The 64,505-nt window shown below is 44.7% G+C and overlaps 1 protein-coding gene across 3 annotated transcripts; it reads right to left on the bottom strand.

Annotated features, from left to right (window-relative positions):
• Positions 1-17,749: 17,749 nt before the first annotated feature.
• Positions 17,750-63,434, bottom strand: ALPK3 (alpha kinase 3). 3 transcript variants are annotated; one of them, XM_043987461.1, is made up of 14 exons: positions 63,223-63,434; positions 54,946-54,984; positions 49,929-50,050; positions 43,162-43,279; positions 36,794-38,060; positions 28,736-30,644; positions 27,231-27,378; positions 26,821-26,948; positions 26,088-26,123; positions 25,274-25,554; positions 24,804-24,892; positions 23,337-23,560; positions 20,234-20,282; positions 17,750-19,638 (listed from the first exon to the last, which is right to left on the bottom strand). In XM_043987461.1, exons 1-14 carry the CDS (start codon positions 63,363-63,365, stop codon positions 19,287-19,289), a joined length of 4,905 nt encoding a protein of 1,634 aa, XP_043843396.1. In that variant the 5' UTR covers positions 63,366-63,434; the 3' UTR covers positions 17,750-19,286. The 3 variants fall into 3 exon arrangements, with proteins under 3 accessions (XP_043843396.1, XP_043843397.1, XP_043843398.1); XM_043987462.1 differs by lacking the exon at positions 54,946-54,984; XM_043987463.1 differs by lacking the exons at positions 17,750-19,638; positions 20,234-20,282; positions 23,337-23,560; positions 24,804-24,892 and having other exon boundaries at positions 25,427-25,554; positions 26,010-26,123.
• Between the last annotated feature and the right edge of the window lie 1,071 nt (positions 63,435-64,505).

The raw sequence follows: 64,505 nt of genomic DNA, 5'->3' as shown, positions 1-64,505 counted from the left end.
ATTTATAAGAATGCAAGTCATTCCCCAATTTAAAAATGGTCAAAGGATATGAACAGGCAGTTTTCAGATGAAGAAATCAAAGTTATCTATTGCCATATTTTTTTAAATGCTCTAAATCACTATGGATTAGAGAAATGCAAATTAAAACAACTCTGAGGTACCACCTCACACCTATCAGATTGGCTAATGTGACAAAAAAAGGAAAATAATAAATGTTGGAGAAGATGTGGACATGAATGTATTGTTGGTGGAATTGTGAACTGGTCCAGCCATTCTGGAAAGCAATTTGGAACTATGCCCAAAGGGCTATGGGACTGTGCATAACCTTTGACCCAGTATTACCATCACTAGGTCTGTATCCCAAAGAGATTATAAAAAAGGGAAAAGGACCCACATGTACAAAAATATTTTTAGCAGCTCTCTTTGTGGTGGCAAAGAATTGGAAATCAAGGAAATACCCATCAATGGGGGAATGGCTGGGCAAGTTGTGGTATATGAATGTAATGGAATACTATTGTGCTATAAGAAATGATGAGCAGGCAGATTTCAAAAAATCCTGGAAAGACTTGAGTGAACTGATGCTGAGTGAATTGAGCAGAACCAGGAGAACATTGTACATAGTAACAGCAACATTGTGTGACTCATGATGGACAATGCTCTCCACAGCCAGAAAAAAGAACTGTGGAATCTGAATGCAAATTGAACCATACTGTTTCTACTTTTGGGTTGGATTTTTGAGGTTTTTCCCTTTTGTTCTGATTCTTCTTTCACAACATAACTCATGCAGAAAAATATGTTTTATATTATTGTACATATATAACCTACATCAGATTGCTTTCTGTCTTGGGGAGTGGGGAGGGAAGAGAGGGAAGGAGAAAAATTTGGAACTCAAAATCTTATGAAAACAAATACTGAAAACTATCTTTACACATAACTGAAAAATAATAAAATACTTTTAAGATTAAAAAAAGAAATTAAAATGCTGCTATCAATATTTTGGTTTTTATGGTACCTTTCTTTTTATCATTGATGTCCTTGGGGTACATATGTAGCAATGGAATCTCTGAGTTGAAGGATATGGATATTTTAGCCACTTTATTTGCATAATTCCAAATCATTTTTCAAAATAGTCCTGCTAATTCACAGCTCTATCAACAATGCATTCATGTGCTCATCTTTCTACAACCCCTCCAACACTGGCTTTTTGGGGTCATTTTTGACAATTTACTGGGTGTGAAGTAAAATATTAAAGTTGTTTTAAAATTCTCTCTCTCTCTCCTGTATCTCTATCTTTTCCAAGCCGAAAGTGCATCCCAGCCCCGCATGGGCACAACCCCTCTGCTAATTGCTATGGACCATTTTAACTGTTTTGATTTTTATTTGGAACAACGTTCTCCTTTGTAGGCAGCCTGGTAGCCCCACACTCCCAGAGGGTCACCACACTAATGGCAGACAGTGTGGAAACCAGATACGTTTTAGCCCTAAGACAGTTCAGAATTCCCAAACCCAAGAATCCACCAGCCTCACTCAGCCTCTCCTGTAGCAGGAATAACAGGCATGAGCCACCTCACCTGAGGCCTCTTATTATTAATTTAGAACACAAACTTAGACCCAGAAAAGGAGGAAGGAATAACTGTCCTCAATATGCACTTTATAGGCCAATCTGCTCCTGATATTAGGAGGAAACTCCAGAAATTGGAATTGGGCCTCTGTCTCTAGTTTGACTACCTTTAACCAACTTCTACCAACACTATGAAACTCTTCTTCTGGGTCCTATTTCAGATACTGTTTCTTTCCTTTAAGAAGATGCATTCTTGGGGGCGGCTAGGTGGATAAAGCACCAGCCCTGGATTCAGGAGGACCAGAGTTCAAATCCGGCCTCAGACACTTGACACTTACTAGCTGTGTGACCCTGGGCAAGTCACTCAACCCTCATTGCCCCACCAAAAAAAAAAAAAAAAAGATGCATTCTTGCATTCTTAGAGTTTCTTCCTTATCTCTCTGCAGAGTATAATGGTCAACAACTATTAGTTTCCTGGAGGCTAAATATTCATCTTGATTTGGGGTCCTTGCTAAGTGTGAGAAGGGGGAGATAGGTTTGGGGCTTTCAGTAGGAAGAGGTCTAAAGTGGGAGACTGAGTGCTAATCCTAATTCTGCCAGTAACTTCATGTATGATCTTAAGTGAGTCCCTTCCTTTGGTGTGCTCCTCTACAAAATGAGGAAGTTGAACAGGAGAATTTTTAAGTTCTCTAGTATCAACATTCTATGATTCTGCAGAAGAGATGACTAGTCCTCTCCCCTACCCCTTACCTGGGTGGAGGGACACCTGGGAAACTGACAGGAGGCAAGAACTTTACAAGGGGACAATGGGATGGGGACAAAATAAACCATGGACATGGAGCAGGTTTGCATTATCCCCCAACTCCCTTCCTTTAGTAAGTCTGCAACAAGGAGGCCACACCCTTTGGCTATGAGCTAGCTTCAGGGAAGGAGGGAGCAGTAGCCAAATCCCGAGGTGAAAAGTAGGAAATGTGGCCAGAAGAAAGCAGGGAGCTATAACACAGAAGAAAAGCAAGGGCAACAGAGGTCTCTTAGGACTTCTAGCATCCTAAGACCCCATGAGTAGCTAACACTCTTCTGCCTTACAACAGTGGAAGTGGGAGATTTGAGCACCTGAACAGTGTTCCTTCAAACTCCTGGGTTTGGGCTGGCCTGTAGACCAAGGGAGGTGGCGGTTTGCTCTAGGAAGAAGCTACCCTACACTAGCTGCTTAATGTAGTTTTATTCTTTTTCAAAAATTTTGATTCCCAAACAGTATGCTTTTTGAGCATAACCTTAATGGAAACCCAACAGGAAAGAGAGAAAACAGGAGTCTCCTGAAGGAGGAATGGGGACACAGCCAAAGAAATCTGCCTGAATAAGCTTACATTCACTAAACTGTTGGCTTACCTAGACAAGTACTGCCACTTTCAAAGGGGCAGAGCTAGCTGGAAAGAGGTAGAGAGTCAGCTTTCTGAGAGCCTAGAGAGCTTCCAGGATTCCCCAGAGAATTCTCTGGAGGTACATGGGGTGCCTAACTACTGACAATGAGAGCTTGACTGATAACACTTGGCCCTTATTGCTGAACAGAATCAAACAACTTAGCAGCCTTCCTGATGGAAAAAATCCATGTGGGGCCTGCCAGGCCAGGAGGCTACATCATTACTGCCCTGAGCACAGCTCAGCTACAGGACCCTGCACATCAGGGAACAGAAAGAGGAAAATAAAGTTAAATTGTCTTTAGACCTCTGCTTTAGGATGGTTTCCAAGGAGAAGAAGGCTGATGGTCTAATGAAAAGGCTATTTAATTCCCACTTCAACCAGGCACTTTTGTGGAGTTAGAGAAAGGCAAATAAAGCCCCAAATCTTCCTAATATTCATATTTTTTTTTCCTGGCCAACCTCCAACCTTTGTAGATGGCAGCACTTGTCTAGGGTTTAGTGAATATGGATTTATCTATGGGGCACCTAGATGGTACAGAGGATAGAATGCTAGGCCTGGAGTCAGGAATATCTAAATTCAAATGCAGCCTCTGACACTTAATAGCTGTGTGTGTGCTTTGGCAATTTACTTCATGACTGTTTGCCCCAGTTTCCTCATCTGTAAAATGGGGGTAATAATAGTACCTACCTCCTAGGTTTGTTGTGAGAACCAAATGAGATTATATCCATAAAGTGCTTAGCACAGTGCCTGCCACATAGTACATACCATATAAATGCTAGCTATTGTTATAATCAGATTTCTTATGGCCCTCAATGGGAATCCAGCAGGAATGGGAGAAGGCAGGCTGCTCCTGGATTCCCACTGAGGTTATTCATAAAAAGCATACTATAGGGACAGCTAGGTGGCACAGTGGATAAAGCACTGGCCCTGGATTTAGAAGGGCCTGAGCTCAAATCCGGCCTCAGACACTTGACACTTACTAGCTGTGTGACCTTGGGCAAGTTACTTAACCCTCATTGCCCCGAAAAGAAACAAAAACAAACAAAAAAAGCATACTATATACAATTCTTTAACCATAATTTTTAGACAAGCTACCAGCCCCTTCCCTTATCCCCCAAACCACTAGGTCTACAGGCAAGCCCAAATCCAGGAGTACAAAGGAATACAGATCAGGTACTCAGATTCCCTGCTATTTGTACAACACTTTGTAGATGTGGGGATTAAAAACATAAAAACAAAATAATTCTTTTAAAATGTAATTCTTAAAATAATAAACCACACCTCCAGCTTTTGTGTCCCTTTAAAATCTAAACTCCACATTCATCCTTTCTCCCACCTCTTAATTATAATGGCTAAGATTTGGATAATGCTTTAAGGTTTACAAAGCATTTTTACATATGTTAACTCTTTTGACCCTCACAACTCCGGGAAATAGTTGTATTATCATCTCCAATTTACATATGAGGAAACTGAAGAAAAGTGAAGTGACTTTGCCTGGTCCCACAGCTAGTCTTAGACACTTGTCTAAGGCCAAATTGGAGCTCAGGACTTCCTGATTCCAAACCTAGCCCTCTGATGCTTGTGCCACCCAGCTGCTTCCTGTCATGGCATCTTCCTGATCTGTCCCACAGGTCCTGGGGACAGGGTGTGAAACAGCTGTACTTCCTCCTCTATCATTAATGTATGACCCATAGTACAACATTATTGAGCAAAAATGTTTTTTTTTTTTTAAAAGATGAAGTGCATTGCTAAGGCATATTTGTAATATCTTTATTACTCATGGAATAGATGACATTGTGCTAAGCTTTCTTTATTAAAAACATATTTGGCTTCTTTCAAATAAACCATCCCTGTTCACTTTGCCCTGAAATTAAATGAGCTGGAATGGAACAGAAGGCATTATGTGGGGAACAAAAAGAAATGTCAAAGATTCCCCTCCGCCACCCCCCAAACCCAGCTGTTCCTCACATCACTTCCACTGCTTAAACTCTAGTGAGTGCGCTGACCCTCCCACATCTTGCCTCTAGATTTTCTCCATTTCTCTGCCATTAAACAGTCTGCCATCCATGATCCCAAATGTTGCCATTTCAAATGTAATTTCTACAGCATCTCCATCTGCATCGCCATGTATAATAGTTTACGTAACTCCATGCCCTGATGAAATTGAATTGTTTTTCTTACCTGCCTGGTTTGGGCAGGAACTTCAATCTGTTCTATTGCCTGGCACAGAGAGGCATGAGTCTGAATTCAGATCAGCTTTCCTCTCAGCAAAAATAGTAGCATTCACATGAACAATTCCTTGAGAGCTCAGCCTTCCATGACCTTCTTCCTTAAGAAGGCACCCTCAGTTAACATCCCCTCCAACAGTGACCCTCACCTATTTGAAGGACCCAAGAATCACCCCCAAGCAGCAGCAGGTAGAGTAGTCTTTATGTCTTCATTGAGGCACTACCCTTTCAGGTAGTAGATTACACGGGAGCCTGTACTTACATCTTGTGGAATCTGTTTATGGTGAATTGCTAATTAAGTGAGCTGCCATGGCCTGACTCAAAAGACTAGTTTTCCATAATCTACTCCTTGACCTTTGGTTCCCATGATCTGGGTGACTAATCACTGCAAATAGCTGTAGCACTCCAGGAATTGGTTAACACAATTAATAATTTCAATATACAGGTCACATATGGACTATTATGAATTTTTATTACGGTTCAAAATACAAGTCCAGTCCATTCAGTTGTTGACTGGAATGGAAATAATCACTGAGAGAATTGACCATGAGATTTTTCTGGTGGAAAATCTATATTTAAAATTTCCTTTTGTTTGTGACCATTTCCAGGGAATTGGTCAATATTTGGCGTGTCCCCTTAAGGAATGAATAAATGAAAAAAAATTGTTAATCACTTGCTATGTGCCAAGTACTGGGGGCACAATGTTTCCCACTTCATGGGCTGGTTCCCAAGGTTCTGTCCTCTGAGAACCCTTAACCCAAACTTAAGATCCCAGTGTACTCTCTGCCTCCTTCTTATCCCACATAGCTTGGAGCAAGGGTAGAATTCTACAGAAGACAAGCAACTGAGCTATCCTTTTCCCTGTTTCCCACCTGAATTCTTTCTTAATCAAACCCAGGGGAAGTCCATGACTCCATCTACTATCACTACCCACTTGGTCCACCTAAACCAAAGGGGTTGGAGATGGTGGCATGCTAGTAAATGTTTAACAATGGGCTTTCTGAAAAAAATGACACATTTTTCAGTATAATCTTAATTATTAACATTCTCTCTATCACTTTCTTAAGTCTAGACAATCACCAAAACAATAACTCAAGACCTGATGTTTGACACTGATTCCATGGTATAAATGCTTACACTGAAAATTTAACAATCACTCCTGAACTGGCATGAGTTAGCTCCAACATACCTCTGGTTGTAGGTAAAGCTAACCCTAAGATTCAGTGGGACTTTATAAGTGTTTCCCAAAAGTATTACTCCTGGGTTGGATGTCATTAAATCAAACATCCCAATCTGACCAGGAATGAAGAATGGTTGGGTTAGACTATAGGGTACAATATCAGCTGAGGGTCCCTCTCCCAACCTCTCCTTCCTGGAAACCTATTGAGAAATTATTAGAAAGGGAAACCTCTATCAAGACTGGCTGGAAACCAGGCTTTTCCCAGGAACTGATTTGGGTTCTCATGGTGATTGTCTCTCTGGTTGCTTCTAGTCATATTGGGGGCAGGAGACTCCCAGGAAAATTAAAATTTTATTCCTAGATCCAATAATCAAGGGATAACTTGAGTCCTCCCCAATCCTTTTTTATCACTGTCTCTTATAAAGCCTCCTATTCTCTAACATGGTATGACTTAGAAGTGGATAAACCTGAGGGTTATTGGCCCCTGCCTTATGTTCATACTTTCCCCTACAGCTTTTAAGTATTGAGACACTAACATATGGTAGGGCACTCATTTTGTAGATTCAGGGAAGGAGTTGGGAGTGGGGAGCAACGTTTGGAAATTTTCAGAATGTAGCCATGCCAATTCACACAAGACCAAAGCCCCCATCCAGGGTCCAGTCCAATGATTCAATTTAATCTCTAGGGAAAAGTCTCCTTTTGGAGAGCCATTGTGTTTAGAACAACCCATCTATCCAATCCCAGTTTCCCTATTCTGATCAAGCAGCCAGTCAGAAGAAAACAACACCTATGTTGCCCAAGATTATGTAAATTTGCTCTGTTCTTCATTAATGACTAAAAAGATGCTCTGTTAGCCCTCAGTGAGTGTCCTTAGCTACTGAGGAGCCTTGGATCCCCATTTGTTGGCAATGGCTAGCTTTGCTAATAAACTAATCATGCTCAGAATTTTGTTGCCTCTGTTTATTTTTATCATAGATTTTAATCATGACAATTGGCAAGCCAGCCAGGAGTCAAGTGAGGAAACCCAGCCCCTGAGATAGCCTCTTCAAGGAACTCCCCAAAGTGCATGCTGGTCAACTTTTCATCAACAAACTTCTCCATGGAAAACTGCCCCAAGGATGAGAATCCCCCTCAGCCTCAATCTCAATTCTTTTAAAACCAAGGAAAGCCCCTGGAATCCCTTCTTTTGGGGAATGAGGCCCATCTGTATGGGATTTAGGCCCTTCTCCAAGGAAATCTGTCCCATCTAAGGGGAACCCTATCCCTTTTATAGAATGGGGTCTAGTAGTAGCTTACCAAAAGGAACTCCCCTAGAGAAAATTCCCATATGTTGAAACGAGGAGGAAACTCCCAGTTTAACTAGGTATGACAAAAAAAAAATTATGTGAAATTAGGTATAAAACTGAAAAAGTTTCACCTGATGCTGGCTTAAATTTGGCACTTATGATTATTGAACAACCTCACCCAAAACAACTGAACTATTGATTTTTCTTGACATCCTGTCTGATGGGTCATGTCTGCAGCCTCTTAAAGGGTCCTCCTCTCTTTCCTTGTTCTGTTTTCTCCATCTGTTCTTCTAACTTCTTCTTCTACTATGGTAGAGTTTTTTTAAAAATGAGGGACCAGAGACTGGTGTATTTCCTTTCCATGAAAGATTTATACATGATGTCATGTAGCCTGGAAATTTGGTACCTTTAAGGCTCCATCAACCTTTTAGTCCCTCTGATCTCTCCATGTGGAGGAGAGACACCCCTAAATTTGATGAAGACCTTGTGGCTGTTTAAAAGTGCTAAGCAATACTCAGGATTAGATCTGATTAATCAGAAAAATGCTAGAACTATTAATTATATCTTTGTTGGCCAATCCATACCAGAAATGTATGATTATTTCCACAAGAATTGCCCCAGATGGCAAGAAAAGAACATTAGTGAGCTCAGAAGTAATGTTCAAGGTGTTTTTGGAGAAAGGGAAAGGGAGAAAACTTAAGCCAATACTCCAATACTTAACATACTCCTGGCTTTTACTCAGCAGACTCCAGCTCCTTTTTGCACAACAGAAAATCAAGAGTTACAAGTATGTTTTTACTTTAACAAAGAGGGTCATCTAGTCAGGAAATACTTTAAGAAAAAGTGAGCTTCATCAAGTGAAAAATTGAAGGGTCCCTAGAGTGACTCAAGGAAAATTCACAATTCACAGTTATGCATACTTGGTTTTTTTGTTTTGTTTTTAATTAAACCTAGAAGGAAAAACTTTGCCACAAAGTAAATCCATATATCTGTCTTATTTTATTGTCTGTGTCTTGTGCTAACTACTTATGTGGCCTTATCAGCCAACAGAAGAAGATGATTTTTTTTTGTGGGGCAATGGGGGTTAAGTGACTTGCCCAGGGTCACACAGCTAGTAAGTGTCAAGTGTCTGAGGCTGGATTTGAACTCAGGTACTCCTGACTCCAGGGCCAGTGCTTTATCCACTGCGCCACCTAGCCGCCCCCAGAAGATGATATTTTTTTGAGAAACTTTTTAAAGCCTTTTAAAAAAGTAAAGTCTCCTTCTCTGTCTAATTCTTAGAAGGGCAGACACATTAATACCAGAAGGTAGTCTTTGTTCCCAATTTGTAGAAATTTATAACATTATGAATTAGAAACTAAATTTGTGACAGAAATCTAAATTCTCTACTGTAAATTTCCTAAATTTTATAAATCCTGAAATATTTTAGTGAATATGTGTTTAAAAAAAAACAACACTGTAGGGGCAGCTAGGTGGTGAAGTGGATAGAGCACTGGCCTTGGAGTCAAGAGGACCTGAGTTCAAATCCGGCCTCAGACACTTAACATTTACTAGCTGTGTGACCCTGGGCAAGTCACTTAACCCCAATTGCCTCACCCCCCCAAAAAAAAAAACAACATAAAAGTTTTAGTGCAAAGGATGATTTCACTGATAAGAAACTGAAGTTCCCAAATGAATGAGTTTTAAGTTTTGTTTTTAGAAGAAATTGAAAAGAGTAATGGAAATATCGGTGAAGTTTCAAAGTAAAAGGAGAGAAAGGAGCATTTAAATCAGGGAGAAACTTTAAAAGCAAGCAAAATTTAATCTGGAATAATATTTGTATCTGCCTAAGCAATTAAGAATTGGGAGTGATATAACTTTATTGGTAAACTAGAAATAAAATCACCTAAGGAAATGGGAATATGTTGTATATTGATGATTACATTACTTATATTTGGGTTAAGGGATTAATTTATACTTTTTTAGTTAGGCCTATATTAATTTGTGGTAGAAATAGAGGCAGAAATCTATTGTATTAATACTGCCCCCTTGTTCTGATGAATGTGCTATGAGAATTGTGCTTAAAAAAAATCAGTTTCCCTATGCTTCTCTGTTCTTTTTCACCTAATGTTCATAACTGCTTATAGAAAGTCCCTGTCAACTAAATATTGACTAAACACTTGTGATTGCTGGCATATGGTAGGCCTGATTACTAAACTTTGGTAATTGATGAACATTTTCAGTAGCCAACCATAAAATTACCCCACTTTTAGGGGCAGCTAGGTGGCGCAGTGGATAAAGCACCAGTCCTGTATTCAAGAGGATCTGAGTTCAAATCCAACCTCAGACACTTGACACTTACTAGCTGTGTGACCCTGGGAAAGTCACTTAACCCCAATTGCCTCACCCCCCAAAAAAATTACCCCACTTTTGGGAACTGACCAATCATGAACTTGTAATGCCTTTTAGTGACCTTTTAAGATAAATAAAACTCCATAGACAGTGAGCAAAGGGGTCCTCAACTGCAGAGTGTCTTGGATCCACTCTTCTCTCTAATAAATTGATATGTGAACAGGGGGAAGAAAAAAAGAAATGGAAATAAACTATGCATTTTAAAGCCTTTAAGAACCCAGAGAGGTGACAATTTTACAATTAATTTAGTTTTGTGTAATAAAAACTTGTACTAAGTTGAAAAGGAAAAAGTCAGTAAAAAGAAGATAGATTCTATAGATATTCTGAGATATAATTGGGAATAAAGACTGGAGGAATTCTAGAATTCAGTGAAAGTAAAAGAAAATTAAGGAGTCAAAATTGAAAAATGAAAAGTTAATTTCAAGAGAAACAATTTAAAAAAGATTTTTGAAACTTTTAGAGAAATGCCTGCCTGAAATATTAAACAATACTATAAAACCATGCCAAATGGGACCTCTTAGAAGTAAAAGTTTGCAGCACAAAATTATCTGGGTGAACTGAAATCTTTTTGGGGTAAAAAATTACAAAGAATAGATGTCAGAGCCAAGATGGTGGAGAGAAGCCAGGAAGTTGCTTGAGCTTTCCCAAGTTTCCCTCACAAATAACACTAAATTAAGCCTCTAAATGGATTCTGGAGCTACAGAACCTACAAAAAGACAAAAAAACACAATCTTCCAATTTGAGATAATTTAGAAGACATCAGAAAAGATCTGTTTCACTTGAATGAAAGGGGAATGCAACACAGCTCAGTACATCATGGAGGGGGTCTGGGCAAGTCAGCAGGGGGCTCTTGGCCACAGCACAGATCAGCAGCTGAGGCTCCTTGGTCCTAGCTTAGCAGGTTGGTGGCAGAGCAAGCCAGTTGTGAGACCCACCAGCCCCAGCTGAGAGGATTTGCCCTCTGCCAGCTAGAGAACCACCCAGAGGACAGGCACGACTAAGCCTAGCCATCCCAGTGCAGGGAGCAAGCCCAGGGTGGTGAGGAATGCACAAGTCACAGAGGCCTCAGAGTAGAAAGCCAGTGACCAGGCTCCTATCCCCCCAAAAAAGAAGCTTGCAACAGTGGCCCCTGTGCCCCAGGAGCAGACCTCAACTTTAAAAGTAAAAAAATAGGATAAAATATGAGTAAGAAACAGAAAAGGACCCTTACCATTGAGAGGTTCTGTGGTGACAGGGAAGAACAAAACACAAACTCAGATTAGGACAATACTGTCAAAATGCCTACATGTGAAGCCTCAAGTTGGAAGATGAATTGGTCTCAAGACCAAAAATCCTTCTTAGAAGAGCTCAAAAAGGATTTAAAAAATCAAATAAGAGAGGTAGAAGAAAAAAATGGAAAAAGAAATGAGAGAAATGAGAGTTGTGCAAGAAAATTATGAAAAACAAAAGAATCAACAACTTGGAAAAGGAAGCACAAAAATTGACTGAAGAAAACAATTTCTTAAAAAATACAATTGGCCAAATGGGGGGAAAAATCCACTGAAGAAATCAACTCCTTCAAAAGTAAAATTGGCCAAATGGAAAAGGAGGTACAAAAGCTTACTGAAGAAAATAATGCCTTAAAAATCAGAAATGGGCAGATGGAAGCTAATGACTCCACGAGACACCAGGAATTAGTCAAACAGAATCAAAAGAATGAAAAAATAGAAGAAAATGTGAAATACCTCATCAGAAAGACAACTGATCTGAAAAATAGATACAGGAGAGATAATTTAAGAATTATTGAACTACCTGAAAACCATGATTAAAAAAAAAAGTCTAGACACCATATTACAGGAAATTATCAAGGAGAATTGCCCTGAAATTGTAGAATCATAGGATAAAATAGTCATTGAAAGAATTGAAAGAGACCCCAAAAGGAAAACTCCAAGGAATATTGTAGCCAAAGTCCAGAATTATTAGGTGAAGGAGAATTATCAGGTGTAAGCAACCAGAAAGAAACAATTTAGGGGCAGCTAGGTGGCTCAGCAGCAAGAGATAATAAGAGAAATCTCATTTAAAATAACTGTAGACAATATAAAATATTTGGGGGTCTACCTGCCAAGACAAACTCAGAAACTCTATGAATGCAATTTTACATAACACTTTTCACACAAATACAATCAGATCTAAATAATTGGAAAAATATCCATTGCTCATGGATAGGTTGAGTTAATATAATAAAAATTACAATTCTACCTAAATTAATTTACTTATTCAGTGCCATACCAACCAGACTACCTAAAAAATATTTTATAGAGCTAGAAAAAAATAAGAACAAATTTATCTGGAAGAACAAGGTCAAGAATATCAAGGGAACTAATGAAAAAAAATGCACAGGAAACATGGGCTAGCTGTACCAAAACTGAAGCTATACTATAAAGCAGCAGTCATCAAAACTAAGAAATACTTAGCACTTTGTCAGTACTTAGTACTGACTAAGAAATAGAGTGGTGTATCAATGGAATAGGTCAGGCACAGGAGACACAGTTGTAAATGACTATAGTAATCTACTGTTTGATAAACCCAAAGAATCCAGTTTCTGGGATAAGAACTCACTATTTTACAAAAACTACTGGGAAAACTGGAAGAGAGTAAGGCAGAAACTAGGCACAGACCGACATCTTACACAGTATACCAAAATAAGGTCAAAATGGGTACATGATTTAGACATAAAGTATGATGCCATAGGTAAATTAGGAGAGGAAGAAATAGTTTACTTCCCAGATATATGGAGAGGAGAAGAATTTATGACCAAACAAGAGATAGAGAATATTATGAAATGCAAAATGGATGATCTTGATTACATTAAATTTAAACAGTTTTATACAAACAGAAGCAGTGCAGCCAAAATTAGAGGGGAAGCAGAAAGCTGGGAAACATTTTTTACAGTTGGTGTTTCTGTTTAGGCCTGATTTATAAAATATATAGGGAACTAAATCAAATTTATAAGAATGCAAGTCATTCCCCAATTGAGAAATGGTCAAAAGATATGAACAGGAAGTTTTCAGATGAAGAAATCAAAGCTATCTATTTCCACATGAAAAAATGCTCTAAATCACTATTGATTAGAGAAATGCAAATTAAAATGACTCTGAGGTACCACCACACACCTATCAGATTGGCTAATATGATAACAAAAGGAAAATAATGAATATTGGAGAAGATGTGGAAAAATTGGAACACCAATGCATTGTTGGTGGAACTGTGAACTGATCCAACTATTCTGGAGAGCAATTTGAAACTATGCCCAAAGGACTATGGGGCTATGCATACCCTTTGACCTTCAACTAGGTCTGAATCCCAAAGAGACCATAAAAAAGGAAAAAGGACCCACATGTACAAAAATATTTCTAGCAGCTCTCTTTGTGGTGGCAAAGAATTGGAAGTCAAGGGAATGCCCATCAATAGGGGAATGGCTGAACAAGTTGTGGTATATGAACATAATGGAATACTATTGTGCTATAAGAAATGATGAACAGGCAGGTTTCAGAAAAACCTGTAAAGACTTAAGTGGACTGATGCTGAGTGAAGTGAGCACCAGAAGAACATTATACACACTAACAGCAACATTGTGTGATGGTCAACTGTGATAGACTTAGCATTACAGTGATCCAAGACAATTCCAAAGAACTCATGATGGAAAATGCTCTCCACATCCAGAAAAAAGAACTGTGGAATATGAATGAAAATTGAACCATACTGTTTCTACCTTTTTGTTGTTTTTTTTTCTTTTTTGAGGTTTTCCCCTTTTGTTCTGATTCTTCTTTCACAACATGACTAATGCAGAAATATGTTTAATGTGATTGTACATATATAGTCTATATCAGATTTCTTTCTGTCTTGGGGAGGGGGAGGGAAGGGAGGGAGAAAAATTTGTAACTCAAAATCTTATAAAAACAAATGTTGAAAACTATCTTTACATGTAATTGGAAAATAACAAAATATATATATATATATATATTTTTTTTTTTAATTTCTTGCGGGGCAATGGGGGTTAAGTGACTTGCCCAGGGTCACACAGCTAGCAAGTCTTAAGTGTCTGAGGCCGGATTTGAACTCAGGTCCTCCTGAATCCAGGGCTGGTGCTTTATCCACTGTGCCACCGAGCTACCCCACAAATACTTTTTTTTTTTTTTGTGGGCCAATGGGGGTTAAGTGACTTGCCCAGGGTCACACAGCTGGTAAGTGTCAAGTGTCTGAGGCAGGATTTGAACTCAGGTACTCCTGAATCCAGGGCCGGTGCTTTATCTACGGTGCCACCTAGCTGCCCCCCACACACACACATAAATACTTTTAAGATAAGACATGGATTTTATCTCCCCTCTTAAAGTGTCAGAACAGGCCAGATTAAGAAAACAAAATGAAATTATTTGGTTCATTGGGTGATTTTGAGCTGACTAAAAAAGTTAGTCCCCAAATTTGAAATGGTAACAGTAAGCAGTCCTTGGGAAAATTCTAAATATTACTATTTGAAGGGACAGCTGGGTGGTGCAGTGGATAAAGCACCAGCCCTGGATTTAGGAGGACCTGAGTTCAAATCCAGCCTCAGACACTTGACACTTACTAGTTGTGTTACCCTGGGCAAGTCACTTAACCCTCATTGCCCCACACAAATAAATAAATAAATAGATAAATAAATAAATAAATATTACTATTTGAGATTGGAAACCCTAGACCTGACTGGAGTGATTTCATTTACAGTGAGATCTGTTTTCATATTAGGGAAATTATAACAAATCAGAATTTAAATTGCACTTGCTAATCTGTGTTGTTGAGAGGACCATAGAATTATTAAGTGCTTAGCACAGTGCCTGGCTTGTGCAGAGCGTAAAAAATACAATATCCACATCTTATAGGAATTATATGGGACAAAATATGTTTTTGGTAATGTTCTGCCCCTCAAAGAGTGCTTTTCTGAACTGGCATGGACTCCATTAACATCTAACTTTATGAGACTGGTGTCCTCATAAAGGAAACAATGTCAAACTTACTACTTACCTGTCCTGTGATGTAAATTAGCAAATTGTTATGCTGATTCATTTAAGAAATTCCAAATAACAACTGAGAAATCAAATATCAAACATTTTAAAGGACTACACAAGGTAGGGCTCTAAAACTCTTCAAATTAAGCTTTAAAAAACAGAAAGAAGGGGCAGCTAGATGGTGCAGTGGATGGAGCACTGGCCCAGGAGTCAGGAGGATCTGAGTTCAAATCCAGCCTCAGACACCTGACACTTACTAGCTGTGTGACCCTGGGCAAGTCACTTAACCCCAATTGCCTCACCAAAAAACAAACAAAACAAACAAAAAACAAAAAAAAACCCCATAAAAACCAGAAAGAAAAAAAGAAAAAGCCTGGCTAGTGGTAAGCACTAGATTGGTCTTGAATGCAATCAATATAGGATGCCAGAAGTGACCATTGAATTGCTATGTAAGATCATCTGGAAATGCATTTGATTGAATTAATGTCACTCACAGGTAATACGTTTTCATATTTTAAATACATGACATTGTGTGTGTAAAATTTTTCTTTTGTTGTGAAACCTGCTGTTAGAAAAATAGTTTCACTTTTTAATCCGGATGCTGTTAGATTATGTATTTGGCTGGTAAACGAATATGGTGAAAATGTCTAAAAACTGTTAAATATTTGATAGGGTATATCTTGTGCTAAATTGGAAAATAATAATAATAACTTACGGTTGGGAGACGAGAGTAGTCAAATCCTCTTAAGTAATCCTTATCTATAAGGTTCCTTGGGACTTTTCACCAGGGCAGGGCAGGGCAGGGCAGGATCTTATCAACTCTACTGCCATCATGTTGTGAAATTTTATATTGCACCACAGGAAATGGGATCTTTCTCAACCAAAGTGAGATCATTTACAAGTATACTTAAAATAAAGGGTGAGTTTTATCTAAGATCATTCTGGAATTGGGGTGAAGATCTGTCTCCAGGGATCATTCATTCACCTTTGCACCTGGTTTGGCATTTACAAGTTTTCCACTGTCAATATGAGATAAGTTGAATTGAGTTAACAACCATCTGTGAAGTTCCTACTATGTGCTGGAGATACAAGGAAAGGGGGGAAGAGTTCCTGCTCTCAAGGAGCCCCCAGTCTAATGGCAGAGATAATATGCAAATTACTATGTAAGATATATATATGTATGTATGTATATGTATATATGCATATATATTATACATATATATATATATATACACATATATAGGATACATTGGAGATAATCTCATAAGGAAGGTACTAAGTTAAGGATTCTTGGGAGGATATAAGCTGAGATTTGAGGGAAACCTGGACCACAGTGTGGGGGAAGAATCAGGCTAGCTATGTTCTAAGCTTCTTGTTGCTGTTTGTCCTTTGTTCTCAAAGAGGTGATGTCATGACTTGCACTAAAACTGGATTTAAGTGAGGGAGGGTTGTGCAAAGTCATCAGCCTCACTCACTCTCTTCTCCAGAGCCATCTGGGTCTAGTAGCAAGATATACATTACGACTGGAGATGGACCTGGATATTTAAGGTTAAGGGTTAAGTGACTTGCCCTGGGTCACACAGAGAGCAAGTGTGTGAGCTGAGATTTGAACTCAGGTCCTCTTGACTAAAGAGTGGGAAGTCTACAGTAGAACTTTCTCAAAGGCTGCTACCTCTGCTCCTCCCCCGCCCCCCATCACAGGCTTCTTCTTGACTGTGTCTCTAACAAGAGGTGAGCAGAGCTGCCAAAGGGCTGAGATTTCAAAATGAATGAAGCCTAGGTGACTTTGGAATGCATAGTGTACCTATACCCTCAGGGACTTGAAGAAGATGTGAAGAAGAGATGTGAGAGTAACACTCCCAACCCACCCCTTTATGGAGGTGAGAGGGTCATAGGTGTTACACATCATACATTTTCAAACTTTTTCAGTATAGCAATTGTGTTGATTATTTCCTCTTCCTTTTTTCTCCTTTTAAAAACACTATTTGTGGGGCAGCTAGGTGGCGCAGTGGATAGAGCACCGGCCCTGGATTCAGGAGGACCTGAGTTCAAATCCGGCCTCAGACACTTAACACTTACTAGCTGTGTGACCCTGGGCAAGTCACTTAACCCCAATTGCCCCCCCAAAAAAAAAAATTAAAAACACTATTTGTTATATGGGATGGCTCTGTAGGAGGGGGAAGGACAATAGGGAAAACGATGATGATGATGATGATATAAAACACAAAAGACATCAGTCAATAAAAACTTATTTTAAAAAAAATAGGACTTGAGGGGCAGCTAGGTGGACCAGTGGATAAAGCACCAGCCCTGGATTCGGGAGGACCTGAGTTCAAATCCAGCCTCAGACACTTGACACTTACTAGCTGTGTGACCCTGTGCAAGTCACTTAGCCCTCATTGCCCTGGGGAAAAAAAAAGACTTGAGATCCAGGCTTGATTTATTTTCTGATCTGTCCAATGCCCAAGTCAGGGACCCATGTGCCCAGAAATCCAAAGGATGACAACCCCATTAAAATCCAGGCTCCTCACTGCCATAAGGAACTCAGTATCTTCAGCACTTATAGCTGGCACTTAATGTTTGTTAACTGACTGATCAGAAGGGGAAGTACCATAATACCAGCATCCATGACTAAAGAAAGAGAAACCAGATGGACAAGCACTCATTGCCTTTATTGCATTCAAAGTGGAGCATGCAAGCCCCTATCACCATAACAGGTGTACCCATCCCAGCACAGACCAGAACAAGAGCTACTCAGGAAGGAGGTGTACTCAGGCTGAGCTCCTTGGCCCAGGGCTTTCTTCTGGAGCCCATGAAGAAAAATCCAGAATCAAAGAAATGGATCAGGGGGCTACTGTCTGTCCCCCAGGATCCCAGTCTGAGAGCCTAGACATAGAGATCTAGAACCCCAGAATTGGGCTGGCTCATTCCTCCCTTCCTGCCTCCCTGCCTCCCCACCTCACCCGACACACACATTCTAACCTGAGCAGAAAATTACTTTAAACCCAACCCCTAGGCACTGGCTATGCAGAAATATCTACAAATCATCGTGGCTCCAAATTCTCTACCTTAGAGTGGGCCTCCAGATCTCCTTAGCCAAGTACTAGCCCCCATGCCATAGCTACTAATGCCCACCCTCAATCCCATGGGGCAGAGCCCATCGCCCTAGGAGCCCAGGGCAAACTTGAGAAAGAGAACAAGATTTGAGATGCAAGCAGAGGCAACAATTTCCCTGGTGCCAAGATGGAGTCTCTCAGCAAAGAACAGCCAGTGCAGACCTAGAAAGAGACTCAGCCAGGGGAAGAGCCCGTGAGAAGCCCTTGGGGAAAAGGGAGTCAGCAATCAAGAGGGAAATGGGCAAAGCAGGAGAGTGAATGCCCTTCATTGTTATACTCACAAGACAAACAGACAGGGCGCTGGGAAGCTGAGCACTGGGGCAGGTTAGTTGGAGGAGCCAGGCCACAGGGGGAAAAGTATCTAGGAGTCGGGCAGCCCCTGGAGTTGGTGGTTGCCAGCAAGTTAGGAACACCAACAATCCCCACAAACAGGGTCAAGTAGCTTCGGTTAATATCAAGGGTTCAGTGCCAAGCAAGAATGAAGGAGGCGGGCCTCTGCCCAGAGCAGTCAGAGAAACCACACACACTTCAGGACCTGGCTATGATGAAGGCAGTCTGAGCATCTGACCCAGGGATACAGAGGGCCCTCAAGCCAATAGCAACTGTAAACGTGGCAGAGGGCACCGCACCCAGGTGAGGCCCCAGATACCCAGCACTGGCTACTCTCAGAGCGGGTAAGCCCCAGGCATTTTGCCATGCTGAGGCATTGACCTGTCTCCCTCTCTGTCCACCTAACCTGGGGAAATGCTGTGGGCTCCATACACAGGCATGCCCTGAGGCCTCGAATGAATGAAACAGAAACTGGCATGAACCATGCCAGCCGATCCCTGAATCCTTCCGTGAGGTCCCAGGCACCCCGGTGAGACCCTCCCGGGCACAGCTTTCTACACTGTGGGTCCTCTGGCTCTAAGGCTCAAGAAGAACGAAGACTTTCCATATATGGGAGGGCCATCCTGCAACAGGGCTATACCCACCCCTTCTTTCCACTTCTGTGTTAATGGATTTACTGTTTGGTTTGAACTGTTTCCTGGTTGGTGTTTAATCTGGGTGGAGGCCCCCCAGCCTCCAGTCGTGATTATCACATGCCCTGAGCCTTGGAGCCCCTTTCCTGGGCAGCAGGTTGGCTATTCAACTGTGTATCAGCAGTCTCTGGGGACCTAGGGATGGCCTTCAAGCTTGAGGTGCTTTTCCGGGGTCCCTGGGGGCTAGGATGACCTTTCTTCTGAAGCTGGGGGCTCAACTGAGTGGACGACGGGGCTTTCCTGCCCGAGGAGGGGCTCTTGGAGCCCTTGGCCTTGGCCGTGGGGTAAAGAGTCTCAAGGCTCTTGAGAGACTTCAGCCCCAGCATCTCACAGTGGGCATTGCATTGATGTGAAACGGCAAACTGCTCAAGGAGGCCCGGAAAGCAGCTTTCCTTAAGACCTTGGTACCTGTAGCCAAACAGAGCAAACACTGGGGCCCTAGAGTATTTCCCCACAGCTCTCTGTGATCCCCAGCCCCACCCTCTGGAACGACCAGCCGCCTGGAGGACCTAACAGAGAGTCCTCACCTGTCTAACCTGGAACTGATCACCAGGGCATCTGTGAGAAGTAGGCTGCGGGATGCCTGTGACTACTACCTTGGTACCCAACTTCCTTCAGGATGCCTAGCGGAATCTGTTAGAAGCTGACAGATTCCCTGACTGAGGTCACCTCTTACTGGGCGGCATGATCCAGAGGCTACCTCTCCCTAGTCCCCAGGGAGCACTTTCATAAATCTCAGACAGGGAAACACTCATTATTCATACTGGGAAGGAAGACTGGGAAAAGAGGAAAGGAAGTGGGATAGAGGGGATCTGGGGCAAAGAGAATTTGGTGATTCCCCAAGATGTTACAACGAGCCACATTCTCTCAGGGATAAAGAGCCAGGTGGGCATTGACATCTCCAACACAAGGTGAGGGTGAGGGAGGTGGGCCTAAAGGGACAGACTGGAATGGGACCCTGGAATCTAACACAACAGCTGTTCAGGTCCTAAGAACCACTTACCCTTTAAATTTGGTGGCAATCTGCACATCTGTCATCTTCCAATCAACACCTAGATGAGGGCAGAGCATTTGAGAGCCATAAGTGGGAGCAGAAGATGACTCAAGTCCTCCCACTGCATTCAGGGCAAAGCCATTTCTTTCCCTTGCATTCCTTATCCGTCAATCTGAGAATTGAGTTGGAAGTTTCTAGGCAAGGTTACAGAGTCACAGAATGTCAGAGACAGAAGGGACGCCAGCGTGATCTCTGACCCTTTACTACATACCTACTAAATGGTCATCCAGCAAGATTTCCAATGGCCTCACCAAGGCTAGAGACTGACCATTCTACTGCAAGTGCCAGAGAGAAGCTTGGGAAACCAGCCTCCTGTGGGCAATGGGTGGTTGTCGGCTTCTCCAAGAAGGTCAGTAATTATCAGAATGATAAACAATAAAAAGAAATGTGGCATAATGGATAGAGGGCCACCTGAAAGTCTGGGATATCTGAATTCAAGTCTTGACTCTAAACAAACTGGCTGTGCGGCGCATGGGCAAGCAGTTCATTTCTCAGCAACCGCAGAAATCTAAGCCTATATAAATTATAGACCAGTTACCAGGCACTGTACTGGATATGCTTGCGAATACTGGCAAATGACAATGTAGATATAAAAAATATACAGAGCAGGGGCATCTAGGTGATGCAGTGGATAAAGCACTGACCCTGGATTCAGGAGGACCTGAGTTCAAATCTGACCATAGACACTTGACACTTACTAGCTGTGTGACCCTGGGCAAGTCACTTAACCCTCATTGGGCTGCAAAAAGAAAGAAAGAAAGAAAGAAAGAAAGAAAGAAAGAAAGAAAGAAAGAAAGAAAGAAAGAAAGAAAGAAAGAAAGAAAGAAAGAAAGAAAGAAAGAAAGAAAGAAAGAAAGGAAGAAGAAAGAAGAAAGAAGAAAGGAAGAAAGGAAGAAAGAAGAAAGAAGAAAGGAAAGAAAGGAAGAAAGGAAGAAGGAAGGAAGGAAGGAAGGAAGAAAGAAAGAAAGAAGAAAGAAAGAAAGAAAGAAAGAAAGAAAGAAAGAAAGAAAGAAAGAAAGAAAGAAAGAAAGAAAGAAAGAAAGAGAAAGAAAGGAAGAAAGGAAGGAAGGAAGAAGGAAGGAAGAAAGAAAGGAAGAAAAGAAAAGAAAAAATCTGGGAAAAAATATACAGAGCAAATTGGAGGTATCTCAGAGGAAAGGTGCTAGCTTGGGGGGGGGTGTATAATGCTTGTTGGTTTTCCTATAACATTTTAGCAGTTTCAACGCCCTTTCATATGCATTATATACAGCACAGAGAGAAGTAGCATGGCATATATATTTCATATATATCTCCATACATATGTGTTTTTTCTAGACACAGATACACATATGCATACCCTCAAATATATTATAAATATATATGCACCAATGGAAGTAATTTTCAATGGGAGTTCCCTAAACTGAAGAAATCACAGGTCCTGATCAAAATAATAATAATAAAAATTATAATGATGGTTAATTTGTATGTAATGTACATCAAAATAGTTTTTATTATTCTATGGTCTGGACCTGTGATTTCATGAATATAAGATTGTTATTTATGCATATGCCCATATGTAATATATATTTATATATGTATATAGATAGATAGATAGATAGATAGATAGATAGATAGATAGATAGATAGATAGATACTATGAATGTGTATAAACCCCCTCAATGCTAGAACTTTCCCTCAGAAATTATCTCCATGGGGGCAGCTAGATGGCTCAGTGAATAGAGCACCAGTCCTATATTCAGGAGGACCTGAGTTCAAATTTGGCCTCAGACATGTGACACTTACTAGCTGTGTGACCTTGGGTAAGTCACTTAACCCACGCTGCCTCACAAAAAAAAAAAGAAAGAAAGAAAGAAATTACCTCCAACTTAATCTGATTATATCTTGTATTTACATAGTTCTTTACCAGTTTTTGTAAAAGTGCCCAGCACAGTGCCTACACGTAACAAGAATACAGTAGGTGCTTAATAAATGTTTTTCCTCCTCTTCCTCCTCCTCCTCCATTAGAGGTTAAGTTTCTTGAGGGCCAGAACTGTTTTTGCCTTTCTTTGTGCTCTCGGGGCTTAGCATAGAGCCTGGCACGTAGTAAGTAGGTGCCGTTTATTATTTATTAAAATCAGTGTTTGTTGGTTTGATTTTAATTAATTTAATAAGTACTTATTTTGTTTCAAAGCACTTTTACATGCACTATATAACAGCCCAGATTGAGGCAGCATGGCACAGTAAGTAAAGAGCTACTTGTGGAATCAAGTTCTAAATTCAAGTCACACCACCAACAGGGACCACTTGTTTAAGCCCAGACAAGTCTCTAAGATCATACACTGAAGACAAGGTGCTGGCTGCCCTGCACACCCATGCCCAGTTACATGGGGAAATGCCACAGCGGTCCTAGGAGCCTCTCAGAAAGTCAGAAGTTCTTCTCCCCATAGTTAACACAATCTAACTCCTGACGAAATATATACCTTTTTCTTGAACTTCAAAAATCTCTATAATGGTTACCAAGGACCAAGGAGTTGAGGAACTCATCTTTATAATGGGCAACTAACTAGTGACTTTCTATAGGACAAACCTCCCCCTGTCACCCCTCCTGCTCAAGAAGCTTCAATGGCTCCCACTTGCCTCTGGGATAAGATAGGATCTCTTCAGCTCAGTATGAAAAGCCCTTTTCGGAGTCTGGCTCCAAGATTACTTCATGTTCAAAGGAGCATGTTTTTGTCTTTCCTTTTATCCCTAGCACTTAGCACAGAGCTGACACATAAATACTTCATAAATACTGATCGACTGACTGACATTATTCCCCTTTATACAGACTGATTATCTTCTAGCCAAACTGGCCTGTTCACTGTTCCTCTAACTCCTGTCTCCATGCTTTTGTACCCAGAAAGCACCCCTTCCTCCCCTTTACCTCTCAGAATCCCTTCAGAGTTCATCTCAAGAACCACCTCCTACCAGAAGCCTTCCTCCCTCCCTCCCAGAATCCCCCATGAGGATTGACATGATCCCACTTGGGCCTCTTCAGTCCCTTGCCACTGCCCCATCCCCCAAGCTCTCATACCTGCAAGGTCTGTGACCAGAAAGCTGCCGTTTGTCCACTGATACAACCAGTGCTGGAAGGTCCGACACTTCTGGGCAGCCTCAGAAGTGGCAGGGGCCGCCTGGAGGCCGCCACTCTCCCAGTCGCGGGCACAGTATGGCTCCAAGGGCCTGCCCAGGTACTCCTCCAGAGTGGCATAGGGGATGTTGTTTGCAGGCCGGTAGATCAAGTACAGTGGGATGATCCTAAACATAGCCGCACCTTGCCCGTGAGCACAGTCCACCGACCCAGGAAAGCCCCCAATCCCACGTAGCCCCGCCTACTCCCAAGATTCCAAAAGCTAGAGATAGGGAACTTTCTGGGAGAGGGAACTCACTGTCTGCCATAGGTTCCCAAATCCCTCCCAGTCAGAATGCCCCCAAGCATAAGCCATGTCCCTGAGCCAAACCCTCCAGCAAATCTATGAAGAAGGTAGCTATAGATAGTGTCAAGAAGACCTGAGTTCAAATCCAGCCTTGGACAATTACTAGCTATGTGACCCTGGGCAAGTCACTTGATTTCCATTTGTCTCAGTTTATTCATCTGTGAAATAGGGATAATAAAATTATCTCCTCCCCAGGGTTGTTGTGATGATAAAATGAGATAATGTTTATAAAGCGTTCGATAAATTCTGTTGTTATTATTGTTATTGCTGGAGGGTTCCCAGCAATTTAAAGATAGAGATGGGGGTAATGATGGGCACACCCAGTCACCTCCAGTCACCCAAACCACCTGGATGAGGAATTTCTTTGGTACTTATCTCATTAGAGTCTGGATTGGGAGACCTGGGGCCTTCCTGGGGTCACATACAGTTACTACAGTGAGGGACTGAGACAGGAAAGTGATAGGCTAGGTGGAAGAGATCCTGGACTGGGTCAGAATGTAACTCAGTGCCGGGCAGAACCTCACTACCTTGAGCTCGAGTCAGACTATCTAAAACCCAAGCACCAGGGGACCAAGCACTAAGTCTGGCGTCCAGGAAGAAATCCCCAGTATGACAACAGCCAAAGCAGAAGAAACCATTGGGCATTTGTGAGATGGCACTTGAGGCTGGAGCACAAGGCCCCCCCCCCGCTTCTCACCCTTAACCTTTTAGCCTTTCAAAGCCCCTTCCCCTTGCCATGCCTAAATTTTTCAGCCTGTCAATTGAAGAGGGATATCCGGAGCCAAGGAGTAATGGGAGCAGGGGGAAGGGGGAAGGGACTAAGGGAAAAATCAAGGCCAGAATCACATGTGAGAATGTAAGTGTACATACTTGGGCTCTACAATGAGTGTGTGCAAGACAATGCCTTGTACAGAACTAACCGTGTGCTTGGCTCTTTTCCTATGGGCACTCTGCCCCCATGAGATCATACAGACACCTGCCTAATGCTAAGAAGGAAATGAATGTCCCTAGACCTCAGGAGCATCCTAGAAAACCAGGGGCAGAGAGAGAAGGGGAGAACTTACTCAGGAACCTCCCCAAAGCCAGGGACGGCTCGGGCCTCGGCGGCAAAGATCTTGCAGTACTCTCGGCTCATGTTTTGGATTTTACATCCCTAGAGGGAGAAAAGTAACCAAAGCCCTGGAGATGAACTTGCCCAGCTCCAGAGCCCTAAGAAAGATGTCAGGCAGAGGGAGGTAGATCTCAATGACGTGGATCACCATCTTTGGCAGACTCCCACATCGGGCAGGGGACTAGACAGCACGAATTTCCAAGCTCCCCCACCACCTCTGAGATGTTAGGCATCAATGACTTTTCCCAACTTCTAAAAACCTTTGGATGCCTCCCCAAAAAGCTGAGACTGCTCCCCTATTTCTTCTCAGGAGCATAGCCTTCCTATGCAGCTCCCAGATTCAAGGGAAAGATAGGCTGGGGAATGGGGAGAGGAGGAGTTAAGGACCTAGGACTGAGAAATGACAACAAAGGGGCTGAGTACCTGGATGGTGACATCATAATTCCTCCCCAGAAGAGAGTTCTCACTGCTGGACCCAAACACAAGCAGGTTGGGGACCTTGATCACGCAAGTTCGGCCCGACTCGAAGATGGGCTCCAATCCATAGATAACTTTGGCTTGGGAGGCCTTGCGAAGGCCACGGCCACGCCCGCTTCCTCGGAGTTCTCCACTCACCAGTCGCCCAAAGAGCTTGTCCCCCCAGCAGCCAGAGTCGGCAAGGCCCTTGGCAAATACCATGGGTGTCATCTCAATCTCTTCTCCAACTGGATGAGGATGGGAGAAATGTGGGACGGGGTCCCCTAGGCACAACCCTCAGAGAGTCACATCCCAGGGATGGGAGGAGGCTTGGCTGAGTAGAGCCAGGTGAAGTGATCTTGAAACTATGCCTGTCCATCCTCTTGTAGGCTCAAGGTCCCAACCTGCTGCATGCCTTCCTCACGCCCCAGTGAGGGGAGTGGCAGCACTTAGCTACTTTTTAAGAAATGGCTTGCAGGGCCGGGCCCATCCCATTGAATTAATTCCTCTTGGATCCCCAGCAAAGGACAGATCACAGACTCACAAGAGAGACCCAGGGGGCATGACAGAATGAACCCCTTCTAGGCTAGTTCTCCTCAACCTCTCCCTCCCATACCCCTCAGGGGAAAACTATCTAGGCTACACGGAAAGGGGTTGGTGCTCATGGGGGAAGAGATTCCAAATTAGAACAGAAATTCCAAACCCGTGCAGGTGGCATCCCCGTAGACAGCTGGGATGGGTACGAAGCCCCATCAGCTATTTCCCAAGGGGCACACTCTACCTTCTACTTCTTCTCTGGAGATGAATCCCGACAACACTGAATGAGAAAAGGGAAGATGGTGAGGAAACTGTGCTCTGGAGTCCCCTGTCTGGATTGGGAAAAATGTTCTCCACTTCCCAAGAACCTCCAAGATCAAATATAAATTCCTCTGCTTGGCATTTAAAGCTCTTCATAATCTGGGTATCTTTTTCCTCTTCACTCTATGATGAGGAGACACTGGCCTCCTTGGGAATCCTTGAATACAATTATTCCATCACCTTCTCCATACCTTTGCTTGAGGCTGGAAAGGTCTACTCAACCCGACCCCCCCCACACACACATCCCTGTCTCTCCCCCTCCCCCAATCTTTTAGTCTCCTTGGCTTCCTCTGGGTCTCACATCACCTTCATATACTCTGTATATGTCCTGTATGTACCTAGATACTTACCTGTTATCTCCTCTATTAGAATATACTCTCCTTGAGAACACAGACTGTTGTGTTTGTTTGAGGTTGTTGGGTTGGGTTTTGTTTTGTTTTATTGCTTGGTATCTACAATGCTCAGCACAATAGCAGGTGCACAATAAGCACATAGTAAATATGCTTTGCTAAGTGATTTGTTGGCTGAGTCAACTTCTGTTTCCCATCAGCAGTGCCTCTGTTAGGAGAATGTGACTAAGAGCTTTAGCAGACAGAGACATGGTGCATCACGGGTCCCAGGGTGGTGGACAGGGGCTAGACAAGTTCCTCACTCACCCTCAGGGCTGAGACAGAAATTAGTAGAATCGGTGCCATGCTCATTCCGGATGGTACACTGGTACACACCACAGTCCCGAGGTGAAGCCTGTACAATGGCTAAGGCCGCCGGCCCCTCATCTCCCGCACTACAAACAAAAAACAGAATCCAGAAGCCTGGGAGTGTGACCGGGACTGAGGAGCCTGGGGCTCACAAGGGCCCACCAGCACTCTTACTGACCAAAAGGAGGAGGAAAAGCAGACAACACAAGGTGTTTATCACAAAACCAGAGTCGGCTTCCCAGTGAGGTCCAGGGATAGTAGAGACTCCAGCATATTATTCCCGAGTCCTCAGCTCTCAGGCCGGCTAGATGGGGCAAACACAGACTCTGAAAGCAGCGAGCTCTGGCCAAGGCAGCCAGGCCCCTTACCTCCGCTCTACCTCAGCCACAGGGAGCTGGTCTTTGGCCCAGGTCAATACCGAGTCACCAAGGATGTTGAAGAACTGACACCACAGCTTCAGGCTTCCTGAAGCATCGGGAAACTGTTCCACTCGGATCTTCCGGATCACCTGGGGGGCTGATAGGGAAATGGAACCATATGAATCTGGTGAAAGCCCTTCCCCTTCTCGGGAGAATCAGATCTTCCCCAAGACCTTCCCAGGGCAGCTCCGGATTTGGAATCAGGACGCCTGAGTTCAAAGATTTAACTCTGCTATGCGGGGACATGTGGAGAGTGGGAAATCAGAATGTCTGGCTTCACCCTAGCATAACCCTGCCAAGGATTCTCTCTGGCGCCCCCTGTAAGTGATTCACTCTGTGGGCTGCCATCTTGATGAAGCGGTGGAAGCTGGTACTTGGGGGAAGAGTCCAAAAGGTGAAGAATTACAGGGCCAGGCCACCTCTGTGCTACTGATCTAGGCTCTCCCTGAAATGTCCATTTGTTCTCGCTCTCTACCTGTTCGTTCCGCGCTCTAAAGCCTGATGCACGGGATCACAGGATTAGAACTGGAAGAAAATGGATAGGCCATTTTATCCAATCTCTCATTTTACACATGGGGAAACCAAGATCCATGGAGGTTAACTGTCTTGCCCAAGGTGATGCAGGTAGTATGCATCAGTCATGGGATTTAAACCCAAGACTCCAGAGTCACCATTCTTTTCACTGGTTCTCCTCCTGATCCTCCAGTCTGTGATGGCCTTCATCTGCCCACGCCCCAACCTCACATAGCACTTTATATCCTCATTAGGCATTTTCTACATATTATTTTACACTATTACTACCTGTGTGTGCCACTGTTCCCCTATTAGACTATAAACTATTTTAAAAATCAGGGTATTTACCTTATCTAAACTTTGTATCTACCCTCCCCAAGCACAGCATGTTGCCTGGAGGAGTCCCTTAACAAGTGTCTGTAAAATTGAATTGCTATTTAATTGAATCCCAAGTGAGGCCTGAGGGGACAGACTGAGCCCTGGCATAGAGAAAAAGCAGAATGGTTCCTAGGCAACAGACTGGCATTAAGAGCGCTACAGCCTTCCTGATTTCAAGAGCCCTGATCCACCCTGACCACAAACCTGTCTGCAACAGGTTTTAACTACTGTTTCCAAATGTCTTTTCTTGGGGCAAACAGTCCGCAGACCAGGGTGTAAAGAGGGGCCAAAGCAAGGGGGCAGGCAACTAAGAAAACGGGGCTTCCCTCTAGAAGAGGCAAGAATAGGTGCATAAATTTACATTCCAGGCCCCTAAGCAAAGACTGGGCTCCCTTTAACCAACTGCCCCTAAAACAAGCCTCTTGGAAGTGCTCTTTTCACTGCATGAGGTAGCAAGGAGGCAGTAGCCATGTCTGCACATGGAAAGCAAGGCCCCATATCCTAAGACAGCTTTCCTTCTCTCCCATGAACCTTCTACCCTCTCTTCCCCAACAAGCTCTCACCCTTGAAAAGGTCTTTGCTTTTTCTGGGCTTGGCCATCTCATCCTGCTTGCCATCTTCGGAGGCCAACTCCGAGTCTGGCCCACTGCCCTTGGGCCCAGAGCCCGGGTCTGCAGAGTCGTCATCTGAACGAGGCACCTCGAGCATCTTTCTGTTCTGGGAAGGGGAATGTCTCTCCTTCGGAGGAATCAGTGGGGATCCAGGGGCCAGGCTCTTCCTGGACCCACGGGGTGACACTGTAGGGCTTTCCCTGTCTTCAGGAGCAGGTGCTTCCCCGTCTCCAGACACTTTGGCCTTTGGGAGAAATCTCTTCCTCCGAGCTCCTAAGGCCAGCTCCTCTGGGGTTGCACCTGGGAGACCCCCCCCATTATCTCCTGAGAGCTCAGCATCCCTGCAGGGCTCCTCTCTCTTATTCTTGCCCATCCTGAGGGACCCTTGATCCCCACTGACCCAAAGGGACTCCCCCACTCTGCTCTCCTCAGTGGCCCCCTTGTCACTGTTCTCTGGAGCTGGCACCTGGGTCTCCTCCCCCACTACAATAGTAGGGACAGTCAGTGGACTGGGGTTTCTTCTCAGTGGCTTCCCGGCTGCCAGGGCCTTGTGACCAGACTGCACCTCCTGGTCAAGGAGGCCAGTGAGCCGACGGGAGGTACAGGGGCTCAGTTGCAAGCTCTGCGCACTCTGAATGAGGTGGTTGTTCTCCACTCGCTCGAGAATCTTCCGAGATGTGCGGGGGCTCAAGCCAGCGATCTCCACTGTTGGCGCCAGAGTGTCTGGGGGCCCCGGTCCCCCCGCAGGGGGCTGCTGGCCCTCTGGTCTCCCCCTGGCTTCAGTTTCACTTCGGTCTGTCTCTGCACTGGACAGCTTCAAAAGAAGGAGTAAATAATTCTTCAAGGAATCAATGAGGGCACTGTCAGGCGCCACAGGGCTGGGGGCCCTCAGCTCAGCTCCTGGAACCTCAGGTTCAGACTCCCCCTGTGCACCGACAACACCGCCTCTACTCACCACAGCCTCGGTCTCTGCACAATGACCAGGGTTGGGTGTCCCCACTCTGGGCGAGGCTTCACAGGGAGGCTGCGCCTCTGGATCAGAGCACCCCACAGCCTGGGCTGCTTCTGGATGGGGCATCACAGCCACCCCGGCATGCCCTCCTTCAACTTGCTCTTCCTGCCTGTTCTTCTTTGGGAGGGAGACTGCCTTTAGTCTAGGAATGCTGGGGGCTTTGGTGCTTCTGGGAGAAGTTGGATGGGAGCCTGAGCTGAGGCCCGAGGTCACCTCTGCCATGGGGCTAGACTCTTCCATAGAGATCTCAGGCTCCTCAGTGGGCCTGGGCACCTTGTCCATTTCACTAGGGACTGGTTCCCCTGGTCCTCTGCTTTCCTCTCTGTCCACGGGCCTCCCACCAGCTTCTGGACCAAGAGGGGCTGTAAGGCTCTGCATGCTCCCTTGCGCATTCCTGAGGGCTGGACCCTGTGTCTCCTCAGGTCTCAGCAGTGAAGGATGGGAAGATTCCATGGGCGGCCTCCTGAAGCTACTACGTCTCTGAGGAACCTCTGCAGTGTAGGAGTCAGGGGCTGTAGGCTGCTGATTGTGGCCACTCTCCCACTCTGGCTGTGTTACTGTGCCCACCTGTGTCCTCCCATCTGTCTCTGTGCTTTCCATAGGCATTCTCCCAACAACCTGTTGCTTCACATTCCCTTGTGTCCTCACATCTTCCTGTGTGCTCTCCATCTGGGCACTAACATCCATCGGCGTCCTTCTTCCCGTCTGCGTCCTCGCCTCCTCCCACATCTCCACATCCATGGGCTCACTGCTCCCCTGTTTTCCTTCAACATTGTGGTTGAGACCCTCTGCAGCAGATCTACGGTCAGCAGATGGGGCAGGTGCTCGGGCCACCTGCGTCTCCGGGGCCTGAGAACACAGAAAGAGGAAGACATAATATATTTGGGTTGTTGAAGTTTGCAAAGCTATTTACATGCATTATGTCACTCGATCCCCAATTGATACTAGGAGATAAACAGCAATAGGGACCAGAGTGGTGATTTCACTGGCATAGAGAACATTGGTATGAGGGAATTCCCTCTACCAATGTAGGTCTGCCCCTTCTCTCTTAGAGAATTGCCTAGAGTACTGGGAAGTTGGGACTTGCCCAGGGTCCCAGAGCTGGGACATATCAGAATTGGGATTTGAACTCAGGTCTTTCTAGATCCAAGGTGATTTCTTTATCCACCAGATCACACAGCTTCTCAGTAAAGCAGATACCATAGCTACTATTATCCCCATTTTACAGTGGGACATGACTAGCCAATGTCAGTCTGGATTAGAACCCAGGTCTCCCATGACCCCAGATTCAGTGTTCTTTCCACTAAACCACACAGGCCCCTGCTATCTTCTGTGCCTATTGTGCCTGTTCTGAGATTTCTCTGCAGCAAGACTGAGCTGCAACAACCTTGCTCGGGCCTTGCTCTATCCTTACCAGGGCAGTAGTACGGGAGCCTTCCCATCTGTTTCATGCGCTATCATACTGAGTTTCCCACTAGGAATTGGGGCTAGATAGGAAGGATTTGGTCAGGGGCAAAGCCTGGTACCTCATTCAATTCTAAGGCATCAGATTTCTGTCTGCATACTTGGGCTGAGTCTACAGCCCTGGATTGATGGTCTTTGTTGGGCTGAGAAAAGAGCCAGGAGGAGAGGAGGAAAGTTTCAAGGACAGTTTTAGAGCATCCTATTCTCCCAGGCTGACTGTATCTAAATAAAACTGCTTCCTGCAAAGGTTTCCCTAAGCCTGCTTCTCCATCTTCCATATATCCATCAGCTCCTCCTAATGATGTGAAGTCCTGGATCCTGTCCCCTCTGGGGCCCCTCGTCCTCAGCAGGTCACACTAACACTACCCTTCTCTTGAGAAGGCAAGACAAAAGCCAGGCAGTGTTCCGAATGGGTCAATTCCTTCCAAGTAATGTAGCAGTGGGGTACAGATCTTAGATGCTTCACCTTGTATGTTACCTTGTGTTACCAGAAACTCAGGAGCCCATCTCTTTATCAAAGCCCTTCCCAACTTGCTGACTGCTTCTGATCCACAAACCCCAGCTCTCCTTCCTTAAGAAGACCTTTGCCCATCCCCCACCTCTCCACTCCCCCACCCAGACTTATCAGGAGCCACACTTCTCCCTGACTCTGGGTCTCCTGATATGGCTGCCCTCTTCTTCCTAACCTCTTTGTTCCCTGGAAAACTAAAATCTAAATGATAACAGCAATAGGGGGCTACAGGAAGCTCCTGATTGGGTCTGGCAATTTCTTCAAGGACGCTCACCCTGATCTCTCTCCCTTTATTGAATTCCTCCCTGCTGACATCCTATCAGTATCACCCAGCTGGGCCCTAAATTTTCCTATTCCTGTCACATGAGTGTCCATCTGTCTCCCTAACAAGCCTGTGAGGTCCTCAAAGATAGGGCCCTGTCTTCCTCCTTTGTCTTCCTGAAGGGCTGGGTACCTAGTCAGTGTCCAAAAAATACCTGTTGATCGATATACAAATGATTATCTCTAGTCCCTAAAGTCAGAAGTCTGGGCCTTTATTGTAACAGGACCACTCTTTGCCTTTATGGAGAACACAATGGAAGATCTTATGTGTCTCATAGATTTAAAGAGAAAAGACACCTCAGAGGTCATCAGTTCTGACTTCCTTATTTTACAGATCAGGAAACTGAAACCCAAACAAGTCAGATCATTTGCCTAAGGTCACACAAAGAGTAAATGGCAGGCTCTTGAACTCATGACACAATTGATCAAAAAAAACATCCAAATAACACCATAGGAAAATGCCTGGAGCAGCAAAACTCACAGAAGAATGTGCTGAAATCATCTTCTAACCAAGAACAGCTTGAAAGGTCAGCAGGAGGGAGCTGTTGTGCTAATAAAGGAGTCAAGCCCAACCCCACAGTCACCCTGACAGAGATCCAGTCCCAGGAAGGCCTCACCAGAGAAGCAGACCCCCAGAGCCTCTGAATCAGCTGAAGCGCCAGTGTCATCTGGAACTAAGCTCACAGTCTGGTGAGAGGACTGAGCCCTGGGCAGGGGGGAGACTATAGGGGTCTATGCTGGTGCTGAGGCAGAACTTGGATTCTACACCCCTGCTGAGAACCAGAAGGTAGGCCTGAGTAGCAGTGGCCCAGGTCGGGGAGAAGCACAGGCTCATTGGAGCTAACAACCACAACACACAAAGCTGGTTGATTAGCAAGTTGGTCTGGGGTCATGTATGGACCAGGGAACAGGCCAGGCAAGTGAAGAACCTGATCCTCCTTAAATCATACCACCTGGGACTTCTCAAGCTTGGGATACTGCAGCCTGGAAACAGTGCCCCACTTTAAGGACCTAAAAGTCAAGTAAAAGAAAGGCAAGATGAGCAGACAGGGAAAGGTGAGGACCATAGAAAGTTTCTTCAGTAACAAGGAAGACCAAGGTGCACCCTCAGAGGAAAATGTCAACACCAGGGCCCCTATATCTAAAGCTTCCAAGAAAAATATAAATTGGTCTCAGGCCATAGAGGTGCTCAAAAAGGACTTTGAAGATAAAGTTAGAGAGGTAGAAGAAAAAATGGAAAGAGAAATGAAGGTGATGCAGGAAAGACATGAGAAAAAAGTCAACAGCTTGAAAAGCCAAATGGAAAAGCTCTCTGATGAAAATAATTGCCTAAGAATGAGGATTGAACAAATGAAAGCCAGTGACTTTATGAGAAACCAAGACACAATAAAGCAAATCCAAATGAATAAAAAAATAGAGGGCAATGTGAAATATCTTCTGGGAAAACCTGCTGACCTGGAAAATAGGTCCAGGAGAGATAATTTGAAAATTATTGGTCTACCTGAAAACCATGATCAAGGAAAGAGCTTGGACATCATCTTCCAAGATATTCTCAGGGAAAATTGCCCTGAAATTCTAGAAGAAGAAGGTAAAATAAAAATGGGAAGAATCCACCAATCACCTCCAGAAAGAGATCCCAAAAGGAAAACTCCTAGGAATATTATAGCCAAATTCCAGAGCTCTCAGGTCAAGGAGAAAATATTGCAAGCTGCCAAAAAGAAAGAATTCAAGTACTGTGGAGCCCCAGTCAGGATAGCACAAGATCTAGCAGCTTCTACATTAAAGGACTGGAGGGCATGGAAAATGATATTCCAGAGGGCAAAGGAATTGGGATTACAACCAAGAATCACCTACCCAGCAAAACTCAGAATAATCTTTCAAAGGAAAAAATGTGACTTTAATGAAAAAGAGGACTTTCAGGTATTCTTAATGAAAAGACCTGAACTGAATGGCAAATTTGACTTTCAAATACAAGACCCTAGAGAGCTATAAAAAAATTGGAGTTGAGGGACATACCTGGGGTCGTACAGTGGGTGACTATCTTGTGTCTGAGGCTGGGTTTTGGCTGGTATCCCCCTGGGTCCAGGGGTGATGCTTTTTCCACTGTGTCACCTAGCTGCCCCATAATGACATCTTTAGAGTTCAATTGAGGGGTGAGGAGAATGCACTGGGGGAGGGGGAAGGACAGAGGTAAAAACCTACATGAAAGAAACAGGAAAAAGGCTTATGGAGTGGGGGAAGAGATGGGAGAAGAGCAGGGCAGTAAATGAATTTTACACTCCTCAGAAAAGCCTCAAAGACCTTAAACTCATCAGAGTTGCCTCAAGGAGGGACTAACACACACACCCAATTGGGTGGAGTAATCTATTTAATCTGGGCAGTAAATGATCCTAACACTCATCAGAATTGGCTCAAAGACCTCAATCTCATTAGAATTGGCTCAAAGAAGGAATAATGTACACACTCAATTGGGTAGAGTAATCTCTCTAACCCTGCAAGAAAATAGGAGGGAAAGGGGATAAAGAGAGAGGGGCAAAAGAAGGAAGGGCAGAGTGGGGGAGGGGACAGACAGAAGCAAATCCCTTTTGAAGAGTGATAGGATGAAAGAAAATGGATAATAGAATAAATATCATGGGGAAGGGAATAGGATGGAAGGGAAACAGTTAACAATAGTAATCATGAAAAAGAGAAAAGGGGGAAAATTGTACAAAAAATATTTATAGCAACTCTTTGTGAAGGCTAAGAATTGAGAATCAAGGGAATGTCCATCAATTGAGGAATGATGGAAAAAGCTGTGCTATATGATTGTAGTGGAATGGTCTTGTGCTACAGGAAATGACAAACAGGATGATCCCAGAAAAACCTGGAAAGACTAATGAACATCAATATATAGTGAAATGAGCAGAGCTGGGAGGACATTGTGCATAGTGACAGCAGTATTGTTCAATGAGCAATTGTGAATGACTTAACTACTCTCAGCAATTCAATGATCCAAGACAATCCCAAGGAACTAATGAGGAAGCTTACTATCCACCCCCATAGAAAGAACTGATTAAAAAAAAAAACACTTGTGGATTGTACATATATAACCTGGTTGTGATCTTGTGGAGGGAGGAGGAAAGGGAGGGAGGGAGAAAAATTTGGAACTCTAAATCTTATGAAAATGAATGTTGAAAACTACCCTTATATGTAACTGGAAAAAATAAAATAAATGTTTGTTGAAAAAAAAAAAGAGTAAATGGCAGAATCAAAATTGGAACTCAGTTTGCGCATCTAACCCCAAACCCAGTAACTATAAAGAAGTCTTTATCCTTATCCCTGATATTAATGTGGTGCTTTAAAAATTTTCAAAGCCCTTTACTCTCACTCTCTCACTTGAGCCCCATGACAACCCTGGAAGGGAGGTGCTACTGACACTATTTCCCCCAATTTCCAGATGAGGAAACTGAGGCTCACAGGCTAAGTGACTTGAGCCTCTTGTCCTGTAGCACTGCCCCTTTCAGTAGAGCTTTTCAGATGCTTTTGTGTTCTCTCAAGGGGGAAGGTAAGATGAAGGAAATCCCAGAGAGACCCAATATACCCCAACTCCTCCACTGAACCATCCCTTGCTAGAGTACTAGCTAACCTGGGAGTTGGAGTAACCACAGATTTAATCCAAGGGTTAGTATTAAGAGAGAGGAAAGGTTATGGGCAGCCTGGGGAGAGCTGGCATATATATATATATATATATATATATATATATATATATATATATATATAGAGAGAGAGAGAGAGAGAGAGAGAGAGAGAGAGAGAGAGAGAGAGAGAGACAGAGAGAGAGAGAGAGAGAGAGAGAGAGATTTAAAGTCTGCAAAGCATTTTAACTCTATTATGTCATTTGATCCTTACAACACTTTGAGGTGGCTCTTATTATCTCCATTTTAGAGATGATGAAACTGAGTCCAAGAGATTAAGCCATAGCTAATAGGTGTCTGAATTGGGATCCAAACTCAGATCTCCTTGACTCTATCTGCTGTGCCACCTAGCTGATGCTAATTTTCAAGTCCTTTGAGGGTTATAAGGAGATTCTTGGAGCATGGAGGGATCCTGCCTAGTGAAACAGATCTGCCTAGTCTATCCCCTGTAGTTCATCTCCACTGGTTCCACAACCCTGCTGCCTCCTCGGCTGTCAGAGGGATGTGCCTTCACATTGGATAGGATCACAGGGATAGCCACAAGGCTCCCTCGGAGCCCAGCAGCTCCTGGAAACACCGATTACATGACCAAAATAGACAGGCAGAGCAGAGAAGATGGTCAGGAACAGATGTAGCCACAGGTTCTGTCGATCCCTCTGTCCCTGGGGTGAACTAAGCTTTCAATTCCCCATGGAAAGCCCCTCTAGCACCTGAAGGCTTTAAAAACTTCCCCTGGTCACAGTGGACCTCCTCCTCAGATGCTAGGACACCAGAGGAAGAGATTTTTCCGTATACTCTGAGCAAATGGGCTCAGGCAGCTAAAGACAGGTTTGCCAGCCCTGTAGATCTGAAATTAGGTGATGGGCCTGGGTGTGGGGTTGCAGCAGATGTCCCCTGGCCCTGCCTAGTACTGCGTCTCCTCCCCACTCCCCTTCCATAAATAACCCCAAGCACTCTGGCTGCCAGACTGCTTTGGAAACATTTTCCATGAAGTCAGACTCTCAAAAAAGCTGTCATGTCACCCTTACCTCACAAGGGGTCCTGTGGGCTTTCGGTTTCTGGGAAGGGCTCTCCTGGGTCTTGTGCTTCCGCCGGGCAGGGGGAGTTGGGACAGTGGCTGCTGGCTCAGGGGAAATTCCCAAGACCTGGGCCCCTTGCTGGGGAGAAAGACCCGAAATGCCTGAGGGGTTACCCCCAGAGGCACAAGGCTGGGAATCATTGCTGGGGTCACATTTTGGTTTAGGAGGGGCAAATCTTTTCCTATTAAATACCCTGGGGGGCTGTTGGGCAGAGGGGGGTGCTGGCTGTCCAGGAGGCAACTTCTCTCCTCCTTTCTCCATCCCTGGTAAAGCCCCCAAAGGGATACCACCTTGGGGACTTCCAGTGCGGGGCTGCGGCCTCTCCTCAGTGGCAGTAGGTTGGGTGTTTTCCAGGTACATGTCCTTTAAGGAGAAATAAACATTGCTATCCTGGGTAGGGGCTTTTGGGCCCTGGTCAGTCTTGACCCCGATCTTGCCTGAGCTTCTAGCCTCCTGTGCCGCAGGAGAGGTGGATTCCAGGGTCCTCTCTGCCCCATCCAGCTTGGTGGTCTTTGGAGAGCTCTCTCTTTGAGCGAGCCGCGTTTTCTCCACTTCCTTGTGGCCACGTGTTCTGCTGGAGTCTGATTTGGCAGCAGTAGGAATGTGGTTTTCAGATGTCCTTTCCCCTTCAGGTTTTTGCTCACCTATCCTCAATCCTTTGTGACCAGGCCCTTCTTCTTTCTTCTTCTTCTTGGCTACAGACTCCTTTGTGGGGGGTCTCTGAGAGATGAGCTCCACCGCCTCACAGATGTAAGACAGAAAGCCATCTCCACTCTCTTCGCCACTCTCCAAGGTGGCGTCCCCATTTGTGGTGACCTCGCTCCCCGAAAAGCTATTAGCCAGTCCATTGGCTGGGCTCCAGGGTGGCTCATTGGTCTCTCCTTTGAACTCGGGCTCCGGGGCTCCATCCTCAAGGTCTTTGCAAGAAGCCGAGGGGCCTTGCTCCCTTGCCCCACTTAGCCGCCGCTTCCGCTGAAATCGGTCCGGGCTGAGTTTGCGCATCGTGTCCGCCTCTGACACCATCTCCTTCCCATACTTCCTGCTCTGCTCAATCTCCCGCATCTTTGCCTCTGCCTTCCTCTTCAGCTTGGCAAACCACCGCTGGTGAATTTTGTACTCGGTCATGGTCCCCACTTCCAAGACTCCTGAACAGGATACAATGCCCTTGGCATTTCGAGCAGACGCCTGGTAGATAGCGGCATCTTCTTCTTGGCACCTGAGGGCACAAAGTCAGGTGAGGAAGGGGTACCCTCATCCTGGCACCAGGTTCTACCACCCATGCACACTGGAAGAAGCCTTTAATCATCCTGGCCTAGAGTTCCCACATCAGTGTTCCCTGCACTAGACACTCATCTCCAAATTCTGGGCCTTCTCACGGGTATCCCCCGTGCCTGGAACTCTCTCTCTCTTTCTTTATCTCTGCCTCCTAGTTTCCCTGGCTTCCTAAGTCTTATCTAAAGTCCCCTTTATGCAAGAAACTTTTCTCAATCCCCATTTAATGCCACTACTTGCCCTCTGTGGATTATCTCCAACTGATCTTTTTATTTTTATTTTTTTGAAGCAATTAGGGTTAACTAACTTGCCCAGGATCATACAGCTAATAAATATCTGAGACTAGATTTGAACTCAGGTCCTCCTGACTTGAGGGCCAGTGCTCTATACACTGTGCCATCTAGGTGCCCCTTAATTTATCTTTTACATATTGTGTTTGTACATAGTTATTTGCATAGTTGTCTCTTCCATTGGACTGTTCTCTTTTTGAGAACAGGAACTGTCTTTTGTCTTTCTATATATCCCCCATTTAATATAGTGCTTGGCACATAGTAGGTGCTTGTTGACTGATTCACAAAGTTCCTTAAAGTTTGAGAAGCACTTTACACTCACTTGATCCTTACAACAATCCTGTGGAGATGGGTACTATTATTATGCCCAATTTCCAGATGAGGAAACTGAGACACAGAGATGTCACGTGACTGACCCAGGGTCTCACACTGCTAATACCTTTCTTTGACTGGATGGTATTGGAAGTCATCTTCCTAACTCCAAACCCAGCACTCTAGCCACTGTCATAATCCCTAAGGTTCTTTCCAGCTTTAACATTTTAATTCTCCCACCATATAGATGAAGAAACTCAGGCCCATGGAAGGCAAGTGACTGAACATGTAAGCTCAATAGGGCAGGGTTCAGGAGAGACCCCAACAAGAGCAAACGGCTCACAGAGGTGTCCCACAGAAGCTCTGGGGGAAGATGACATGTAGATCAGTATTTCCAAAGGGTCAAAACCCCTTCTGGTCATGCTAGCTGCAACCATCCATCCTAGGATGCAGGATTAGCATCTTCCTCATTCTAGGGGGCTTAGCTCTACTCTCTTCCCTACAGTAAATTCCTTCAGACTTGAGCTAGGCCACACCTTTCTTCCATTTCCCAGCTCCCCCATCCCTACGAGGATGGATGGGAAGGAGTCCCTGAAGTATGGATTACCTAATGCTCAGAAGTGGCTTATACAAACAATGAGGCTCCTCTTCTGTGTAGCTATAAAACTCTGAAACACCGCATAGATCATGACAAAAACCAGATGGTATGGTGTGGTAGGCAAAGTCCTAGACTGGGCATCAGGAGATGTTGTTTCTTGTCCTGGCTCATTTATTTACTAGCTCTATAACCTTGGTCAAATCATTTAACAATTCTGAGCCTCACCTCCCTCTTCTGTAAAATGAAGAGGTAGCAGCAATAGCACCACTGAACCTGTACCCCAAAGAGATCAAAGCAAAGCAGACAGGACATGTATGTACAAAAACAGTTAGGGCAGCCCTCTTGGTACTGACAAAGAACTAGAAACTGAAATGCTTGTATAGTAGAGGGGTAGCTGAACAAATGATGATGTAAGGCTGTAACTGAAAATTACTGTCCCATAAGAAATAATGAAGGGGATGGGTTCAGAGAAACCTCCGAAGACTTTATGTATGAATGAACTGATGGAGAGTGAAGGAAGCAGAACTAGGAGAAGGGTTTTATACAATAGCAACAGTAACCTAAAGAAGAATAACTTTTAAAGACTTAGGAACTCTGATCAATACAATGACCAACCACAATTCTAGAGGACACATAATGAGGTTAAATTTTCAGCGTGAGCATTTACACCTTGGAAATCAGTAAACACTACAAATCAAGGCTTGATTTATTGTTTTATTGATTGTCTAGAATTAGGAAAGACACAGATTAAATGTTAATAATGCAGATTAAACTTAAAAGTGAGTTTTCCCCCTAGATAGCTGGTTGTTAAATATTTACCAGCACACCATTGCACGCTTCCCACATCCTGATATAGCAATGATGGACTCAAGATGCAGAATGAGACATATATTTTTCGACATGGCCAATGTGGGAACTTGTTAAAAGGGTTTTGTTTTCTTTTTCTTTTTTTAATGGGAGGAAGTGGATGGGAGAGAAAGTAGATTTTTGGACTGGACCTCTAAGAACATCCCTTGACGTGCTAATATTCCATAATTTGATGAAGTCAACTCTCTTTCCTGGGAGCCCAGAGCTCTTAACATGGTACCCTGGCTCCTCTACTTCAAAGCACATAAGAGAAAGGAAACCTACGCATGAGATAAGGAACAGCTCCAGAGTTCAGGCAGTCACGCCAGCCACCTTGGCTGAAAGAGGACAGAGCCCCATGCTATACAAGAGGCCAAAAGATAGTGGAAAGAATGCTGGATTTGGAGTTAAGATCACAAGACCACAGACAAAGAACTGGAAGAGATCTCTGAGACATCTAGTCCAACCCTCTCATTTTGCAAATAAGTAACCTGAGGCCCCAAGATAAACTAGAAGAGAGAATTTGATTTGCAGTGTTCCAAAGGACCTAGGTTTGAAAATTGGTTTTGCCACTTACCACCTGCATTACTTTGAGCAAGTCACAGAACTTCTCTCAGTTTCCTCATCTGCAAAATGGGAGGGTTGGCTCTGTCAATCATTGATCCTATGATGAACCATTAACATGGTACCTAGTGTCTGCTTTTAGGTTAATCTTAGCCTCGGAGGACCCCAGAGGCATGAAGGATGTTCAACACTATGAAGCAATGAGGTATAATGGAAAGAGCAATGGATATGGAGTTAGAAGAGTTCAAAACTCAATCCCCACCGACTGACAGACTGACCTGGGTGACCTTGGGCGAGTCAACATGACAACCTCCAAAAAAGCTAATGCAATCTTAGGCTGCATCGAGAAAGAGTTCAGAAGAAAGGGAATCCTGTTGCACCATTGCCATGGCAGACCATCTGGAGCAATACATCCTGATGTGGGTACCATATTTTAAGAAAGACAGTGGTAAGCTACACTGCTTCCAGACCAGGACAGTGAGGGAGCAGCAACACCATGCTGGTTGAAGAAACTTGGAATTGTTAGCCTTGAGAAGACTCAGAGGAAACATGGTCACTACCTTCAATATCCAAAGTACTGTTTTCTTACAAGAATTAGACATTATCTCTGATAAAGGTCTCATTTTTCAAATATATATAACTGAGTCAAATATATAAAAATATGAGTCATTTCCCAATTGATAAATGGTCAAAGGATATGAACAGTTTTCAGACAAATAAATCAAAGCTATCTATATTCATATAAAAAATTCTCTAGCTCACTACTGATCAGAGAAATGCAAATTAAAACAACTCTAAGGTATCACCTCACACCTATCAGGGTGGTAAATATAACAAAAAAAGGAAAATACTGGGTGTTGGAGGGGATACAGGAAAGCTGGGATGCTAATCCACTGTTGATAGAGTTGTGAAAAGATCTAACCATTCTGGAGAGCAATTTGGAACTATGCCCAAAGGGCTATAGAACTGTGCATACTTTTTGATCCAGCAATACCACTGCTACATTTATATCCCAAAAAAGGGGAAAAGACCTGTTTGTACAAAAATATTCATAGCAGCTCTTTTTGTGATGGCTAAGAATTGGAAATCAAAGGAATGCTCATCAATTGGGGAATGGCTAAAAAAGCTGTGCTATATCATTGTGATGGAATATTATTGTACTATAAGAAATTACAAGTAGGATGATTTCAGAAATGCCTGGAAAGACTTGTATGAACTGATATATAGTGAAGTGAGCAGAACCAAGAGAATGTTGTGCAGAGTAACAGCAATATTGTTCTATGACGAACTGTGAATGACAACTATTCTCTGCAATACAATGATCCAAGACAATCCCAAAGGACTAATGATGAAGCATACTATCCACCTCCAAAGAAAGTACTGATATTTATTGAACATGGACTGAAGCATGCTATTTTTCACTTTCTTTCATTGTTTTTCTTTGGCTTAACATTTCTTGTACAAAATGACTAATATGGCAATGTTTTACATAAATCCACATGTATAACCTGTATCTGATTGCTTACTGCCTCAGGGAGGGGGTAGAGGAGGAAGGGAAGGAGGGATAGAATTTGGAACTCAAAACTTTAAATAAAAATGCTTATTATTACACACAAAAAAAGAACTAGACTTATTCCACTTGGCCTCAGAGAGAAGAAGTAGGAACGGTGGGTAGAAGTGGCAGAAAGGCAGATTTAGGTTTAATAAAAGGAAAAATTTCCTTTATAATTAGAATGACCTTTCCCCAAAAATGCAATGGACCATCTCAGGAAGCAGTGGGTTCCCTCTCCCTAGAAATCTTCCAGCAAAGGCTAGATGAACATTTGTCAAGAATACTGTAGAGGGAATTCTTGGTCAAGAACAGACTGAACTATATATAACCCTTGAATTCCCTTCCAACTCTGAGATTCTGTGAAGGCATATAATGTCCCTAGGTCTCAGTTTCCCCATCTGTAAAATGAGAGGGTAGGACCAGATGATCTTTAAAGCCCCAAATCAATCTAAATCCTATGAGGTTTTGTTCTGGGGCCTGGGGTAAGTGAGAAAGACTTAGACTTAGCACCAAAGCAGCCAGGATTCTTGACTCGCCAGGCAGAGATGGGTCCAGGCCAAATGAATGGTACTGTCTAGTGGGTTGCCTCTCCTGTTGCTTTGGAAAGTCAGTCTTCTCTCTACAGGCTGGAGGAGCCCCAAGACAAGTGGCTTTATGAGGGTCAGGTTCTAATAAGTCCTCTCAGTCCTTCCCTACTCCATTCTTTCCTGAAAAGGACAAGTCTATAGCTTCTTCCAACTTCCATTGGGCTCAAATGTCACTCGGCATGTCCCCTTTAGGGACACAAAGCCCCTCCCCCCACATCCACCCCAACATAAATGCATTTGCTCCCCTCTTCCACATGCCTGAAGGGAGTGGCCCACATACTCCCACTCCTGCTTACTTGTACAGCTGTAGGGTGTGCCGATTCCCCTGCTGAGAAATCTCATATTTTGGCAGGCCACAGTAGCGATCCAGCTCCTCATCATCTTTGTACCATGTCACCTCGGGCTCTGGGTATCCTGAGGAGGAAGTGGGACACTGTTGTACAAAGGAGCAAGGAAGAGGACTCCCAGTAACAGGCCCCCAAGATACCCTCAATCACCAGGGCCAAGAGGACAGGCTGCCTGCCCCAGGGACTCCTGAACCATGCTGCTGTTTAGAAACTCCACCTTGCTGAGGCAGAGAGGGAGAGCTATGGGACTTTAATAGTAACAATAGCTAGCTTTTATTTAGCACTTGAAGGTTTGCAAAGAACTTTACAAATACTATCTCATTTGCCCTCATGACCACCCTGAGAGGTAGGATGCTATTACTCTTCCCATTTTACAAATGAGGAAACTGAGGAAGACAGAGAAGTCAAGTGACTTGCCCAGAGTCATTTGATCTGAGACAAGATTTGAACTCAGGTCTTCCTATATCACCTAGCTGCCTCTAAGAAGGAAACTCCCAGACCCCCAGACAGGAGAGCCTGGAAAAGTCAGAGGCAGCCCTGACCATTGATACCTGGTCTTTTCCCCCGGTACCTGAATATTCTGTAAAGAAACAATCATAAGATCACAGAAAAACAGAATATCAGAAAGGGGAGAGCCCTTTGAGGTCTTCAAGTCTGACCCCCTCTTTTTACAGATAGAGAAACTGAGGCCCAGAGGCATGAAGTGACCTACTCAAGATCTCTGAACAAGTCAATAGAACCAGTATGTCTTCTGACTCCCAGCTTAGTGCCCTTCTGTGTAATCACAGAGCCACAGAGCCAAGAGGGACCTAAATGGTCATCAGTTCTACCCAACTAATTTTACAGAGGAGAAAACTAAGGTCCAAGATGTTTTGTTTTGAAGTGACTTGTCCAAGATTCCATAAGAAATTAGTTCTCCATTCCTTTCTTCCAGGTTAGGAATATAGGGGCTTCTCACAGTCCTAATCCCATCCCTGATCAACGTGGTAGCAGGCTGTCTCTCATATCTGATGACTGCCCCTCCTTCGGTAACCTGGTGCTACCCCCCACTCCCAGAGACTTATGGGATGAATGTTGAACTTGGTGCAGACACCCAGTAGCCATATCCCACTGAAACTTGGAGCTCCTGTGCTTAAGAGATCTACCAGCCTCAGCCTCTCTGATGTGTGGGATGACAGGTATATGCCACCAAGCCCAGCTGGTTCTATATTCCCAAGCACCATTGGTTCCCACTGTTTGGGTTCTGACTCTGTTCTTAGAGGTTACATGTCTTACTCAGTCACTACCCTCACCCTCCAGTGACTATAACACCCTTCCTACTTCAGGGGTGTCTTGTTGGAGGTCATAAGCTTTAACATACTAATTTCTTCTACAAATATTTACTGAATACCTACTATGTGCCTGACACATAGTAGGTGTTTTATAAATGTTTATTGAATTAAATATGCAACAAATAGTACTAGGTGTTGGGGTTGGGGGGATTCAAAGATAAATACTTAAATATTACATCTGCCCTGAAAAAGTTTACAAAGAAAGATAAGACAAATGTTCAAGTAAATAAATTGCATGACTTTGCCAATAGATGCCATGAGACTTATAAACAAAGTACTCTCCTGGTTTAGAGGAGTTTCCAGCTTAGGAGTTGGGAGGCAGGGTATCATGGTGAATCAAGGTAAGCTTCAGAGAAGACATGGCATTTAAGCCAGTCCTTTAAAGAGGGGCAGGATTTCAACAGACCAAGATGAAAAAGAAGGCATGCTAGGTGGAGGGAACAGCATGAACAAAGATGCAGAGGCAGGAAGCATTCAGCGTGTGTTCATGCCCACCACATAGTAGGCACCTGATAAACACTGAGTTAAGCTGACTAGGGGATACTGTCCTGGGGTCTATCTAGGGCAGGAATGGGAGATAAAAATGGATCAAGAGCAAACCTGGCACTCTCCCCAAACAACCCCAGCCGTAAAGTGAGCCCCATGTTTCCACTGAGCTAAAAGCCCCCACTTACATCACCACATCTATGTGCATCTGACAAATGCCAAGGGACCACAAATGTCCCCAGCCATCCCATGGAATGATCTCACCACTCCAAGGGGCTGGTTCCGTGCCTCCCTGTCCCATGATGTGCCTCCCAACCCAGATTCCCACAGGGATCAGCTGAGCCACCCGACAGCTGGAGGAAACTCTCTGGGAGCAGGAAATTCAGGGAACTTTGAACCTGCCACTCTCAGAGCCTGGATGTCATACTGTGGTGCTTATGCAAACGGGCAGAGAAAGGTCAGAGGCTCAGAGCTCCAAAACAACTCAAGGACTTGAGGAAACGTTCTCCCAGAAAGAAATTTGACTTAATCACCAAGTTATTTTCACCTCTGCCAAGGAAGACATACACTCACCCAAGATACGGATTCATTTAGCTATACCCTCATGGGCACTCATACCACCCTGAGCAGAACAGCGGCACAGACTATCTATTTCATCTCCCCGTGCTGTCTCCTTGGCTTAGGAGAGACATGATACCTTCAAATATCTGAGGGGCTGCCTTGTGGAAAAGAGATTAGACTTGGTTTGTTTTTCTCCATTCAGTCAGTCAGTAAACATTTCCTAAGTACCTTCGCCTTGCTAGGCACTGTGCTAGGGGCTGGGGGATACAAAGAAAGGCAAAAAAGCAGTCCCTGCCCTCAAGGGGCTCCCTATCTAATGGCAGAGACAACATGCAAACTATGTCCAAAGCAAGCACTGTTTACAGGAAATAATTAACAAAATTGGTTGGGAAGTTGGAAAAGGCTTCCCTTGGAAAGCAGGATTTCAGCTGGGATCAATCAACTAATAAGAATCTATTGTAACAGAGCCAGACACTGTCCTAGGCACTGGGGATAAAAAAACATAAACAAAACAGCCCCTGCCTTCAAGGGACTTGTATTCTTAAACAGTGGATGCAGGGGGCAGAAATGGGGACAATAATAGAAACTTACAGGAAGGCAAATTTGGACTCAACACAAGGAAGAATTCACTGACAACTAGAGTGAAGGTTGCTTTTTGTGAGGTAGTGAGCTCACTGGCGCTAAGAATATTCAAGCAGAGACCAGAGGACTACCTGTCAGAAATGTGAGAAAGAAGATTCCTACATAGAATGGGAGCTTGGACAAAAGACCTCTAAACTGTTTTGTAACTCAGATTGTAGGCCTCCTGCCTCACAGACAGAAGATACCAATGCTAGGCACATATTCATACAAGGCTTTGGGATTTTAGGGTTTGGGGCCTAAAGAGCAGAAGAAAAATGAGGTTGGCAAACAGTAGCTAGTTGAGATTCAGCTTTGCCTTGGCCATCCTCAGTTTGGAGACCCTCAAAGGACTGGATTGATGGAAGGCCATGGAGATTTAAGTTGAGGTCTGCTCTAGGGTGAACCTGGGAGTCTAATCTAGTTCAGGATCATCTCAATTGAGAACCTAAGGCCTTCTGGTATTCTCTAGCTTTCCCAAGCCTGCTCTAGACCAGAGGGGGCTTCCAGGCTTTTCTTGACCTTGCTTCCATACATCTAAGTGGCCTCCTCTATTTAAGTTTTTTTTTTTTTTTTTTTAGTGAGGCAATTGGGGTTAAGTGACTTGCCCAGGGTCACACAGCTAGTCAGTGTTAAGTGTCTGAGGCCGGATTTGAACTCAGGTACTCCTGACTCCAGGGCCGGTGCTCTATCCACTGCGCCACCTAGCTGCCCCAGGCCTCCTCTATTTAGAACAGGATGCAGCAGCATGTACAAAATTACTTTGGATGGGGCCCCCAATCCATTCTGGGAGGGTCCCAAAGAGGAAAGACCAAAGCATTATGAAGCATTCTGTCAAATAAACAGGAAAGGGAGCGAAAGCTGCAGGAAGCCAAAATAAGTGACCTCTATCCACCCAACAAGCCAGGGCTCAGGAGAATAAAAGAAATTATGTCGGGAATAAGTCGTGTCCTTCTTCTAAGCACCTGTGGCTCTGACCCTCACTGTACCATCACCAGGACTAGATCCAGGGAATGATATTCCTGTGCCCCAAGCAACATTTGAAAATTGTGTCTGCTAGAAGGCAACATAAGTAAAGTTGACTTTTCATTAAATAAATACCTATTTGCCAAGGACAGTTCTATTTTCTGGCATGAACAATATTTGCAGGTATAAAAAGTAACACATGCCTGCTTGTTCTCTCCCCTTCCTCTCTTCCCCCTGCACGGAACCCATTAGAGAGCTGCCTGTTTTGTAGAAAAACTCTTTCCATCCATTACCTCAAACCATATTGCTTCTGCCCCTTTGGGAATGAACAGGATAGGCCCTGGGCCTGGAAAATCCAGGGCTACAATTCTCCAAAGCTTTCTCTGATGATGCCCTGATCAGTCCTTCCTACTAGCTAAGACTGTCTACTCAAGTGAGAATGGAACAGGGACAACCTCTCCTTTCAGATCCTCTGCTCAGATTTTCTAGCTTTATGTCCAGCTTTCCATGCACCCAATTAGGAAGGTGAGATTCCCATGGGCAGTAGGGTCCTGAATCCTATGGATGGCGCGCATGTATAGTATTCCTTTGGGCAACAAATAGGCTCCAGTAACCAAAGTGCGGTGGTCACTTCCTAAAGAGGCCTATTTAGAAAAAAATTTTTTTTAATAAAAATAAAGGAGCCCTATTTAGGATGAATAGCATTCCAGACCCCAGCATGTGGTTCTCTCTTGCCTGTCCAGACTCCCCTGCAACAAGGAGGCCAACCCTCCTCCATGTGGGGGCTTGATCTAGGAAGGGGACTTTCCCTGAACTCTGAATTAGCAATCCCTGAGAAATCATCTGAGCTCATTTGCATTCCAGACAACACTCCATCTCTCAGCTCTGTGCATTGGTAGAAACCATTGGTACAAACATCCCACGCCTGTAACTCACTCCCACTTCTCCTCTGCCTCTCAGAAACCTTCCCTCAAGCCTCAACTCTAATGCACCTCCTCTGCTAAGCCATCCTAGGCTCCTCCCCCACCTCGGTGGGTTAGCACTCTCTCCCTGTCCCATCGTCTTTGTCCTACACTTATTTATGTCTATGTTGTATGTAATAGAATATAAGCTCCCCAAGGACAGGAACTGTTTCTTTTTTTCTCATTATAGCCCTGGAATCTAGCACAGTGTCATGTACTTAGCAGGCTCTTATAAAATGTTTGCTGAATTAAATCACCTCTGGATTGCCCAGGAACCTGAACATGCAGTCATAACAGCAAGTGGTCCTCAGTACCACAACAACACTAGTGCTGAGCAAATGCTGGAATTCTTCTGTAAAACCAAGGAAATACACATACACACACATAGAAACACAGACAGACAGACACCCCCCCACCCTCTACAAAAGCAGCTGACAACTGGGAACAGACATACCAGGACACAAGCATATGGACACAGGCATTTGGCATGGGTACTCCTAAATAGCCACATGCACAGAACAGGCTAGTAGTAAGCAAGAGGGCAGTAAGCTGTCACCCCTGCAACATGATTTCAAGAATACTAGAAAACACCCCTTTTACTCAGCAAATACTTCTCCCACCAGTTTACTGATGTTTGAAATTCCACAGTTAGAGATTTATTCCTTTGGCTCCAGACTCATTAAAATGTAAATATGACCAGAAAAGAGGCAGTATGGTAAAGGGAAAAGCACTTAGATTTGGAGTTAGAAATGAACTGGATTTAAATTGGGTCTCCAGGGCTACTCGTGTGACCTGTCACAACCTCCCTGACACTCCGTTTCTGCAACTATAAAATGGAGATAAAAACAGCTGTACTATTTGTCTTGAGGGGTTGATGTGAGGATCCAAGTGAGGTAATGTATGGAGAGTGCTTAAAAAAAAAAAAAGTTACAAAGTGTTTGAGGGGCAGCTAGGTGGCGCAGTGAACAAAGCACGGGCCCTGGATTCAGGAAGACCTGAGTTCAAATCTGGCTTCAAACACTAGACACTTGACACTTACTAGCTGTGTGACCCTGGGCAAGTCACTTAACCCTCATTGCCCCACCAAAAAAAAAAAAAAATGTTACAGAGAGTGCTTTACAAACCTTAAAGTGCTACATGAATGGAAGTTATACAAATGTTGCTGTTTTTAAAATTAACAACAGTTGTCTCATTTGTAAAATGAATGGCATGGATGAAGTGGTCTTTCCAAGGTCCCTTCTAGTTCTGCCACCCTATAAACAAGGGAAGCAACATGGAATAGGAGAAAGAGCAATGGCTGGTGGCATCAGAAGCTTCAAGTTTAAATCTTGGCTATGTCGCTTATTAGCTATGATGCCTTGCTGAGGTTCAGTTTTCTAAGCTGTTAAATGGGTATACTAACACCTGCCCTGACTCACAAGGTTGCTGGGAAGGTCAAATGTGAAGTAAAAATTGCCATATGATGTAAGCTCCCCTTGTTATTATGGTTCTCCTATCCTCTCCTGCTTGAGGGCAGGTTTATAAAGAAGAGAGGAACTGACTACTGGGGTCTGGGGCCCCAAAGGGAAATAATACCATGGAGGGCAAAAAAAAAAGAAGCAAAAAAAGGGCGGGGGGGGGGGCAAAGCTAGAGCCACCAGGGAAATCAGACCTTACCGTTTTGGCAAGGACAGGTCAGGTGAGCAGACTCATGCATCTCCTTGTCACCCATCCCCACTGGTCACATTAGCCTTCGTCCCTAACAGGAAATCTCTGGTGATCAGCTCAAGATGGTCCCAAAAGGCATCCTTACCTGTGACAATGCAAGTGAACTTGGCGTCACAGTCTGCAGACACAGCCCTGGACTTGAGGGTGGTCTCAAACAGGGGCTGCGTCTCCTCGGTCAGCTGGGCAATGATGGAGCAGAAGGTGCTCCTGGGAAGGCAAAGAAGTGGTCAGAGCAGCTCCTCCCTCCTCTCCCCAGGAAACACGTCACCCCCTGCCTCCAAGCTGGCATGTAGAAAGGTCCCCTACAGATTAAATCTTTGCTCCTGTGACATTCCTTCCAAACAACACCCTGCCGGCCACTATCCCTTTGGGAGAATCGGATGCCCTGGAAGCTGACTTGGCTCCTGGCAGGTCATCAAATGCTTCCTGAATGGTTATTCTGTACACCACTACCAACCATCTGGCAGATAACCAGGAGGCCTAAGATTTCAATATATAATTTGGCACTATTGGAGCTGGCCTTGGGCCACTCTACCACCCCACCCCACCCCATTCATGGTCTTTGCTTCAACTTCTTGGTGCAGCCTCCAAAGAAGAGCACAGTCTGGGGAAATTCATGCAGGAGAGAGGACAAGACACATACATAAATATTGGGGAGTCCTAAGAAGTGCTCAGGGAGACAGAGAGGTGGAACTTCCCCTTCCCTTCCAATCTTCCATCTCTAGGCCTTTAAAGCTTGACCACCAGTCCACAAGAAGTATAGGTGCAGGGGTCCCAAAACAGAGCTATTTCTGGACCTCAAGGCACTGTCCTTGGGAGAAAGCCAGGCAAAGCAGCCTCGGGTGGCCCTGGGTTACCTGCTTCACACAGGTCCACTTTCTTCATTAAACAGCATGTCAGTATATTTAGCCTTGTATTTAGCCCATGCCTATTGCAATCAAAAGTCCTAGATTTTATGAGTCAGTTTTAATTAAAAAAAAACAAACAAACAAAACCTTTATCAGACCAGGAGTCTTATTTGGGGGTCACCATATCTACAAAAGGTCTTAGAAGAAGGTACCACCTTACAGAAGGGCCTACTGCCCTTCTTAGGGCACTGATGCTGCCTACCAGCTCTCAGGCTGGCTCCAGAGGCCCTGGCCTAGAGGCCAAATCTGCCAAACAGTGAGGCTACAGGGCCCCCCACTTGGACAGCAAGCAGAATATTCCTTAGTTGCTCTGGAGTTATAGCATCCAGAAAAGAGATTTCTTTTAATTGCTTTTGAGCCCAGGCAGGGTCACAAAGCTAGGGTGGGAATTCAATTCAACAAACATTTACTAAGCCAGAGGATATGCAAATCCCTTCTGGAGCTTACCAGTCCATGTAATTGCAGATAATTGATTCCCACTGAATATGCTGGGGCTCAGTGCCACCCATCGAAAAACATAAACAGGGCTGAACTCAGGGGAGTATTAGGACTAGTCATATACATGTTGGGATCTGGGAGTCTGCAGTAAGTGAATTCCTCCCCCATAAAAGATGAGAGATTTGGTTCCCTGTGGATAGCTCTGCTGGCTTGCCTGCCAGATCCACAGGCGCTTCCCCACACCAAGAGTAACCAAGTGCAGAGATTCCCCACCTCTTTGCACAACTCCATAGACACACTCGTGTTTCACAGATCAACAAACAAGTGCATTCCCACTCGTGAAGCACACCCACACACCAGTGATGTGATCTGCACACGCTTGTGCCTCCCCTCTCCTCCCCCATCCCCCATTATTTCTTCTCACTAAGTGCAAGGACAACCGAGGGAGATGAGTCACTGAGAGTGGCTTACCCTTGGGGATGAAATTCTTAGGAAGGGGAGACTGGGGACCTGGGGAACTATCTGCCTGTCCACGTGGCCACCCTCTCTAGTGCAGATGGAGGGATAGGTATAGAAGGAGGCCACAAACAATATCCACATTATCTAAGTCTTATTGGGAATTTATGAGTATTTTCTATTTGTTCTCAAGGCCAGTGTAGATTTGGTTTTGATGCCACTAAAAAGAAAGGAGGAAGGGACAGCACTGGAAGGATCTCTATGGAAAAGGCAAGACTTTTGAACTCACAGCTAGGTAGGTGCCCTGGCTTAGCCCCACTTTTTCCACAGAGATACAGATGCCAGGAGAAGTGAAAGCACAGAGTTAATTCTAGACAAGGGAGACTTTCATGTTGACAGGACTCCACGCATGCTTTGGATTCAATGAAAACTATCCAGGCCCTGTACCTCCTCAAACTTCTCCAAATCTCATTCTCAATAAACCTCAATGGTCTCAATAATCTTCTCTTCTTCCAAAGACCCTTAGATACTGGGGAGGGGGGGGGTGTATATCCAGGGCACTGATAGCACCCACACCCCTTCAGCAACATAGAAACAACAGATTAGAACCTAGTTAGCAAAAATAATTAGTTCAAATAGGGAGCTAACAGATGGTGCTGGGGGGGGGGAGGTCCTCTCTCCACCCACAACCCCACTGCCCTCCTCCACCCACCCTAACTCAACTCTGTGCCACCTTCCCTGGGTATAGTTTCTAGTGCTTGTCCCAGGAGCAAAAATCCCTAGTAACAATTCTGGCATATCTATGATGACCCACTATGGCCAGAAAATGCTCACCTCCATAAATTCATTTCCCCAAACTGTCTACTACCATAACACAAGAAGGAAGATCTAACAGGCTGATCCTCTCTTAAATAACTGAAGACACAAGTGGGGTACACTTCTATTGTAAAAGGAGATCTGTGCTGGGCAGTTCCATGAGCTAGCTCATCAAAAGCCCAACCCTAACATTCATTCCCCACATTTCATCAAAACTCCAATTCAAACCTGGTATCTTCTTTTCAAGCCTCAGCCTAGTCTTCTGAGACTAGAATTGTTCGATTAAGTCTGAGGAAGATTTCTAAGTCATGGATAAGAGGGTTGAAAGGGACAGGATCTGTGATTTCATTTCAATAGAGAATTTCCAGGTGACATAACTCCCTCTACCAATCCAGGCTGGCATCTTCTCTGCAGCCTGAAGATTGGCCTGAATACCTAGAAGTTGAGTGACTTACCGAGAGTCCCACAACCAGTCCATGCCAAGGGGAGGATTCAAACCCTGATCCTCCTGGGTTTGAGGCTGGCTCTCTAGTCACTATACCAAATTCCCTCTTCAAGGCTGGTTGAATAGACTTCAGGATTTCATAGTCAAGAAAGAGATAGCACGGAGCTGACCACAAAGTCAGGAGAAAGACCTTTGTTCAAGGCCCTTTTCTGACACAGATCAGCTGTGTGACCTTTGAGAAGTCCCTTAACCTCTCTCAGTGCCCTGAGACAATGTTCTAAGGTTCCAAGTTGCAAAACACTGGCAGATTTGAATGTGTAAGGAGAGTTTCCAAGCTCAGAGTTATTGGACCTAGAGAAACAATTAATGTATATTCATAGCACCTGGTAGGGTGGTTTACACACCATAGGTACTTAATGAATAGCTGGCATTTTGATGCCTTAGCTCAACCTTCCAAACCTGGGGTCTAGGACTGAAGGGGAGGGGGAAGGGGTTTGGAGGAATAAAAAGTTTAAAATAGAAAAATCAGAAGTAAATCAGCTTGAATGGCATATGGAAGTCTGCAAAGGATCTGAATTTTTTAAATGGGGGTGGGAGGGTGGAAAAAGAGCCAGGACACATTCTTAGACCAAATATTATCACTTACCTCCCTCAGAGGTCCACTCTGTCTTTCCATATCAACACCCATAAGCAAATGTCAGGAAAGGTCCTTGTAGACCCCCTTCCTTCCCTTAATATACACTGAGTGACTAGGTAAAGAGGACAACTGCCCCCCCCATTGGCAGGAAGAACAATTGGGGAAAATTTTTAAATCAAAAAGCAACTGAATCACACATTTTATGGTGATGTTCAAATCCAGGCCTTTTAGCTTGTTTCTTATAAGATCACAGATCTTAAATTAATAATAATAACATTTATATAGCACTTTTACTTTCTCAAAACACTTTGACAAATACTATTAATTTTTAATTTATTTATTTATTAACTACTATTAATTTTAATTAATTAATTGTAATTGTAATTAATTAAAGGTCCAACAACCTTGGGAGGTGGGTGCTATTACTATCTCCACTGTACAGATAAGGAAACTGATGGAGGTTAAGTGACTTGCACAGGACCACACAGCTAAGAAGTTATCTGAAGTAAGATTTGAACTTGGATCTTCCTGAATCCATGTCCAGCATTGTAGTCCTTTACCGTCTAGATCAATTGAGAGTTAGGTGGAAATTTGAGTACATTTAGTTATCTCCTTATTTTATGGATGAGGAAACTGAGGGCCAGGAAGATTAAGGGACTTAAGTGACAAGGATGCAAGTGATAAGAGCTGGGATTAGAATTGGCAAAACCACGAATCTTCTCTCGGCACCATAGTATGTTTTAAGATATATTTTTAAAACCCCCTCTTGTTTTAGCTATTCAAAAGAGTTTCTCTCATTCAGTAAAGGGACTTTGACCAGCTCTTCATAAATCTTCCAGTTTGGAGTTGTAGTCCAGACATGGGAAGAGAACAGGAAATATTCTTGTCTCTGACCACACCAGCCAGCTCAGCCAGGTCAGAGGGAGAGATCTCAGACTTGAGAAGACATGAAGCAAATGGAGGATGAAAAGATAGAACTAGGGGAACAAGTAGTTCCTTTTCAGATATAAAAACTTAAGACAATAAAGAAAATAACTGGGCCATTTGGCTGGTGGTCCCCAATTCTCTTTCCAAGGTATCTCTAGAAGAAAATCTCCCTTCTCCTTAAAGGACAGACTGCTCCAGCCATCTTAAGGACTCATTTGTGGTCAGCTTGATCCTTGGTCCCTCTACCCCTTTAAAGTAAGTCATGCAAGGGCCAAATCTAGACCCTACAAGAAAAGGCAGGCTCATGTGAGTGCCCTCCCCCCACCCTATTTCCTTTCTTTCCCTCCCCAAGCATCCCGCCCTCCCCACCCCATGCAGCCTAGTTAGTGTCCGAGCATTCACGCAGAGGCAACTCCAGTGCATAGGCCCAAGAAAAGGGGGGTGGTCAGAGAAATTGAATGCAATATGAGTTTACCTTCCAGAGCTGGGGTGAGAGTACCGGTTGCTTGATAAGCTAAGCAGAAACAGCAAACAGAACCATTAGGCAGAGAAGCATGGAGAGGAGGGGAAGTCAACAACAGTCGAGAGTATTAATCACCTGCCATCTGGCACTGGACAGGCTTTCTATTAAAAGGGTCCAGCTGTCTTAGTCGGCTTGCTTGAGTTAGCAAGCACCCCCATTGCCCGACAGCGACATCCCTGAAACCAAGAGCTCGTTAGCAGCAGAATCCAGGAAATGAGGTTAGGCAGGAATCCACTTAGGGGCCACCACTTGAGAAAGACATATCCCATTGGATCCAGCATCCCCCCACCCTCCGGGATTATAAGAGATTTGTGACCAGTCCATGGACATCCTCGATATGGAGAGTGGAAGCCCCACTCCATCTACCCAAGGTCCCTGCTAGGGAGGCAGCACCCCCAATCAGAGACACATCCCCAAGGGCAAGCCTCTACACCATCCCCTGAGAACAGGGGGGGCAGGCTGGCTTTGAGAACACCCATTATATTAACATGTTAAATGGTTAAAGAGGTGGCACAACACAAACCAGCTGGGAGGGTTGGAGAATAGGAAAAGTCAAAAGCAGTTAATCCAACAGGAACCTCAAGATGCCCTGTTCCATCAACATTAACACTGCCCCAGATGGATCCCCTTCCCCCCAGTGATTCTGGCTGGCCACCAGGATCTTTCCTTCTCACAGAAGCCAAAGGAAAAACTTCAGAAAAGTTGAGAGTATCCTTAAGGGTCAATGATTCACAGAAAGTTATGAGAGAATAAAAGCAAATTATCTCAGATGTTCAACTTCATTGAAAGAGTCAAGACTCCCTGGTCAAAGTTCTCTCAACCATCATTATCTCACCACTTTTGTCCCTGTCCACATCCTTTTGTCCTGTCCTCCGATTACAGAGGAAGATGGGTGTCCCACTTGTTCCCTACATTGTAGGATCATAGAGTTTGAACCAGAAAAAAAACTTAGAAATCATCTACTTCGACCTCCTCGCCTTGCAACGCGAGGAAACTACATTGGAGAAAGACCGAGTGACTTCCACAAAATCCTATCCCTGGGGGCAGCTAGGTGGCACAGTGGATAAAACACTGGCCTTGGATTTAGGAGGACAGGAATTCAAATCCAGCCTCAGACACTTGACACTTGCTAGCTGTGTGACCCTGGGCAAGTCACTTAACCCTCATTGCCCTGCAAAACAAACAAAGAAACAAACAAATAAATAAATAAACATTTATCCAGCAGTAACTATAAAAAAAAAATCCTATCCCTTCTCAATTCCTAAGGGGCCTAGTTCCCATCCTTGCCTCCTCTCTCTCCAAAGTCTTTCATTTCTCTCTTCCAACACCTTCTTTTCTATCCTAAATCATGCATAGGTACGTTAAAACAAAAGACAAAACAAACAAAAAAAACCACCTTGTTTTTCTTGACCTTGCTGGCTCCCATTCTGTTCTTTCCTTTCCATTTACAAATTTCTCAATGAGCAGTCTACACTGCCGGCCTCTCATTTCTCAACACTTGTCTCCTGTAAACTTGTCTTCTGTACTGACCACCAACCCCAAACTGCTCTCAGAAAGCTCACAAATGACCTTCTTGATAAATCCAATCACCATTTTTCTCAATCCTCATTCTCCTTGAACTTGATACCACTGATTATCACCCCCACCTTCCCTCCCAAAACACACACACACACACACACACACACTTCCTCATTTGGCTTCCCTGATTATATACTACCCTGGTTTTCCTTAGTCCCCTTTAACTTCTCATCTGTTTCTCTCACTTGCTTCTCTTTCTCTTCCACCCTCTAACTGTAAGTATTCACCAGGGCCCAATCCTCAGTCTTCTAATTTTTTCTAGGGATACTCACTCCCTTCAACAATGATAAATCAACTTGGAAGGTAATTCCCACATCTCATCTCTTACCCTGAGCCTCTCACTCAAGCTCTGGGTCCATATCTCTAAGACAGGCCCACTTGGTTATCCCATTATTGCCATCAATTCAAATCTAAAACCAAGTTCATCTTTCTCAGAAAACTAGCTCCCGCTATTTAATGTCTTTATATTGGTTAATTCTCCCACTCATCCTAAGTTTTGTTGTTATTTTTGTTCAGTCCTATCGGACTCTTAATGACTTTATTTGGGGTTTTCTTGGCAAAGATAGTGGGGGTGACTTGCCATTTCCTTCTCCAGCTCATTTTACAGATGAGGAAACTGAGGCAAATAGGGTTAAATGACTTGACACAGCTAGTGTCTGAGGCCAGATTTGAATTTAGGAAGATGAGTCTTCCTGACTCCAGGCCACTGACTCTATCCACTGTGCCACCTAGCTGCCCCTTCCTAAAGTTTTAGTCTTACTAAAAACCATGAACTCTTCCTGACTCATCCTTCTCCTTCATCATCTACAATCACCTAATCTTGCCCAGACTTTCATCTAAATGTATTTTTTAGTCATCCTTTCTCTCCATTCCCACTAACCACGGCCACCACCAGGCCCTCATCTCTTCCTAACAAGACCCATACAGTAGCATCTTTGCTGTTCTCTCCCTCTATTCTGTTCTCCTAATCCAGCCAACATAGATCAAACTCTGATAAACAACGCTATCATCATGCTGTATCTCTGCTCAGAAAACTATTGTTTATACTGTCTTTTGGCTCCAAACTCCTCTTCCCGGCTCTTAAAGGATCTCTGTGATCTGATAGCACATTAATCCAACCTTTATTTCCCATGACTCCCCAAACTGTACCCAAGCTCTAGCCAGACTGATCTTCATGCTGCCTCAGGAACCTCTCCTGCTGATTTCCATGTCCTTGCCTCTCTTCTCTCTTCTTTTTTTTTTTTTTTAATTTTTTCAGGGCAATGAGGGTTAAGTGACTTGCCCAGGGTCACACAGCTAGTTAAGTGTCAAGCGTCTGAGGCTGGATTTGAACTCGGGTACTCCTGAATCCAAGGCCAGTGCTTTATCCACTGCGCCACCTAGCTGCCCCCTCTCTCCTTTCTTCTTATTCGGTTCCTATACAACTTTCAAAAGCTAGCTCTTTTGTGTCTTCCATAGCATCTAACTTAATGTCAGGCACACAGTGGTAATCTGCATATACTTTGGTATTAACTGAATGAAAGGGAGATGTAACAGAAAGATGTAGCCCTCAGGCTTAACTGCAAGCCAGGGACAAAATGTGTAGCCCTTCACACGGATAGTGGCTTCCATGCCAAAAATAAAAGAGGAAAGGAGGAAGACATTCCCTTGGTATAAGGAAGCACCTGAGCTGAGAAGGGAGGAGTAACCAGGGACCAATACTTCAGGCTTGACTCCTAGTCCTAAGAATTCAGAAATCCATTCTAAAGAAGCTGTGTGTGCAAGGTCACCTGGGACATAAGGAATGGCGTCCAGGAACTCAAGTGATCCCAGTGTCCCTAGCTATCTTCATCCTATTCTGTTCGGTACCTGTTCCCTTTAGCCCACATCCCAGTCCCAAGCAACAGCTGCTTCATCCTGCCTCCTCACCCTTCTTTTTTATCGGATATAATAGGACCAGAAGAGACTTTAGGGATGATCTAGTCAGATTCCTTCATTTTACAGAAAAGGAAACTGAGGCCCAGAGCAGCAAATGACCTTCCCTGGATCACACCAGTAAGGAGGGAGTAGAGCCACAATTCAGCCTAGGTTCTCTTATTCCAAATCCAGCTTGTCATTTTTCTCCTACTACCCCACATTTAGGAGGCTTGAGTGGGTGTGCAGCCTGGGATGTCAGGACCCCTACAGCTGGGAGGCTATACCTCACAGTTTGGTGTGTATTTCTGTCTACATATAAGACAACCTAGTGATGAACTGTGCGGCTGTATATGTCCATTGGATTATTGAAGTATAACGGCTAGCATTTATATAGTGCTTTAAGGTTTGCAAAGAGTCTTACATGGTGTATCTCGCTGGGTCCTCACAACAACCCAGTGAGGTAAAGGCCATCATTATCATCATCATTTTACAAATGAGCAGACTAAGACGGAGAGAGATCATGCTAGTGATGTCCCACAGCTAGAGTGTGAGGCAGAATTCAAACTCGGGTCTTCCTGACTCCAAGAATAGTATTCTAGCCACTTCGACTCTGTGACAGGGTCCTCTTTGGTTGACTCTTGGGAATATACCCTGAGGTAGCCGTGTGACTAAAAACCACTATGGCAGAAGGGGGCAGAGACTGTGCCCTCATCGAAGCTTCTGGTTCCCTGTGGCTCCTGTACCAGTGTGCCTAAATCTGGCCTCTGTCTCCTCTGCTTCCCAGAGGCAGCCCATCCCCAGAATAGCTAGTGGGAGTAATTCTTCACTAAGCCCCAAGAGTTCCAAGAATGACCATAAAGAGAAAAATGCAGTCGGCTGACAGGGAGGACAGGGAGCTAGGCCCAAGCCGGCCTGCCAGCAATGGCCCCAGGATTCTCAGCGTTCTTATAAAGACAATCAACTCAGATGTTCCATTACCTGACAACAGCCGGACCCCTTAGCTAGAACTGGGGACTGCGTCAGCAGCTGTCCTCAGATAGACTCTTGGGTAAGAGCCTTCCCTCCCTTTCCCCTTAACCTCCTCCCCCACAGGCAGAGGCAAAAGGCTCCTGATACCACCCTTACCCTGCCCCAGGCCAGGCAAACCAGAGGTCAAACTTCCCCAGGTCAAACCCTTCTCAGAGATGGTTTAGAATTCTTCCCCTGAATATCACAGAACTGGTCGGGAAAATGGGAGCTATTTCCTGAGTCTAGCATTTGGCCTATCTAAACTAGAGATTCTTAACCTGGGGTCCATGGTTAGATATCAGGGGATCCATGATTTTGGAAGGGAAAGAAATTACACGTCATTAAACTTTGGTTTCCTTGGTAGTCCTGGGTATTGTCTTTTATGTGTTTGAAAACCTCCTGAGAAGCCGTATTTGGTCTACAGGCTGTCAAATGGGATCCATGACACAAAAAGGTTAAGAACTCCTTTATCTAAAGCCTCCCTTTTCACTGAGCCCTAATCCTAGGTATTCACAGCATCTGAAGGTTCCTGTTATTTTCCAGACCAAGTCTTGATATTTTCCATGCCTGTCACTGCCCCTCAGGACAACTGGAGGTTAAACAGGAAGGAAACAGAGACTGGGCAGCAGCCCGGGATGAGAGACCTGAGCTAGAAAAGTCTCTTTGGGCTCAAGGTGCAAAATGAAACATATAAATGCAAGAATTTATTTTGATTGACTGTACATGCTGGTTACAAGGCTTTTGTTTTTCCTTTTTTTAGGTATATTGGAGAGAGAAGAAATAAAATTTTATTTTAAAATTTTTTATTTAAATTTATTTTATGATTATTATTTTTTAAGGAAAAAGCTCCTTGGTGTTCTGAGTGCCCATCCTCCAATCTCAGGGAAGATCAGCTGTGAAAAGTTCCTTTAAAGAGCTTCCTCTCTGAGTGCCAGAGTGGGGTTGAACAAAACCCCAGTGGGCAGCCACCATAGATCCCCCATGGAGCTGCTCCTGTCCTCCTGTTTCCCTCCTCTATATATTCTAGCTGTTACAGACACGGTACCTTGTCCATTTAGACACTCAATAAATATCTGCTCATTGAATGACTGCCGGTCAGCTCTGACAGAACAGCAGCTATTCTGCTACCTCAGAGTCTAATGCCTCTCTGTATAAGCAGATATTCCTTTTTGTAGAACTAGCAGAACTAGAAGAAGAAACATTGTCACATTGCAGGGAAGGGGGTGTGGGAAAAGAGCAGAAAACCTAGAGATACCACCTAAGAAGGTGCAAAGAACTATTCTCCTACTCTGGGGAAAGGCATTCCCTCCCGCAATTACATTGATATTCCTTCTCCTTTCCCACACCTCCTCTGGTCTCTCTAGTCTGAGTTTGTAACCTGTCCTATATTACAGATGTTTCAGCGGGTGGTAGAGTGTTAGACTTGGAGTCAGGAAGACTTGCATTCAAATCTTTTCTGAAACACCAGCTGTGTGACCCTGGGTAAGTCACTTAACCTATGTGAGCCTCAGTTTCCACATCTGTAAAATGGCACCTGCCACCCAGGGCTCTTGTGAAGATCAAATAAGATAAATTATGCAAAGTGCTATGCAAATCTTAAAGCACTATATGAATGCTAGCTGTTATTATTGATATTATTATACCTCTGCTCTCCCTTTTCTCACTGGCTCCAACAAAAGCCAGAGCATCCAGCCAGAGCACAGACAAGTTACCAGGACAACAATGTCAGACTCTGGGTTTGCAAAAGAGCCAGCTCCACCAGGGTCTGTAATGAGCATCCAAATTTGACTCCAGTTTTTCCTGAAAGCCAGTGAGCAGGAGGGAGGGGGAGGGGGGAGTTTCTCTTGGCAGGCAGGGCTCAGTCATATCTAACTTCATCCCAAACACCAACTCTCAGTCCTGCACTCTGACATGTGACACCATTCGTCAGGTTTTGTACAGAAACTGGTTCCTATTACATCTGAACTTCTCCAGCGCCAAGGTCAATACTACCGATCCAGTCAAATGGGAAACAGTGGACTTTTTTCTTGAATGTCCTTGTTGCCCAGAACCTGCTCCCTTGTTCCATTTTTAGAGAACAATATGTCCCCAGAGAGTTTCTTAGTGGTTCTGTTGTCTCCTGTACAGTCCACCTAGTCTCCTAGGCCTCAAACAGGCCCAATTCCAGTCAAAATAACTATTCTAATTCAATGTCCGATCTAATTTCCTTTTGAAAAAGCCACTCCAGGGATGGGGGAGGGATCTGTTTAGAAGGAACCCATGCCTCTACGTCTGTATCATGTATTTGTGTTGCCGTCTCTATTTCTATCTGTAGGTTTTTCCATCTGCATCTGCACTGGTGTATTTCTCAGACTTTTCACTGAGGTGTCTCTCTCTTGGTGCAGCTGCTCCAGCTAAACAGCCGATAATATCCCAAGAATTGATTTTGCTCAAAAGACTGAGAGATCATGGGAGAAAAGCAGAAAGGCTGGTCAGCGGGGCCCCTCTCTCCTCCCCCTTTCACATTAAACAAGCTGTGGTTGTTTCTAACAGAGCAATGAACCCTCCCTCCCCCAAAGGGAGCCCCTGTCCTGTCCCCTCATCACCCCATCAGCCAGGGCTACTCCTCTTTAACCCTCAATTTTACTCCGTTTCCCAAAGAAACTCGGGAGTGAGGGGAGGGATGTCTCCTGTGCCAGCTAAGTTTGTCCTTCCCCGAGAAGGTTCCCAGACAAAACAGGAGCAGCATGAGCAGGCAGTGGACTGCAATCACACTCCCCAGATATTTGGATGTTCATTCCCTTTGTTGACCTGCCTCCCTCCCTCCCCCACTACAGGTGCAGCATCTTCAGCCCCCTCCCCAAACTGGGCCTCCAGAAACGCCCAATCCTTTAGCCTTAGTGTGAATAGCAGTCAGGGCTGATCTCTCTCCCCCGGGCTCTGGAAGTTTTATCTCTGGGGAGTGAAAAACTGTGGCTCTCGGCAAAAAGAATTTGAGGCACCAAGCTCGCAGCCCTCCAGCCCCTCCCCGAAAGCATTCTGAAGCAAGAACGCCACCCCACCCCCACCCTGTCTCATTGTCCCCGTGGATGGACTTATTTTCACTGAGAACTAATGGTCTACACCGGGATCTGGACGCTATTTGGGGGCCCCTCACATTCCTTCTGGGGCCCTAGGGGCTGGTTACAGCAGATTCTGGGAGTCTGGTTCTTCTGGGAGTCTGGTCCCCAAAGTCCCTCAACGGAATGGGCTACTTCAGTGTCTTTCCCCTCGCTCCCACCCCTCCCTTCCCTCCCTAACTGCCCTGGGCCGAGATCAGATTGACGGCCCTTTCTGCTTTCTGGTCGGTCACCGCAAGTCCCAGCTGTGCACCTTCGGGCGCCAACACCTTATAAGTTTCCACTGCCCAATTCTTTTGCCTCCTTTCTTTCCTTCCCTTTCCCTTTCCCCAGGGGGAGAGAGATGCAGTAGGGTCACCGTCCTCCCCGCCGCCTTCCCCCCCCCCTCGTGCCCTCCCCTCCCCTCCCCGTCCCTCCTTTAAACATAACCCCTGTTCCACCCAGCACCCAAAGGCTCTCCAGGAGCAAACTCTCCCTTCCCCCTCGTCCCCGCCCCGACAAACCCCGCCTTGCCCTCCAATGATAGTGGATCCCTCCTCGGGACAGCCTGGGAGTGTGAAGTGGGGATTCGCCCCTCCCCGCTCCCTTTCCTCAATCCTACCCTCCCCCCTGCCCCTACTACCCTGCACCCAAAGGCCTTGGCTCGCACCTGATCTCGGGCCTCACGTTCAGCAGGTAATTACGACTGGCCGGGCTGGGAGTCCACACGGGCCCGTCGTCTTCTCCGTCCGCGCCCACCCCACCGCGGAGGCCGGAGCTCCACACGCGACTCGGAGGCCTATGGGACCCCATGGCGGCTCCCCAACAGCTCTGGTTCTAGCTTCGGCTCCCGACGGCTCCCTCCTCTCTGCCCTGCCCTGCCCTGCCCTGTCCTGCCCTGCCCTGTCCTGCCCTGCCCCGCCCTGCCCAGTGCCTGCGCCCGCAGCCCCTGTCCAGCCCCAGTCCCGCTCCGGGCTGGCCAAGTGACGCTCTTACCCCTATTTATAGCCCCGTGGGCTCCCGTCACCTGCCGCTGTCCCTCCCCTTCCCGGCCCCAGCCTGGGCCCCGCGTAAAAAGGACTCGAGCTGGCCAGAGAAACCCCAGCTTAGGCTGGGGGTGCCTCCTCTCCGCAACAAGCCCGGGGGAGGGGAGATCCTGGAGTGGGGATGCCGAATAACCCCCCCACACACACACACACACACACACACTTCCCCTTCCTCCTTTCATCATCATCCTCTTCACTCCACGCTCCCTCAACTCATTTCCCTACAGTCATCCTTGCCCCATTCTGTACCCCACCCCCCACTCCCCCAGTAAGCCAGGAACAGATATAGACCTTGGGGCTGTGTCATTTTCTCCACTTGAGGTCTGCTTCAGACGCTCCCCACTATTTAACTCAGTTGGGCGAATTAGTCTCATATTGTCCTGTCTTGTTACTTGACTAGTTTGTCACTCCAACTGTGCCAAAAGTTCTTGAGACAAGGGTCTGAAGTCTCATCCAAAGGATCTCCCTTAAAACTTAGTACAGATTTCTTGAAATAAATAAACGTAGAATGAATGACCCTAGCTATCCACCCAATTAGCTGGAAAAGAAGCTATCTCACCTCCCAGAAAACCACTTCATTTATTCATCCATCCATCCATCCATCCATCCATCCATCCATCCATCCATCCATCCATCCATCCATCCATCCATCCATCCATCCAACACTTATTGAATATATACTGTATATGTACAACTACAGGAGTTGGGGTAGAAAGAGATACAAGATACAAAGCTCTCAAGAAGCTCACAATCCAGATATTAAAAAAAAGTCCTGTTTCTATTGTGCTATGAGGTTTGCAAAAACAGTTTTTCTCACAGCAATCCTAAAAGAAAGGTAGTATATTACTATCCCCATTTTACAGACAAGGAGACTGAGGTTTGCTTATGGCCACAGAGCTATTTAAAG

This window comes from Dromiciops gliroides, chromosome 2, assembly GCF_019393635.1.
Source record: "Dromiciops gliroides isolate mDroGli1 chromosome 2, mDroGli1.pri, whole genome shotgun sequence".
In the NCBI taxonomy this organism is placed as follows: Eukaryota; Metazoa; Chordata; class Mammalia; order Microbiotheria; family Microbiotheriidae; genus Dromiciops; species Dromiciops gliroides.
This window is presented reverse-complemented; position numbering and strand designations above follow the sequence as displayed.

Coding starts and splice junctions, on each gene's coding strand:
- ALPK3 (XM_043987461.1), bottom strand. CDS start 63,365: ATGGGGTCCCATAGGCCTCCGAGTCGCGTGTGGAGCTCCGGCCTCCGC. Junction 50,051..54,945: donor TCTCACCCCAGCTCTGGAAG/GTAAACTCATAT, acceptor TTGCCTTCCCAG/GAGCACCTTCTGCTCCATCA. Junction 23,561..24,803: donor GGCTTTGGGGAGGTTCCTGA/GTAAGTTCTCCC, acceptor GGCTATGTTTAG/GATCATCCCACTGTACTTGA.